Source organism: Canis lupus, chromosome 7 (assembly GCF_011100685.1).
Source record: "Canis lupus familiaris isolate Mischka breed German Shepherd chromosome 7, alternate assembly UU_Cfam_GSD_1.0, whole genome shotgun sequence".
NCBI classification, from domain to species: Eukaryota; Metazoa; Chordata; class Mammalia; order Carnivora; family Canidae; genus Canis; species Canis lupus.
Genome location: NC_049228.1, coordinates 10,850,023 through 10,922,111, shown reverse-complemented (window position 1 = coordinate 10,922,111; position 72,089 = coordinate 10,850,023). Strand labels below are relative to the sequence as shown.

Genomic DNA, 72,089 nt, shown 5'->3' with positions numbered 1-72,089 from the left:
ACATGGGGACCATCCCAGTCAAACTGACGCCTGTGGTCACCCTACTGAGGCTGAGACAGAGAAGCAGCCATTCAGGCTATTGCTTGATTTGTAGAACCAGAAAAAATAGCTGGTGAGCAGAAGGCTGACTGTGGTCACCATAGGGAAAGATCATAGATCCTCACCTCATTTCCAAATCTAAGTCACATCTGGCCCAAAGCTATTGCCATTGTTGAGTGAGCCCAAATGGCCGATCAGAGAGACTGATGCCAAGCACTCAGTCTCACAACATTGCTCAGATGGCCACCTGGGAGCAGATAAATTTATATGGACTTTCTACCTTGGAGGGGACAGTGAGTGGACTTTACCACAATCAATATAAACATCCACTGCCTTCCCTGCCCACAGGGCTTCAGGCAGTACCACCATCTGAAAGCTTCCAGAATACCTTATCTATTGACATGTTACCTTATACAACAACATTTCTTTCTTTCTTTCTTTCTTTCTTTCTTTCTTTCTTTCTTTCTTTCTTTCTTTCTTTCTTTCTTTCTTTCTTTTCTTTTTTTTTTTTTTACAACAACATTTCCTCAGAGCAAGAGACCCATTTTATGGTGAAAAATGGGGCAATGATGAGCTCATGACCATAATCTACTGGTCTTACCACAAATCCCACACCCAGAAACAGCTGACCCCATAATATAGCGAAAAAGCCTATTGAAAATCAGTTCAGGCAAAGCTAGCGTATAACACTTTGCAGAGTTGTGGTACGTCCTCCAGGTTGTGATGTGCTTTCAGCTAACGACCATCGACCATCGAATGGCACTTAATCCTCAATAGCTAGAAAGAATGCATCCCAGAACCAAGGGATGGAAGTACAAGTGGCACGTTTCACCATTACAGCCCATGACCCACTTGAGGAATTTGGGCTCTTTGTCCCTGAAACTTCGGAGTCTGTTAGGTAAGAGGTTCTGGTTTCCAGGGAGATAGCTCTGCCAGGGTACACAGTAAGATTCCACTGCCCTGGAAGCAGTGACTGCTACCTGGCTGCTTTGGCCACTTCAGGCCACAGGGCAAAGAAAGGAGTTACAGTATTGTGATTCTGATCACCTCAAGGGGCCTGGATTGCTTCTCCTGGATTACAGGGAACTCTAGGGACTCACTAGAGTACCTCCAGGGAAAGCAATAATTTTGCAGGAATAGCAATTAAACTCATTAAAGGCAGTCCCATTAAAAGCATTAGACCTGGGACACCTGGGTGGCTCAGCGGTTGAGCATCTGCCTTCGGCTCAGGTCGTGATCCCAGAGTTCCATATCAAGTCCATATCAAGCTCCCTGCAGGGAGCCTGCTTCTTCCTCCACTTATGTCTCTGCCTCTCTCTGAGTGTCTCTCATGAATAAATAAATAAAATAATTCTTAAAAAAGAAAAAAAGAGTGTTAGACCTTCTCCCACGTATGAAGATGACTCAATCAGGTAACCAATCCAGATAAAGCAGCTGAAGCATTAGACAAAAGTGAAGGAAGTCTAGAGTGGGTGGGTCATGGGGAAGGGAGATGATAAATATTAATCCCAGCCTTAGAATGAGCTATAGTAGCTTGAATCCAACTAACTGTAGCTCTACTCATGACTCTCTTCCCTTAGATGATCTTGGAGATGGTAATTTGCCACAACCTTGAAGGAAACTTCATGACTGAAGAGATTTGTATCTTTCTTGGAAAAAGGGTAAATCCCCAAATCTGGACTATTCACCCACCCTCACCAGCAAAACAGATATTTAGTGCAGAGCTTCTGTCTTCCTCTGTCTTGTTGGAAATCAAGATTTCATGTTGGTTGAATGTAGTAAGTGTCACTGGTGGAACCCAAGTCACCACTTTATGCCCTACCTGCAAGGAAAATAGGAGAGGGGGCTTTCCAGATTTCACCTTGAGAAAGAAGATTCACATGGTAGAAAATCCCCCAGACATAACCAGCATGTTCAAAAGAGGCTGCAAAATTCTGAAACTATTTGAGATGTCTGATAGGATTAAGCAGACGAGTCTCTGCCCTGAAAGTGTTGGGAGACAGTGTCCTCATATGGAAGAGGGAACAGCATGGGATGGGGAGAAGCAAAGAAGGACCATGTGGGATGAACTAGAGTTAGAGGTATTGATGGGAACTCAGTCTTTCTAAATCCATAGCACAAATCTAATCAAGAACAAGCATCAGGGGATCCCTGGGAGGCTCAGTGGTTTAGCGCCTGCCTTCGGCCCAGGACATGATCCTGGGATCCCAGGATCAAGTCCCACATCAGGCTCCCTGCATGGAACCTGCTTCTACCTCTGTCTGTGTCTCTGCCTCTCTCTGTCTCTCTCATGAATAAATAAAACCTTTAGGGCAGCCCCGGTGGCGTAGCGGTTTAGCGCCGCCTGCAGCCCAGGGCGTGATCCTGGAGACCCTGGATCGAGTCCCACGTCAGGCTCTCTGTATGGAGCCTGCTTCTCCCTCTGCCTGTGTCTCTGCCTCTCTCTCTCTCTCTCTGTCTCTATGAATAAATAAATAAAATCTTTAAAAAAAATTAAAAAAAAATAAAACCTTTAAAAAAATAAAAAATAAAATAAATAAAAAAGAACAAGCATTAGGGCAGCCCGGGTGGCTCAGCAGTTTAGCGCCTGCCTTCAGACCAGGACGTGATCCTAGGGTCCTGGGATCGAGTCCCACATCAGGCTCCCTGCATGGAGCCTGCTCCTCCCTCTGCCTGTGTCTCTGCCTCTCTGTGTCTCTCATGAACAAATAAATAAAATCTTAAAAAAAAAAAAAAAAGAACAAGCATCAGACCGACCCAAAATAAGGAGCATTCTGTTTTTAAAACTGTCAGTGTAGTAAATGACAACATCTGTGGAAATGTTCCATATTTAAGAAGACCAAAGAGACATGGCAACTAAGTGTGACATCTGACCAAAAACTAGCTCTTGACCTGCAGGGAAATAAATGATGTGAATGAAATTATTGGACAAAGTGATAAAATAGTAATATAGATGTATGATTAGATAAAAGTATTGTGTCTATGTAGAGGGACACCTGGGTGAGCCATCTGCCTGTCTTCGGCTCAGATCATGATCTCAGGATCCTGGGATCGAGTCCCGAGTCTGGCTCCTTGCTCAGTGAGGAGTCTGCTTCTCCCTCTCCCTCTGCCCCTTCCTTTGCATGTGTTCTCTCTCTCTCAAATAAGTAAAATCTTTTTTTAAAAAAGTATGCATTTAACTTTACTGAAGTTGATAAACTCTACCCTAGTGATGTCCAGGGACTATCCCGATTCTCATTCTTGGGAAACACACATCGAGGCATAGAGAAGGAAAGGGCCACTGACTCTCAAGTGGTTCAGAAACAAAAGCACCGTTGTCTGTGTGTGCACATGTGTGCACACTTGTGTGTGTGCATATTGCCATGCATATGTACAGAGAAAAAGTGAGAGAGGAAATAAGGCAAAATGTTAACAGTAGATGAATCTGGGTAAAAGGTATATGGACATTCTTTGCACTGTTCCTATACTCACCATTTTCCCGTAAGTTCAAAGTTATTTCCAAGTAAAACATTTTAAAAAGCAGGGGAACTGAATAACCCCTGAGAACAGAGTAAATGTCTACTATAATAAGCCTGTGGGAAAAAAAAAAATAAGCCTGTGAGATAGGTGGTATTATTTCCATTTTACAAAGGAAGCAGCCGAGGCTTTAGAAGGTTAGGTAACTTGCACAAGATGATAAAATTAGTAAGTGTCAGAACTGGGAATTACACTTAGATCCTCCTGATCCAGTGCTTTTCTTTTTCCTTCTTTTCACTTTTTTTTTTTTTTTAACAGCAGGAAGAACATGGACTTAAGTGGTAATCACAGATAATTCCCAGATGTCCTTATGACCGAAAAGTTTACCTGTCCTGATGCTTCAAACTTTTACCTCATGGGGAGTCCCTTGAATTTCAAGCTTATTTATTTTTTCTAATATCCCCTGAAGAGAGGGTACCAGAGGGTGGGGAGCCTGAGGAGAATGAGAAACAGGATGAGCAAGACCAGGGGAGCCACCAGGGAAAGGATGGTGCTGGGGCCTGACTAGGCCACTGGCAGCACGGGGATCCTGGACAATGGTCCTTCCAACCAGGTTGAGGGTTGTGAGGTCCTTTGAGGACATTTGGCCCAAGGGAGCAGAAATTTAAGACTTCCTTGGATTACAGCTACTTTTCACCCAGAGAATAAGAGAATCATCTGCTGTAAAATTACTGCCTTCTGTCACAATGGCCGCTTTCAGAGGAGAAACCTGTTGTCCCATTCCAGACAGTGCAGCTGAAGGCTCTGTGCCTACCCCTTAACAAAAATACCATAGGTTGCATTGCTTTTCAACAACAAACATTCGTTTCTCATAGTTCCAGAGTCTGGGAAGTCCAACATCAAGGCGCTGGCAGATTCAAGGAGCTGCTGGTTGAGGACCTGCTTCCTGGCCCTCATAGGTACCATCTTCTCCCTGTGTCCTCATGTGGTGGAAGTGACAAAGGAACTCCTTGGGACCTCTTTTATAAGGGTGCTGATCCCTTCCACGAGGGCACCACTCTTATGACCTCCTCCCCTCCCTGAGGTCCCAGCTCCTGATACCATCACATTGGGGGTTAGGATTTCACGAATGAATTTCAGAGGGACACAAACATTCACTCTGCAGCAGCAGTCCTCTTACCAATACTTGGATTTGGCTCCTGTGGGGTTTTCCTGAGATTCACACAGAGAGGACCAGTTGCTCACATGCTATGGGATGGTTAGGCTATGTGAGAAAGCTCTTTTTTTTAAAAAGGCTATTTATTTATTTATTTATTTATTTATTTATTTATTTATTTGAGAGAGCACATGAGCAGGGGGGAGGAAGAGAGGGAGAGGGAGAAGCAGGCTTCCCGCTGAGCAGGGAACCCCATGCAGGGCTGGATCCCAGGACTTTGTGATCATGACCTGAGCCAAAGGCAGAAGCTTAACCCATTGAGCCACCCAGCCGCCCCAAGAAAGCTCTCCTTTTGATTCTTGGGTACTTTAGGAAGGTGAAAATGAAGTAAGCTGAACAATATAGCCTCTGTGTCCCAAAGGAAAATGGGAACGCACTGACCCAGGCTTGCCCCGCTGATGAATGAGACCTAAAGCAGTTACTACAGAGGCACAGGATTGATGTCATACAGGAGCTACCCTGGGGGGGGGGGGGTGGGTTCTGACGGTCCAGGAACCCTCTGGGATGTGAGAGGCACACCACCTGCTAATCTTAGTTCTGCTTGGAACATCCTGGGTGAGGCAGGAAGCCACTTCTTGGTGTGTAGGGAACGCCTCAAGATGAATATTATGAATATCCTGGGAAATTGGAGTCGGACAACCTTCCCTGAAGACAATTGCATGCAAACCCTATCACGCCTGGCCACTGAGAAGTTTCTCTGGATTCAGATCTCTGTTCTGTCCCCTGAAAAACTATGTGCAGATCTGGTTCCTCCTGTATCAGTCAGAGACGAGTGAGAAACAAGTGGAAGTCTCAAGAAGGCTTAAGTGAGGGGCACCTGGGTGGCTCAGCGGTTGAGCATCTGCCTTTGGCCCAGGTTGTGATCCCGGGCTCCTGGGATCGAGTCCCACATCAGCCTCCCCGCAGGGAGTCTGCTTCTCCCTTTGCCTGTGTCTCTGCCTCTCTCTCTGTGTGTCTAGTGAATAAATAAATCAAAAAATTTTTTGAAAGGTTTATGTGTAATAAAGCTTTTGAAAGGGCCTGTTGACAGAGTCACCGACAAGATGGGGGGAATCATTGAGGATCTGAGGAGCCCGGAGCTGGTCCCTGCCCTGGGCCTGAAGGAGTCCTGGGGGAGCAGGAGACAGGAGCGCGGTGCGCCCAGGGCAGCCTCCAGGGCAGAGGGCAGAGCGGAAAGCAGATTGGGGGTGAACGGAGGTGACCCCTGGCCTCGGTCTTCAGGACCCAGGCAGAGGCCCAGCGCCTCCCGGGGACCCTCACACCCGTGGAGACGCAGGACAAGGGCAGGTAAGATGGAACGAGGATTTAACTAAACACGCGTAGCCAGACCATGGATAAGCACGTTCCGAGGCCGAAGGCCTTCCTGGATGTGCTGAAGAAAGAACATGGGCTCAGCACTGTGAGGAGGTGGCTGGGCTTGCCCTGAGGAGAGCACCCTGGCATCTCGCGTTGAGCAGCCCCCTTGGTGCTCCCTGAGTATCCCATTCGAGGAAGGGGGTCTGCCTGAGAAACGTGCCAGCACGTCTTCCTTTCTTAATTCTAACACTCTCCTTGGCTTTTATGGAAGATAACTGGGAAGCAGAGAGGGTGCCCATGATGACGTAGCTTTTGGCAGAAGGAGCCCTGCAGAATGCCGGAGGAAGCCCTCACCCTCAATATTTTTATCATATATTATTGCTAATATTTACCCAAAACGTACTATGTGCCAGATGCTGTTTTGAGTGCTCTTCAAGCCTGGACTCATCCTACCCTCACACAACAACCCTAGGAAGTGGGCATCGTTGTCATGTAGTGAATGTTGGTGTTGCCCTAAAGTCGTATGTTGAAGGCCTAACCCCCCAGGGTGGCTTTCTTCAGACGTGGGGCCTCTAAGGGAGTAATTATGGTTAAGTGAGCGCCTAAAGGTGGGGTCCTGATCATAAGGATAGACACCAGAGAGCTTGCCTCCGCCCCTTCAAGTGCTCAGTCTGAGGAAAAGCCAGGTGAGGACACAGCAAGAAGGCCATGGTCTACAAGACCAGGAAGGGAACTCTCACCAGAATCCAAATTTGCTGGCACCTTGATGATTTCAGCCTCCAGAACCATGAGAAAATGAACACACACACACACACACACACACACCAGTCTGGGGTATTTTTGTTATGGTGGCCTGAGCTGACTGAGACAGAACTATCAATATTATTCCCATTTTATAGATGAGGAAATTGCAGCACAGGGAAGCTAAGTGGTCTTCTTAAGGTCACCCCATTTACCTATGACTCTAGTCTCTTCACCTCTCGAGGTCCTGCTTCTCCTGTAGGAAGGGGGCAGGTGGAAAACCGATCAGGAGCCATAAACTCATATGTCAACAGGGGTCAGATGAGAGAAACAAGGGCAGTTGGCTGAGGGGTCCTGTTGTGAACTGAAGAGGGCAGGCCCCTTTAGGGAGGGCAGCTGCCCGTCAACTTCAACAACTGGTTGGCCAAATGGCTGGTGTGCTCAGATCTATAATTTTCAAGATACACCTGGAAGTCTGAATCTTTTTTAGGAAATACAATTTCTGGGCAGCCCAGGTGGCTCAGCGGTTTAGTGCCATCTTCGGTCCAGGGCCTGATCCTGGGGACCTGGGATTGAGTCCCACATCGGGCTCACTGCATGGAGCCTGCTTCTCCCTCTGCCTGTCTCTGCCTCTCTCTGTGTGTCTCTCATGAATAAATAAATAAAATCTTTAAAATAAATAATAAAAAAAATTTTTAGAAGGAAATCCGATTTCTCCCACATTCCACCATGAACCAGTGTGCAGGCTTATTAAGACCTATCTATGAGCCATGCAGTAGTACCATGTCCAGGGCTGCCCCCCTCGGAACTAGATGATTTTTCTACACACTTTTCTCCTCCTGCCTCTTCACTTGGCCATGACTCTTTGCCTCTGGCAGTATTCCACCCCGTGGGCAGACTCTAAGCCCCTTGCCTTTAGGAAAATGAGTCCCACCATGATCCAGAAAACATTTGAAGGTACAGTCAGTGCACACAGCACTATGGAGACTTGGTTGAGCCATGTGACTCCCAGCCCATTTCCTCTTCTGAAAATTGATCCAATAATACCTACTTCACGGGGGTTCTGGAAGGATTACATAAGACGAGGTGTGAGGAAGCAGGTAGTGTGTTGGAGCTCCTTACGTATAGGAGACTTGGGCTCCGGTGGCTGTAACATGCTTGAAGTAGAAACGATTGGCCAAGTTCTAAAAGAGCAGAGGGTGTTCTGGAGAGGCCAGGGGCATGGCTGGGAGGTGGAGGAGGAATTGTCAAGGATGAGAGCCGCAGAGATTCCAGCCCTGGAAGACAGGAACAGAACAGCCTCCTCTGCTCTTGAGCGGGTTTGGAGGCATAATTAGTAAGAGTGTTTGTAATAATGCTCTGGAAGTTTGGCTCAGGCTTAATAGCTGCCTGTAAAAATTCCAGTAGGTCCATTTTTAGTTGGGGCTAATGAGGGTTAAAAACTCACCAGACAGCCCAAAATACTCTCAGCGAGGCCCCCCAGGAGGGGGTTTATTTACTGCACCACTGATTAAGGAACAGTTTATCTACTCTGGATCATCTTTCACCAAAGCCTTTATCAGTGTTTTTTTGACTACTGGTGTTTGGGGGGTTTTTTGTTTTGTTTTGTTTGTTTGTTTTTAAACAAATGAGAGCAGATTATGTGAGTTCCAAGGCTATGACTCAAGTTAGCTGTTTGCCAGCTGTGTGCAGGGTCTTCTGGGGCCAACCCTCCTTTTGCAGGGCTGGGAGGGAGGGGGTAGTCGCCAATGAAAAGGATGGGGAAAAAAGGAGAACTCCCTTTCTTCTTCTAGGTCTTGCCAGGGAGCAGCTCAGTGAGGGTGGGATGCTCTGGGGAGGAGTTTAACCAGCAAAAGAATGAGTGGGTTCAAGGCAGCTGAGGTGGAGGAAGAAAGAGCAGAGAGGAACTGGCCAGGGAAGGTGAGTGGAACAAGAGATGCTCCAGGGGAGGGGTGCTGGAGACTGCCCAAGAAGCTGAGGAGCTGGGACGCCTGGGGGGCTCAGCGGTTGAGCACCTGCCTTCAACCCAGGGCATGATCCCTGGGTCCCAGGATCGAATCCCACATCGGGCTCCCTGCATGGAGCCTGCTTCTCCCTCTGCCTGTGTCTCTGTCTCTGTCTCTCTGTGTCTTTCATGAATAAATAAATAAAATCTTAAAAAAAAAAAAAAAAGAAGCCAAGGAACTGACACACGTTGGTTGTAAAGGGAGGGCAGCACAGAGCAGGAAGGAGGATAGAGTAGAGGTGTATTTTGGGGCTGCATTGAAACTCTGGGTCAAATCTAAATCCACTCTGATGAAGAAAGGCTTAAAATGTGTGACCTTGGGGGGTGTCTGGGTGGCTCAGTTGGTTCAGCATCTGACTCTTGGTTTCGGCTCAGTCATGATCTCATGGGTCATGAGATCCAACCCCTGCCACACACATCCCCCCCGTAGGGGCTCGGGCTCAGGCTCCGGACTCAGTGTGGAGTCGGCTTGAGATCCTCTCCCTCTTCTGCTCCTTCTCCTCCCCACTCACACACACTCCCTGTTTTCTCTCTAAAATAAATAAATATATCTTGAAAAAAAGAAAAGAAAAATAAGTAACAGGCGTGACCTTGGGAAGGGCATCCTGCTACAAGAGCCAGGAGGTCCTAAATGAATTTTTAAGAGCACTCATTGGATTTGGGGCTCAAGCCTACCAGGAACTGGCTGAATAATCCTAGGCACTCCTTCTACCCCCCTCTTCTCAGACTTAGTAAAATGAGGGGGCTGGACTGGTTTCCTAGTTCTAAACCTTTGCTGCACATTAGAACCACCTGGGGGCTGCAGCCCAGACCAATGAAATTGGAATCTTTGGCAGCGGGTCCAGGCATCAGTATCCCCCACAATCGGGAATACTGTACACAGCCAAGTTTGAGACCCTCGGGGCCAGGTGGTCCCTAAAGGTCTCTTTCAGCCCTGCCATTCATTAAGACTTTAAGGAGGGAGAAGATGATTGGCAGGCAGTCCTCAGTAGAAGCAAGGTGTGGACCAAATGGCCTCTCAAGAGTTCCACTGCCCATAAGATTCCAGGATTTGAGACTCCAAGGGGAGGGATAGACTCTCGGTGCCAAGTGCCAGCCAGCTGTGTTTCTGGCTTCCTTAGTTCGTTCCAGAAGTATTTATTGAGCACCTGCGATGTGCCTGGCACTGTTCTAGGTACTGGGGATACAACAGTGGAACAGACTATTTCCTGTGTTCAACTCTTGGGACAGATCTGGAACCACAAGCTGGGGAGGGTGCAGGATGGTGCAAAGAGCCGGAAAGGAAGGGAAGTTTGGGAATGTGATGAGTCATGCAGAGTTCCCCACTCTTACACATCATTTCATCCAGCTGAGTAATGAAGTTACTGGGATCTTTCCTGTCGCCTTAATCCCACCTCCCTTTCCTCCTTCCCCTTCCACTGTGGAGTCAGTGGTCTCTGCATCTAGCAAGTCAGTTCTGGCACCCAATTCCAACATGTGGGGTGGGGGATGATGACCAACACCACCAGGCAGCTCTCTGACACCAGCAGGCTGTGCTATAATATAACTCGACTCTGACAGTATCTACCTGGAGATAGGGTCAATTCCTCTAGGTTAAGGGCTCAGTCCCAGAAGACTGTGCCTCCATCCCCACTTCAGATACAAGTTCCAAGTCCAAGTGGTTCCATGTACTTCTGACCAACTGGCTAGAAATCTCAGAGCTTCCCATGATCCCTGTTTGGGTTTGATTAGTTTGCCCCAGTGAGGGATGCTTGGGTGGCTCCGTCGGTTAAGTGTCTGCCTTTGGCTCAGGTCATGATCCCAGAGTCCCAGATCCAGCCCCTGTGTCTGGCTCCCTGCTCAGCAGGGAGTCTGCTTCTCCCTCTCCCTCTGCCTCCTCCCTGTCCATGCTCGTTCTCAATCACTTACTCTATTTTTCAAATAAATAAATCTTTTTTTAAAAAATTGCTACAGTGGCTCACAAAACCTAGAGAAACATTTCAGTTACTAGATTACCAGTTTATTATAAAAGGATATAACTCAGGAACAATCATATGGAAGAGACTGTGGGATAGGGTGTGAGGAAAGGGCTTGGAGCTTCCATGCCCCCTCCAAGTACAATACTCTCCCTGAATCTCTGTGTGCTCACCAACCCAAAGCTCTCAGAACCCAGTCCTATTGGGGTTTGATGGAGGCTGCATTACATAGGCATGATTGATTAAATCACTGGCCATTGGCATTTGATTCAACCTCCACCCCCTCTTCCCTTCCTAGAGGTAGGGGTGTGTGTGTGTGTGGTGGGGGGTGAGCCCAAAAGTTCTATCCTTCTAATCACATGGCTTGTACCTGTGGCAATCAGTTCCCATCTTTAGGTAATTTCCAAAAGTCTCTAATTACCATAACCAGAGACACTTTATCGCGCTTATCACAGGAAATTCCAAGGGCTTGGGGATTGGGTGCCAGAAACAGTGACTGAAGACCAAATATTTATTTCTTATTATAGATCACGATATCCCAGCAAGCAACCCAAAGGTCAGAAAAATTCTGACTCCCAAATTCATGTTCCCCGGTCTACATCATGTTTTCCCAATCCAGCTTAAGCTCCTCACAGCTGAGGACTGGGCCCTGAGTCCTTGGGGGAGCAGATGGTGCAGTTTAGAATGTGTGTGGGCTATAGACAGATATCCTGGATTTGGATCTTAGCTCTGCCTCTTGCCTGAAGCTATCAGGATGTGATCTGGGCACCATACCTAACAACACCCCAACCGCCCCCCTCAGATTTACACCTTCAAAATGGGGACTATAATAGCATCACCTGTCACACTGCTGTGAGAAGTAATGAATTCATGAAGGCAAAGCAGTGTCTGGCACCTGACAACACTCAGCAGGTGGTGACTGTTACTGTCCTAGAGCCATTCTGATCAGGCTCATGGAGAGACCAGCAAGGTTGTATGTTGTAGTGACATCTTCTCTCTTTCTCATTTCTCAGCAGGGCAGGCATCGGATACATTGGTCAAGAGGATGCTAGCTGTTGTAACAGGGAGATCCTGAAATCACAGCCGCTTAATTCAGTAAGACTTCACGCTTCTGTCACGTAGTCTAACAGCATGGGGACGGAGGTGGAGTGCTGTGCTCTACGCAATGACGTAGGATGCCAAAGGCTCTGTCACCCTCGAGGAAGGCCAGGACTTTGACATCCAACTGGCACACATGCTGGGAGAGTGGAGGATCACAGGGGAGTCTTTCATGGGCCAGGTCAGGAATGGCATCACTTAGCACCCATTCCACTGGCCAGAACTTAGCACCCATGACACGAGGGGGCCTCTAGTGCCTGGCCTCCAGGGGTCTTCTTAGCTGGCAAGGTCTGTCTCCTGGTCTCAGGCCCCCAGAACCTATGGTGGTTATCCCGTCTGGGATGGGCCCTGGGACTACTACGCATGTGTAGGGCTCCCCCCTCTTGTCTCCTTCCTCTCTGACCTTCTCCAGTTACTTTCCTCCAATTCCTGTTCTCTCTCCAGTGGCTCCTAGACTCTGTTGAATTCCTGCGGTTGGAGAAAGGTTAATTGTTTGGCCATTGAGGGCTTTGGTGGAGAGGTGCTCTAGGGATTCAGTGACAAAGGATGTTGGGGGCGGGGGGTGTCAGCAGAGGAGCCTTCCAGCGAGAGCTGTGGCCACCTCCACCTGCTTCTTGAAATCAGAGAGTTTTATCCCAGGCCACTGGGTTCCCAGGGACCTGAGAGAGCTCTGAGTCCCGGACTGTCCCCTGAAACAGCAGCAACCATATCACCTAGGAACCTGTTAGAAATGCTCCTCAGCCCCTACCTTAGACCTGCTAAACCAGAAAACAGCTCAGAAAGATTGGTAACCTACCCAAAGTCACACAGCTAGTAAGAAGCAGGACCAAAATGTTTGAACAAGCCTTCGGGTGATTCTGGTGCACACAAGTCTGAGAATCCCGGCTGCGGGATGCAGCAGCAGGACGCTGCAGGTAGGAGAGTGTCACACTGTCACCCAGTGGCTGCAGAGCAAACAGCAGCCCAGCCTCCATCTCTGGACCAACTCTGGCTGAGGACACAGCAGTGCTAATATGTCGATCAAGAAGCAAGTTCTGGAAAGCACAGGGGAATCCACAGGTGTAGCAAGGGCCTCACCGAAGTCTAGCCTCACGGATGGTTGTTAAGACTTAGCCTAGAGTCCAGGCCAGAGCCAAACCCAAATTCTGTTGCTAGAAGGCCAAACCCACCTGCATTTATATTTCATGGGGACCAGGCATAGCTGGCTGGAGAGGCCTCTATGGCCAAACTGATGACCCCATCAGGGGCAGGCTCCATCATCCTCACAGGGAACCAGAAGCAGCAGAGGATCCGTCATCTCGGAGAGGGCACAGGACTCCACCCGGGACCCTGCCAACTAGGCCCCTGAGGCCCCAGGGCTCCCCTGCTCTGGCACTCCACTCTGCCAGGGGATCTGGGGGTTGAGGGGGAGGCTGGAGGGAGAAGAGAAAAATGTGAGGATCCCTCGGCGTGCCACCCTCTCCATCCTGCCTGTGTGACGGGGAACTGCAGGGAGGGGGGCGACATCTGAGCTGAATGAGAAGGATATGTCCAGAGGCAAAGACCACGTGCTGTCTCCCTTGTCTCTTGGCCTCAGACACAGCGGGGGCAGGAGGCTCAGCACTCTGGGGACTGACTGATTTTGTATTTTTTATGGAAGGACCTGGTAGCTGTGGGGTTCCCGGGGGATGTGCCCAGCTCGCTGGGTAGGTGGATTCTGGGGGAGGAGGAAGGGCCCAGGAACCAGTGTCTGTGGGGCATCCTGCACTGTGTGGGGAACTCAGAGTCATGGTCGCATTTGATCTGCACACACAGTAAAACTCAGCTCAGAGAGTTTAGTTACTGGCCCAGAGTCACACAGCTAGTAAGAGGCAGGCGACCATTTCCTCCGCGATCTAACACAAGAGCCTGTGTACGCTCCGTCCACCGCTCTCTACTGCCCACCCCCACTGCAGAGGCCTCCAGGCCGGCTATCGTGCCAGGCATCCGGAGACCCACGGGAGCCAAGAGCCACCGAGCATCTCCCTGCTTAACTGCCCTGCCCTCCGCTCCCAGGCCCCTCGTTGGCTCAGTAGCATCTCTGACAAGGGAGGAAGCTCCAGCCACCCCAGGACCTGAGACATTGGCCCGGTCCCTCGGTGGGAGGGAGAGCCTCTCCATTCTGGAGCAAGCCTAAGGTCCAGAGGGTGCCCATCTCTGCCTTCTGGGCTCCCAACCAGGGATGCAGAGCAGAGCCTGAGACGGGAAGGGGAGAGGAGGGAGCAAAGTCACTGCTCCACTTATCCAGAGGAGGGACAGATGGGGTCCCTGGAGCAGCCTGGCCACCACAAGTCACAGGTGTAGGTGAGTCCTGAGCCGAGTCTGGATGGTGGTTCCCAGATGCCCTGCTCTTCCCCTGAGTTCACCAGGTGAGCCACAGCCACCTCACGGTACAGGTTATCCAAAACCAAGGGAGCTTTGGTTTTGGAGAATATTTAAGATAAATATTCTGCTGCAGACTTGAAAGCACGGAACTGTCACTAAAATAAGCACGAGAAAAGCATGATAGGATTTTTGCTTTATTTTTTTAAAGATTTATTTATTTATTCATGAGAGATATCCACAGAGAGAGAGGCAGAGACACAGGCAGAGGGAGAAGCAGGCTCCATGCAGGGAGCCCGATGCGGAACTCGATCCCAGGACCCTGGGATCACACCCAAAGCCGAAGACAGAGGCTCAAGCTCTGAGCCACCCAGACGTCCCAGGATTCATACTTTAAACTTTATTCGATACATAATTATTATCGAAGAGCCTAATATAGATGACCCTCAAACTTCCTTTGTTTGTCTGGCTCAGGAGTATGTGAGTGTGGTTCGTTGGCCTTTTTGCCTTGCCAGAAGATTCCAGTTACACCCCTAAATTCAGCGATCACGAGTGTGGCTCGCTCTCATCATCATCACCCGAGGCCCAGAGTGTCCATCTGTGTAAGCCAGGAACGTCTTCCCCAGCTTCTGTCACTGACCCACATCCTCACTGTGAGGCCCAGGCTGTGGAGTGGACTTAGAAGGGGAGCTTCCCTGAGGAACCAGGGCGCAGCTACCCCATGCAGGTTGGGTATGGGAGGCTTTCTGTCCTGAGGTTCTCTCTGGACCAATCCAGGCACCTGTATTATGGACGCTGGGCTGCAGAAGTTCCTTGCCTGGGGCCGGAGCTGCTGCCAGCCACCCCTGACTTGGGCCTTCTGACCTTCCATTTCTAAAGGAGGCAGCAGAGGCCCTCCCTGGGCAATCTGAAGAGGGAGACCCAAGTGAGTGAGGAGTGAGGCCCTGACTCCATTCTTTCCTAGCTATGCAACTTTTGGCAGGGCTGAGCCTGAGTTTACTCTTCTGCAAAATGGTTGTAATTAGTGAGGCTCCAGAATTTTTTATAGGAGGCCCTTTGGGGGCCCAAAGGAAGGAGGCAAGGGGTGCTGGGAAATTATCTACAAGCACATATACATTATTTTACACAGATTACAGGCTTGTTGCGGGGGGGCTTCCGTCACTGGGTCAGATGAGATCATGCAGATGAACCCCTTGGGGATTGTTCTCAACAGATGGAACATATTATTATCCCCTCCTAAAGCAGGACCCTAACCCTTTAGTTGGGGGCCTGGCCAGCATTGCTTGCCAATGGATCAGCGATGTTGCCCATGGACATCCCATGGACATGCTCATGCCCTCCTGCGGAGGAGCCACCAATGAGCACTCTCCTCAGCCCTGGACGGTGCTTCAGTTTGGTTATCTGGGGGTTCCTTCCTGACCCTGAGATGTGCTTAGATCTTCTGAGCTCCCAAAGCACTGCTTCAGGAGGAATCTCCCCACTCAGGATGCCTGGGTGGCCCAGTGGTTAGGTGTCTGCCTTTGGCTAGGGGCGTGATCCCGGGATCAAGTCCCATATGGGGCTCCCCATGGGGATCCTGCTTCTCCCTCTGCCTGTGTCTCTGCCTCTCTGTGTCTCTCATGAATAAATATGTAAATAATCTTAAAAAAAAAAGGAATCTCCCCACTCAGCCACAACCCAGGGCTCCCCACAAAGGCGGTAAGAGCCTTCACGGGCAAAGGGTGGCCACTGCCCAATTGCTTCAGGAACACGTCAGACGTTTGTGAAAACTTTCACGGCACCATTCTGGGTCTAAGGAATCAGTTTCTGGGAGGGGGCTCGAACAATCTGTGGGGTTTTTTTGTAATCAAAGGCATTCCTGGTTGTTGTGAAACGACGAGTGAGCCCCGGACAGGGATCATCACGGGATCTGGTCTCCTGCGAACCCCTCTATTTCAGGAGGATCTCTCCCATTTCTAAAGAGCTCGCCTGTCCGGGGAGGGCGCTGAAGTGACAGGAACGTGCAAAACATACTGGCCACATGTCCTTCTGGAAGGAAAGTCAGCCCAGACTGCGCAGGAAACTGGAGATCCCTCTGCCTGTGTCTCTGCCTCTCTCTGTCTCTCATGAATAAATAAATAAACAAATAAATAAATAATCTTAAAAAAAGAAAAGAAACTGTGGGAAAGGAGGTAGAGGCAGTCTGGCCAGGGGCACAGGTGCTGCCCGCCCGCCCAAGCACCAACTCTGCGGGCACCTGCCCTCAGCTGCTCCCTGCCCCCTCACCCCTGCCCCCAGAGGCCCCCTCGCTAATGTTCAGCTCCCCCCCACACACACATTTTCTCACTGTTCAGATTCCTCAGGTGTGTCCCCTCGCAGAAGAAGGAGGCCAGGTGTTTCCCTGTCAGAACTCTGAGCCTCCTCTCCAAACCAGGGGAGCAGGTGAGGGCCTCGCTGCCTTTCCTGGCCGAGGGAGTTGGGGCGGGGGCCGTGGGGTGGGGCGTCCGTGCTGTCATCACCGGGAGGGAACTGCTTTCCTAGGAGCCAGTTCTTTTTTTTTTTTTTTTTTTGAGAGACAGTGAAAGATGTTATTTTTTTCTTTTGCTTTCATCCAGTTCTGCCCCCTTTCCCTCTGCTCCCACCCGTAACCCACCCTGAAGCAGCCCGAAGGACGGGGAGGGGAGGAAGACGCAGGGCTGCGGGGAGGAGCGACACCTGCCGCTCTCCAGGGGTCAGCCTGGCCCTCCCTGGGCTCCGTGGGGGCAGAAGTTCGTCTTGGCTCAGAAGCAGATGCGGGGTGGCCGCGGTCCCCGCAGGCTGGAGACGGGCCAGCAGCGCCACCTGCCTTCCCTCGCGGCCACAGACACAGGTGCACCTGCTAGGCTCGCAACTGCCCCGGTGTCTGAGGAGCCAGGTCCCCACCTTGTTCCTCTTCACTGGAGACACACAAAAGCCTCCCATCTGCACAGTGAAAAGAACAGCCAGGTCCTGTTTCCAGTCAAGCCAGAGGAAGCATCTCTGGGGCAACCCAGGGGAGCATGGGCGAGGGCGCTGAACCCAGGCAGACCCACCTGCAGAGGCCAGGTGTGCGTTCAGCCTGCCTGGGGAAGCAAGGCCAGCTGGCAGCTGCTGTGAAGCTGTCCTCAAAGTGTGGTCCTCGGATCAGCAGTGCCACCTTGGCCGGGGACTCACCAGGAATATGTACTCTTGGGCCTCACACCTCAGACCTGCAGAATCCGAACCTCTGGGCTTGGGGCTCAGCACTGTGCTTTTAACAAGCCGTCCAGGTGATTCTGGGGACACTCGAGTTAGAGAACCTTTGGTTACAGTAGGCTATGATAGTGAGCCTGGAGCCCTGGGGTGGGAGGTAGGGCCAAGGGTACTGTGGGTGACGCCAGGGGGACCCCAGTCAGAGCAGCCTCATGCACCTGTCCCAGTGGCTTGTACAAATACTATTCCTTTCTAGGTGTGCCAGCAGGTGACAAAGGTTTGGGAGCCTGCCGAGAAGCATGTGACAGGGAGCAGTGCCGAGGAGTGATGCCGCTGCAGGTGCTTTCGCTCTTCCAGGCACGGGTAAGTGTTTGTTCCAACGTGCAGAGAGAGCATGTGTCCCCAGGTCCCCAAGTAACCTGACTGGGAGGCTAACACTGTGCAGATCCGGGGATCCCTGGGTGGCTCAGCGGTTTAGCACCTGCCTTCGGCCCAGGGCATGACTCTGGAGACCCAGAATCGAGTCCCGCATCAGGCTCCCTACATGGAGCCTGCTTCTCCCTCTACCTGTTTCTCTGCTTCTCTCTCTCTCTCTGTGTGTGTCTCTCATGAATAAATAAATACAATCTTTGAAAAAACAAAAACACCATGCAGATCCTTTCGCCCAACATGAACTTGTCTTGTCTCAGCGCAGGCCCTCTGCTGCTTGATTTGGGGTCAGCAGGGACCAGCAAGCATGAGGCTGAGCTGCGGGACCCCTGTGGAAGGAAAGAAGCACCCCCCCCCCCCCCGTTGTGCCACTGGGACAGGCCCCAGGCAGCACGGCAGGGAGGGCCTATCCAGGCCCCAGGACTGGTTCCTGGATTCCACTGCGGAGCAGTCTCCAGCCAAAACACCATGACTTTTCCCATCCTGCAGAAGTTGTGCAAGACAGTTAAGCTGAGTCGGCTCATCTACCAACTGTGCTTGGAGGTACCTCGGAGGTGCCACAGGTTCTGTCCCAGGCCACCATAAGAACTCGAGTGTCACAATAAAGCGAGTCCAGTGAGTGTCTTGGTTTTCCAGTGCCTATGAAAGTTATGTTTAGTGCGCCTGGGCGGCTCTGTTGGTGAAATGTCTGCTTCGGCTCAGGTCATGATCTCAGGTCCTAGGATCGAGCCCAGAATCAGGCTCCCTACTCAGCGGAGAGTCCGCTTCTCCCTCTCCCTCTGCCCCTCCTCCACCTCGTGCTCTCTCACTCTCTCTCAATAAATAAATAAAATCTTAAAAAAAGAATGTTTACACTATACTGTAGTCTAGTAAGTGTGCAGCAGCATTATGCCTTAAAAAAAAAAGTCATACCTTATTTAAAAAATACTTTATTGGGCAGCCTGGGTGGCTCAGCAGTTTAGCACCGCCTGAAGCCCAGGGCTGATCCTGGAGACCCAGGATCGAGTCCCAAGTCGGGCTCCCTGCATGGAGCCTGCTTCTGTCTCTGCCTCTGCCTCTCTCTCTCTCTCTCTCTTTCTCTGTGTCTCTCATGAATAAATAAATAAAATCTTAAAAAAATACTTTTTAGTATTTTTTATTAGCATTAGCCAAAAAATGCTAGCCATGATTTGAGCTTTCAGGTGTCCTAATCTTTTTGCTGAGGGAGGGTCTGGCCTTGATGTTGATAGCTGCTGACAGAGCAGGGTGATGGAGGTTGGGGTGAAGGCTGGGGTGTCTGTGGCAATTTCTTAAAATAAGACATCAGCAAAGTTTGCCACATTGGTTGACTCTTCCTTTTGTGAACGATTTCTCTGTTAGCATTGAGAACATTTTACCAACAGTCGAACTTCTTTCAAAATTGGAGTCAATCCTCTCAAACCTTTCCACTGATTTATCAATGCTCATGTAATGCTCTAAACGCTTTGCGGTCACTTCAGCAATCTTCGCAGCACCTTCATCCGTGGATTCCATCTCGAGACACCACTGTGTCTTCATCCTTTTTTTTAAATAATTTTTTTTAAATTTATTTATGATAGGCACACAGTGAGAGAGAGAGGCAGAGACACAGGCAGAGGGAGAAGCAGGCTCCATGCACCGGGAGCCCGACGTGGGATTCGATCCCGGGTCTCCAGGATCACGCCCTGGGCCAAAGGCAGGCGCCAAACCGCTGCGCCACCCAGAGATCCCTGTGTCTTCATCCTTAAGAAGCAACTCCTCATCCCCTCAAGTCTGATCATGAGATTGCAGCAAGTCCCATGTAATACTAATGAGAACGTTTGAAATGTTGTGAGGATAACCAAAATGTTGTGAGGACACAGACACATGACATGAAGTGAGCAAATGCTATTGGGAAAATGCTACCAATAGACCTGTTTGATGCCTTCAATCTGTAAAAACTGCAACACCTGTGAGGTGCAATGAACTACAATATGCCTGCATTTACCTGGACAGCATCACAAACATGTGAGAAGTTGTCAATGGCTAGTGTTCACCACTGCCTGGTGTCAGGACGCTCACTTGTTTAACATGTGGGGTGTGTGTTGTGTGTGTTGGGGGCCAGTGACTCGTCCTGGTTTGGAGATATGGCTAAAAGGAACTGGCGCTCCCCCTCCTCCAAACATGCACACATCCGGTCCCCTCATCCCAAGCTAGGAAATTTCAGCCATGAGTCTCCAGAGCAGTTCATGAAATGACCATCAGAGGGGGTGCTCTTCCCATTTTGGGAGTGGAAATGGGTCTCCCTGCCCAGGGCCAGCCAAAGGTCCAGCAGCTAGGTGTTCAGGGCTAATCAGGAAAAGCCAGATTTACTGGTAGGTTACAGAGGCACAAGCCTAAAGCAGCCTGATTTCAGGCACACAAGAAAGTGCAAAGCTTACATGATCCTACTGGACGATTGAAGCTGTCTGAACGGTATCCATTTAGCCTAGACTGATTTAAAATACAAATACAGGGCACCTCAATGAAAAATATACAAAAAAGTCACAGAAATCTTAAAGCTAAAAAAAAAAAAAAATATGGGGCACCTGGGTGGCTCAGTAGTTGAGCACCTGCCTTTGGCCCAGGGCACGATCCTGGAGACCGGGGATTGAGTCCCACGTCGGGCTCCCTGCATGGAGCCTGCTTCTCCCTCTGCCTGTGTCTCTGCCTCTCTCTCTTTCTCTCTTTCTCTCTCTCTCTCTCTCTCTCTCTGTCTCTGTGTCTCTCATGAATAAGTAAATAAAATCTTTTTTTTTTTTTTATTTATTTATGATAGTCACACAGAGAGAGAGAGAGAGAGGCAGAGACATAGGCAGAAGGAGAAGCAGGCTCCATGCACCGGGAGCCCGACGTGGGATTCGATCCCGGGTCTCCAGGATCGCGCCCTGGGCCAAAGGCAGGCGCCAAACCGCTGCGCCACCCAGGGATCCCTAAAATCTTTAAAATATATATATTTTTTAAAAAATAAATAAAATACAAATATAGGGTGTCTGGGTGGTTCAAGCATCTGCCTTTGGCTCAGGTCATGATCTCAGGGTCCTGGGATCGAGCCCCCCCCCCTGGGATCGGGCTCCCTGCTGCCTGAGGATTCTTTCTGTCTCTCCCTCAGCCCCTCTGCCTGCTTGTGCTCTCTCTCTCAAATAATAAGTAACATCTTTTAAAAATAAAATACAAATACATTCCAGGAGTACACCTCAGGCCTTTGTATCTCAGTGAGATGAAGGGAGCTGAGAGAAGGTTTTTTAATTTTTTTTAATCTTTTTAAAGATTTTATTTATTTATTCATGAGAGAGAGAGGCAGAGACAGAGGCAGAGGGAGAAGCAGGCTCCGTGCAGGGAGCCTGATGTGGGACTCGATCCCTGGTCTCCAGGATCATGCCCTGGACTGAAGGCAGCGCTAAACTGCTGAGCCACCCGGGCTGCCCCTGAGAGAAGGTTTTGACAAACCAAAAGGGGAAGGTGGGCAGAGAGGGCTTAAGGGGCATAAAACAATGAAATTGGGGCTTCCCAAGTATCACCGTCCTCCTCTGCTCAAAACAGGAGAGAAGCCTCGCCTGATTCCATGGGGTGAGAGCCCACTTGTTGATGCTCCCAAGAGGGGGTGCTGCTTCTCCCAAGCTCCCATTTCATGGGCTCCTGTTTAGTCTGTGAGCAAGTGCTATGGACTCAGATGGTTTGTTTTCTTGTCTTAGAGCATTTTGAGAGGGACACTGTTTTGTATTTGCAGCTCCTACTACAAACCCCGACCCAAGCGTTTAAGTGCTTGATACATGTCAAATAGGTAAGTGAATGAATGTCCACGAGTAGAAAACCATGAAGTAAATAACGGTCTATTGGCCTGACGGGGATATTATGCTGTTCTTTTAAATGATGATTATTTGAAAGGTACCTAAGAGAGTGGATCTTAGAAGTTTTCATCACAAGAAAAAAAAATGTGTAACTGTATGAGGTGTTGGAAGTTAACTAACCTTATTGTGGCAATCATTTTGCAATATACACATGTGTCAAAGCGTTGTTGCTGTACGCCTCAAACTACTACAATGTTCTATGTCAGTTACATTTCAGTAAAAGTGGAAAAAAGAAAAGTTAGAAATAAAATACTGGTTAGGAAGTCCATGTAGCAACGTGGAAAATGCCTGGGAAATTATGTTAAATATGCAAGTTGCTTTATACCTGTGAAAGATTATGCATAGGTGTGCACGAAAAAGGAACAAGGAGAAATAGTTGTGGACTCACGGGTAGCTTCCTCCTTGGCTTGTTGTTTAGCCTCCTTTGCTGTGGATTGTGCAATAAACACAGGAACCACCGTTTCCTGCCCACAAGAGCATCTCAGTTTTGTTCTTTGGTGCCCAAGTACCTCGACTCTCACCCCCGTCTGTCTAGATCTCACCCTCTCTTTAGAATTCAATGTTGTTTCATTTCCTTTGCACCCTGCCCAGGGCTGCACCCACATGCACGCACAAGCGGCTGAATACCTTGGATATCAGTGATTTCAAAGACAGCTGCTGTAAATAATGTTAAGTTCAAACCCTTAAACACCTGTTCTCCCAAATCAGTCTGCCTCTCAAGTTATCAGCAAGTTATCAGCCATCAGTTCCTATCTTTACTGTTTCTCAAAGTGGGAACAACAATGGATCTGTTTTGTTAGGGGTCTACTGTGTGCCTTCTGCTTCAATTTCCTCCTCACCACAAACCTGCAAGGTAGGAGAATATTATTCTAGTTAGTAAGAGAAGAAACAGAAACTCAGAGTTTAAATTACTCTCCCAAGATCATAGTCCTGGTTCACACCTAAGACTTTAGGTTCCCAAAAGACACGTTTTTTACGCTACACACAGTGGCGGATGCTTCCTGAGGGCCTACGATGCAATAAGATACGGCACATAAATAACAGAATCTATCCGTACAAGGAAACTCAACTGTCCTGTGAATAATAGTACCAGCGTCTGCATAGGTTTGCAGGTGATGAAGCTATGCCCCCGTGTCACCCTTCTAGGGACATCTTTTCTAATACTAATCTCCTGATTGTGCGTTGGGCACCTCTGTCCAGGCACAAATCCTGCTGGAGCCACAATGATCCAGAGCTTATCTATCTTCGTTTTGGGTCAGGATATGCTTTGCAGGATTCAGGCTTTTCACTGAAAAAGAAATCACTGCCACTGTCATTTCGCTTCACTTCTATGCATGATGAGGCTTTATGAAAATTAATCTTATCAGTTAATCTCGGGGCTTAGAGGGTCACTTCAGTCCTTGGAGGAATCAGATATTTCTCTAAGTGCCGTTCAGGCAGCCTTTATTAATCAAGACCTGGGGGCTCAGACCTGAAATCAACTTTCTACTGGCTTCTAACAGTTCGCTCTCATGACAATGACCATTTCACCATGTAACACATGAAAGGGGAAGAGGAAATGAATACATAAAACAAGGTTAGGCAGGGGCCTAATACATTGTTTCTCTAAGTGGAAAATGAAGCTCACATACCTTGTCTTAATGAATCTCCCCCTCCCTCCATATGATTCTCCTCCTTTGTCAAGGTTTTAGGGCCTCCGGACCACATCTCCTCCTCCCTTCCATTCAGACCTGCTCAGGGACATCTCTAGACCCTAGTAGAGATCGAAGATAAGGTGTTCCCTCTAGGTGGTCAGTGTGCTTTGAAACCCTACCTCTCTGTAGGGACTCAAAGACCCAAAGATATATTATCTCCTGTGAGGGGTCATAAAAGCATTTTCCAGGCACAGGATCCCATCAAGAACCCTGAAGTCACTTCAGGGCAGGTTGTCACCTGCACAGATGACAGAGAGGGAGGGACAGTGTGCCATAGGCAGTTTGTCTGGGCTCCTCGGTCCGAAGACTGAGACCCGACAGATGGGTTACAGGAAAGATCAACAGACTTCGGAAATGTGTCACTAACCTCAATAGCTTTGCCTGCTTTGGAAAATAAGAGTTGTTTTTTTTTTCCCCCCTGTATGGAAATCATTTTTTTCCATGGAAAATCTAAATGTCATTCTAGTGAAAGGTCTTAGATTTTAAAGCCCCTGTTTATTATAGGGTGATGGTAACAGATACAATGCTATGGACTTATTTATCTTTCAGTTTCATGACTTTGTCCTCTCATTTAGCTACTTTAAATAAACTGGAAAGTTCATCTTGAAATAGGACACTAATTATAATTAAAATTGTATGAAAAGAGGTACTGGTAACATTTTTATGGCTTCCAGTTTGTATATGGGGTAGAGTCTTTGCAGCTGCCAATTCTCTTCTCTCAGGCTTCATTCACACAACTACCCAGTTTTTGCCTTTCTTTCCCACAGGCTCTTTCTGTCTCCAATGACTCTTCTTCCATTCCATTCAGGCTCCTCTTGAGAGGCCTTTGAACTTTGATCCTATTCAACTGTCTACTCTCCCTAGTTTCTCATGCTGCCAGTCACTGATCTGTGTTGATGACAGCCAATCTCTTTTCTAGAAGAGTGGTTCTCCCCTTTCATGAAGATGGCCCCGAAGGCAAAGAAGGAAGCCCCTGCCCCTCCCAAAGCCGAAGCCAAAGCAAAGGCTTTGAAAGCTAAGAAAGCGGTGCTGAAAGGCATGCACAGTCACAAAAAAAGAAGATCCGTACATCACCTACATTTCGACGACCCAAGACCCTGTGTCTCCGAAGGCAGCCCAAATATCCTTGAAAGAGCGCCTCAGGAGAAACAAGCTTGATCACTATGCCATCATCAAGTTCCCCCTGAGTCAGCCATGAAGAAAATAGACAACAACACACTTGTGTTCATTGTGGATGTCAAGACCAATAAGCACCAGATCAAACAGGCTGTGAAGAAGCTCTAATAACATTGATGTGGCCAAGGTCAACAACTTGATCAGGCCTGAGGGAGAGAAGAAAGCATATGTTCGACTGGCTCCTGACTATGATGCTTTGGACGTTGCCAACAAAATTGGGATCATCTAAACTGAGTCCAGTCGGCTATAAATCTAAATATAAATTTTCTCACCATAATAAAAAAAAAAAAAGAAGAAGAGTGGTTCTCAAAGTGTGGTCAGCAGAACATTGAGAGTCCTCAAGACCTTTTGGGGGGAATTCATGTCAAATTCTTTAAAAGTAATATAAAGAAGGGATTTCCCGGGGCATTTGGGTGGCTGTCAGTGAAGCATGTGCCTTCTGCCCAGGTCATGCTCTTGGGGCCTGCTCAGTGGGGATCCTGTTTCTCCATCTGCCCCTCCCCCTGCTCGTGTTCTCTCTCTCTCTCTCATAAATAAATAAATAAATAAATAAATAAATAAATAAATAAATACCTTTTTTTTAAAAAGTGATTTGCCTTTTTCCTAGCATTGACATTTGCTCTGATGGTGCAAAAGCAGGGCTGGATGCAACTGCCGATACCTTCGCACTCAGGCAAGGTCGAGGCATGAACCTGCACTGGTGCCCATGGGATTCTTCACCATAATGCATTGACAGTTAAAAAAAAGAGAGTCAGCTCCACCAAAGAATATCCTTGCTGAAAAAAGTGAAAGCTATTGAATTCGGATCCTTGAGCACATGGCTTTTAATATTGTGTGACGAAATGGAAAGCACACCTGACACACTCCTGCACACACCCAAATATGAGGGGTGTTTCAAGGAGAAGCACTTACCTGTACATTTATTTGAGATGCAAGCTGAAGCAGAGGTTTATTTTCACAGAACATGATTTTTACTCAAAAGGATGGTTGACAGAAAAATTATGGTTATTCAGATGGGTGTTTGGCAGGTATTTTTTTCAAAAAGCAATGGAGCGAGTCCATCACTTTGAGAAACAACTGACAGGTTGTTTTTCTTTTCCTCCGATGGTAGGAATCAAGTTTTCAAATTAAAATTAGCATTCTGGAAAACCTGCATCTGCCAAAACAAGTTTTAGGAGACTTGTATGAGCTTGACTGCTTCCCAATACTTAAAAGACTGTCTGATGAGACCAGATGTATAAACGAATGTGATTTATCTGACATATAATGATATATACCAATATTTGGAAGAGCTGCATAACTCAAGTGAAATACGTTCCAAATGCCAATGCATGTTACAAAATCACACACAGTTAAAGATCTATTGAAAGTATAAGACAGACCATTAGATTTAATGTTAACAAAGTAGTAAGAGTTTATTGATATGGCTCCAGAGTCACATAGCAACTAATCTTTAAGATACTATCAGTTCCAACTTGCTATAGTATTAAAGAATATCCACAATCATCTGAACAGGCTATTAAAATACTTCTCCTTTTCCAATTGCACATGTGTGCAAGGCTTTTCTTCAAACATGTCAAAATAGCCTATCTCTGGGCTGCCTGGGTGGCTCAGTCAGTTGAGCATCTGCCTTCAGCATAGGCCATGATCCTGGGGTCCTGGTATGGAGACTCACATCGAGCTTTTTGTTCAGCAAGGAGTCTGCTTCTCCCTCTGCTCCTCACCCCTGCTCTTGTGCTCTCTCTGTCTCATCTTGCTCTTTCAAATGAATAAATAAAATCTTAAAAAAAAATAACCTATCCCTACAGATTGAATGTAGGATCTGGTATGAGAATCCAGTGGTCTTCTATGAAGCCAGACATGAAGTTTTTGCACATTTTTTTGCACATTTTTAAAAAATCTTTATTTTTTTAAAGATTTTATTTATTTATTCATGAGAGACCCAAAGAAAGAAGCAGAGACACAGGCAGAAGGAAGAAACAGGCTCCATGCAGGGAGCTCGGATGTAGTATCCAATCCCAGGACTCCAGGAACACACCCTGGCCCGGAGGCAGGCACTAAACCTCTGAGCTACCCAAGTGTCCCTGCACTTTTTTTTTTTTAAGGTGTTATTTATTTATTCAGGAGAGAAACAGAGAGGCACAGACACAGGCAGAGGGAGAAGCAGGGTCCCTGCAGGGACCCAGATGCGAGACTTGATCCTAGGACTCAAGGATCATGACCTGAGCCAAAGGCAGACACTCACAAACACTGAGCCACCCAGGCATCCCTATTTTTGCACTCTTCAAACATTGAAAAGTGTTACTCTTCTCACTGTTTTTTTTTGGAAAAGTTATTTTTCATAAATATGTAATTTATTAGGATGTAATGAAGTGAGTGCCTGGGTGGATCTGTCCGTTAAGTGTCTGCCTTCAGCTCTGGTCCTAATCCCGGGGTCCTGGGATGGAGCTCCATGTCAGGCTCTCTGCTCTGTGGGGGAGCCCACTTCTCTCTGCCTGCCATTCCCCTTGCTTGTGCGCTCTCTGTCAAATAGGTAAGTAAAATATATATATTTTTTAATGTAATGAAGTTATTTTTAAATGAATGAAATAGTTCTGGGGATGCCTGGGTGGCTCTTGGTGTCTCTCATGAATAAATATATAAAATATTTTAAAAAATGAAATAGTTCTGTTTTAGTTTCTAGTATGATATTGACAGCTGTAACTCAGAAAAGCAAGTTGATTCTTTTTTAAAAAAAATATTCAGTATCTTTTTCTTTTTAAAGATTTTATTTATTTATTCATGACAGACACAGAGAGAGAGAGAGGCACAGACACAGGCAGAGGGAGAAGCAGGCTCCATGCAGGGAGCCTGACGTGGGACTCAATCCCGGGTCTCCAGGATCACCCCGGGCCGAAGGCAGCGCTAAACCGCTGAACCACCTGGGCTGCCCAAATTCTTTGATTCTTAAGCTAAAAGAATCCTGAGACCAGAACCTTTGGGAGTCACTGTCCTAGACTAATCTCTCCTCCAGGCTCCAGTCTCAATGACAATTTCCTTAAAGTTGCCAACCAGTTTATTTGCATGCAGGACTAGCTTCAGGGGGAGGTCCAGTGGGCAACCCCCTGCCTGGCCCCATGTGAACAATGTGGCTACCACTCTCTTCCTCCCTAAATATCTTCTCTATTGCTCCTTCTCCAGGACCTCAAATTTTCCTCATTGGTATTCTTTTGATGTAAGTCACTTGGAACTTCTCTTCAAATCCAAATACTTTTAAGTGGTAATACGTTGCTAGTTTCCAATCATCAATGCATAAAAATAGTAGCCAGAACTTTTGAGTGTTGGCTACATCAAGCTTTCTGCTAAACATTTTTTATATATTGGGACGCCTGGATGGCTCAGCAGTTGAGCATCTGCCTTTGGCTCAGGGTGTGATCCCGGGGTCCTGGGATCGAGTCCCACATCAGGCTCCTGCAGGGAGCCTGCTTCTCCCTCTGCCTATGTCTCTGCGAATCTCTCTGTGTCTTTCATGAATAAATAAATAAAATCCTAAAAAAAAAAAAAAGCCCTTATTATGTTGCTGTGTTGGCCCTGACCCGGGTGGTCTTTGTCTCCTTGTGCTCCACAAAACACCTTCACTCTCTCCTTGGCTCATTTTGAAATCTTCTAGTCCCCATATGTACCTATGTACCTAAGCATCAGACCTTAAAAAAAAAAAAAAAAAGCCATACAAAATTAACATTAAAAAAATAAGTTTATTTCAGGTCTGAAACACTGAAGAATGAGCATACAGACAAATAGTACAAAAAGCAAAACTTAGAACATGAAAGATGACTTAATACAGACATACATTCTTCTGGCAATTCTCTTGAGTTTACACATAAACATATTTTAAAATTTTCTCCCAACCTTCACAAAAGGCAAAAGCTAGTGTTTTTGTTTTTGCAATATTTATAAATGAAACTGCTTTTGAAAGCATCCAATTTCTTTCTAAAATCATTTCATTAAAATTCACTCAAGTGCTGGTTACCCAACTCCATTTTCCAAGACAGAATTATGACATTCTTGTCTGACATGTTATAGACAACTTTAACTCAAAATATAGAAAAAATTATTAATCTATTTTGTGTTTTATGATATCATATTTCATCCTTTTTCTAATCAACAGAGATACACATGACAGATATGTATGCTTTTCAGAAACAATGTCTCCTAACTTTTATTTGTAATTTTTGTCAAAAGCTCAGAAACTCAAAAAGTACATGATTATTTTAAACAATTGATGGTTTAAAAATAAAAATAATTATTTAAGAGGGATCTTAGAATATATTTTTGGCCATAAAACCTGCGATGTAATTGTCTAAGGAAGTTAATGATTCAGCATATTATGCTTGAGCTATCATCAACTGAATAAAAAAGCAAAAAAAACAATTGTAAATTCCCCATACCCACAAAGTATCAATCACAGCTGTTCATTCAATTCTCCAGGGGATACTTCTCTAGCTAGATTTAAGTTCCTGTGGCTCAGTGATTTGGTCTACCGCATGGTGAACGGTATTTAAGACTCAAAAAAGATCTTTTTTTTTTTTTCAAAAAAGATCTTTGAGATCAAAGTGAATACATTCATTTTATGGATGAGAAAAATGCTGGCCGGAGAGTGACAGGGACACCTAGAAACAGATCCAGGTCACAGACCCAGAGCTCCTGATTCCCAGCTGGGTTCTCCCAGTGACGATTCTCCAGGGTAAAATTCTACATAATTTGCTGTCGCTTGATTAAAAAGAACATTATAATTTTAATGTAAGGTGATGCATATAAAATGCCCAAATCGGAATTGCTAATTTGCTTCCAAGAATATTCAAGGGTATCCCCTGACCAGCTTTTTTTAGGGTTGATGTGGACATAATGTACATATTATGGTTGTGTATATGTCATTATTGTAAAGATATTCCCTAGCAGCTTAGAAAGTCAGGACAGGAACAACATTTAAATTCTTATTGTAAACAAAACGCAGTGGTAGGCACTGTAGAAAGACATTTGGTCCTCTGTTCCTTACCCTGAGCATGTAAAACAGCAGACTTTTTTCCCAACAGTATGGAGACCGGGTACACTCTGGTGAAGAAAAGAATACATTCCCCCAACACACTGAGGGAGCATGCACCTGGACACAGTGTATTCCTTCGAAGGAGAACGGTCATACAAACGATAGTGCAGAACAAAGACACCCTTTCAAGAGGTCTCCACCAAATGAAAACACGAGGGCTATGTTACCATCAATTTCTTTATCTTCACAACCTTCAAGCCAAAGTATTACGCTATGAGGTGCGATACAAGAAATCACGAGAAAGCCAACAACACAGAGGATGGAATTTTCTTGCTTGAAAGTCATACACAGGCATACCTCATTTTATTATGCTTTGATGTATTGCCCTTCACAGATGCTGCATTTTTTGTTTTTTGTTTTTTTAAACAAGTTGGAGATTTGTGGCAACCCTGTATCAAGAAAGTTTTTGGTGCCATTTTTCCAAAAGCTCTTGCTCGCTTGTGTCTGTGTCACATTTTGGTAATTCTTGCAATATTCCAAACTTTTTCATTATTATTATATTGATTATAGTGATCTGTAATCAGCGGTTATGACTTGCTAAAAGCTCAGGTGATGGTTAGCATTTTTTAGCAATAAGTCTTTTTTCATATAAGGTATGTACATTGTTCTTCCAGGCTACCGCACACTTAATCGACTACAGAAGAGTGTAAATCTGACTTTTATATGTACTGGGAAACCAAGGAACTCATTTGAATCACTTTATTGTGATATTTGCTTTATTCTGAATGGTCTGGAGCTGACCCTGCGATATCCCCAAGGTATGCCTGCACTGAAAAAAAGATAGTGGACAAGGCAGTGGGTACAAAATCCCTCTATTTCAAGCTGGAGTGAAAAAATAGTATTAGCATATCCTACCGTGATAGGAAGGTAGTGCAGAGAGCTCAAGACAATGAGCCTATGTCTGCACTCCTTAGCTTAATTAGAACACAAGTCTAAGACCAAAGTCATGGGTTCAATGTGTACACAGAACAGTTTTGACAGCCACTAACAGTACATGTAACAAAGCCTTGTTTAACAAGAATATAAGAAAATGGAAAAATCTTAGAGGTTCCGTGGAAGTCTCATCCCAGTGCTATCCTTTAGGGGGTCAGAAGTGCCGTGTTGGTATCTCCCACTGAGGCAGATTGGACAGTTGGTCAGAATAATGGAAAGGGAGCTAATTAGGAATATAATGCACATTTGGTTCTAAATTCTATGTACTCCTATGTGACTTAAAGGGATTAGACCTCCACATTATCATTTTAGAAAGCCTTTTGACCTTCCACTTTCTATAAAAAAGAAAAAATTTTTGGAAAGTACACATTAAGAAGCTTACATTCTGATCGACAATAGATTAACAATGGGATGCTTGGTAGATAAATGGTAGTGTTATTACGATGTGAGCCAACATATTTTAAGCTTAAAATATTTTAAGCAAAATCTTGCTCACGTTAATATGAAGGTGAAAACAGTAACTGTATTCAGAGGTCACATAATAATTTTCAAGTTAAGTATCTATCTCTCGTACATATAAACCAAGCCTTACTACTCATCTACCACATGAGGTTAACTTCTTTTTTCACTTCAAATTGCCGATTCTGACTGCTTGGACATCATCATGGTTTTTGATTCTTGGTCTGTGGGACTATCTTCAACTGGTACCTAGAAAGAATCAGGAGATAAAAGAAACTTACAGCATCTGGTATATGCCATTATGACAGATCAACAGTTGGCTCGGAAACCCAAAATAGCTGTCTAGACAGATTGATTTCACACATTTCTCAATAGCATAATCATAAAAAATTATTACTTACAGCTTTAATATCACCGTTTGCAATTCCTATATTTATATTGTGTCTTTTGAGATCAGACTTGATTAATGCTGAAACAGAGAAACATCAATGGAGTTACCAAAGAGTCTTTGGAAGAGTCTTTGTACTGTAAACAGAACAAAGTCTTTTTTGATACTGTCACATTTAGCACACTGTAGTACCATAATATTCAATAGCATCCTTGTAGCATGAAAAAATGCCAGTGCTTCTCTAAGCCACTAACTGAATTAGCAAGTCATTCATTAGTGAACAAATACACGATGCTAGGAACCAAAGATACAAAGATGAAAAACACAATTCTTTCCCTAGAGCACCCTCCAATCTAAGGGAATATTGACATGCAAACAATTATACACTGGAGGATAAAATGCAACAACACAGGTATGTAGAAGGTATAGTGGGAGCATGCGAGAAAAAAAAAAATGCCTATGTCAGTCCAGAGAAAATCCAGGAGGGCTTGCCAGAGGAGGGAGACACATGCAAATTGACACTTGAAAAATGAGGGACGCCTGAGTAGCTCAGTGGTTGAACATCTGCCTTTGGCGTAGGGCATGATCCTGCAGTCCCAGGATCAAGTCCCGCATGGGGTTCCCCGCAGGGAGCCTGCTTCTCCCTCTGCCTCCGTCTCTGCCTCTTTCTTTTTCTCATGAATAAATAAACAAAATCTTAAAAAAAAAAAGAAAGAAAAGAAAGAAAGAAACTTGAAAGATGAGAAGGAACTTGTCAAGCAGATAAGAGAGAGGAAGGCATTCTAGGCCGGCAGGAAACAGTATATGCAAAGAATGCAAGACAGGAATAGAATAGCCAGGAAGCTGGACCCAGAGGTAGTTTGGAATCACTGGAGCAGCAAGTACAAAGGGGAGGCAGGATATGTGGCTTGGCTGGTAAGTACCGTGTAGCCTGCACAAGAGAGTTTACACTGCCGTCTGAATAGGGAAGAGGAATCCAGAAAGAAATTAGCAAAGTGAGATGACAGGAGAAGCCTACGTGAGTGTCTAAATCCATTTTTACGCTAATGTGCCTGGACAAACCACGGATAAAAGTCCTTTTATGTGCTCTTCCTCCAGCAGTTGGGCAGTATCTTGTTCCTGCCCATGTCTATTCTGATAATACCTAAGAAATAAGAATTGGCTGAACATTCCCCGTGCCATTTCCACCACCACACATTATAATAATTGCTAACATGATTAGGCACATTCTAGGTGCCAGACACTATGCTAGGAGTTTCATGAACCACCTTTTTAATACCCTATTATATGAATGAGAAAAGGAGGATCTGAGAGGTTAAGTAACTTGTGTAAAGTCACACAGCTAGTGCGAAGCAAGTCTGCCCACTCCAGATCTTTATTGACTCTTGATACAATGGTTTTGTTTTTTATGCATGGTGACAGTACTAAAGTTAAAATATGAAAAATGAATTAATAGATTCATATCCTTGGAAAAAAACAAGTAATATCCTATTTTTTAATCTTTTTTCCCCCTTGAGTTCTGCTAAGCCACTGAGAATCAATATACATGAAAATTAAATATAAAGACAATATGACATAAGTACTTTTGCCAGGAAAATGCCCTAATTTACCTGTTAAAATGATGCCTAGAAACATCCAAATACAGAGGAAAATGTTCCCTGCCCTAGGACCATAGTCTGACGTGAGCTTCCCTTGAGCCAATGTGAACAAAATTCCAAATATCTAAAATAAAGTAGGAGAAATTATTGTTAAATTTGCTTCTTTGAAATAAGTGCAAATGTTTTCCCCAGAACTTTTCCTATTTTATTCATATGATCTAGCTTCTAGAAGCATTCATCGAAAGGTGAAATTTTTCATCCACTATATTACTTAGCAAATAAATCACCTCAGATTTAAGAGAACTCAGAGATTTACCTGTGCAGAAGCATTAAGAAGACCAGATGAGGTACCTTCAGATTCAGGGTAAGTGATTTCAACAGCAAACTCAAAACCCAATGGGAGGTAACCAGTCATGAAGAAACTGGGAAAATAAATCCAAAATTATAGAGAAAATTCACTGAGGGACAGTATCACATGTTGAGGCAATCATTCTCCTTCTCAGGCCTATTCTAGTGATCAAATAACGGAATATTCTGAACTTAATGTGTCTAAGTAAAGCCCTATTATTATTCGCCAATCAGCCCAAAGACAAAAGAACTGAGAAATAAAGCAGTTCCTGAATTTTTCTTTTTTTAAGAAAAATATACCTCTGATTTGCTAAGTCAATTGTTTTTCTAACTAAATAGAGTTACCCAGACTAAGTAAGGCTAATCCATTTTTCACTTATCATATATACGAAAAAAACATAAACAACTTTTTTTACTCCTAAAAATTACTCATATATATGCATAGGATAGATTCTTAAAACTTAAAATATTTATATGCATGGATAGATTTATACGCACAGGATAGATTCTTTAAAGTTTAAAATATTAAAGGGCATTTGAATGAACTAAAAATTTAAAACCACAGTAGTAATACTTCAGAATTGTAACAGCATGCTATCACCCTCCTAAACACATATGATGCTTACCCGAGTACCCCTCCAGTAATAAACACAATGATAATGTATCCAAGGTCCAACGTGAAAGTAAATACAACCATTCCCAGAAAAGACAAAATGTAAACTACCAGAGTAGTCTGTCTAAAACAAAAACAAAATTGTTAGTATTTTGTCCGATTTTCCTAGATATATAAAAATCATGTCGCTAACCATTGCTCTGTTCATACAGTAACAAATTCCTTTGTTTTCAAGATTGGGTTTCCCTAGGGATGCCTGGGTGGCTCAGCGGTTGAGTGTTTGCCTTGACTCAGGGCATGATCCCGGAGTTCTGGGATCGAGTCCCATATCAGGCTTCCTGCATGGAGCCTGTTTCTCCCTCTGCCTGTGTCTCTGCCTCTCTCTATGTGTGTTTCTCATGAATAAATAAATAAAATCTTACAAAAAAAATTGGGTTTCCTTTGTATGGAAAATGTTTCCACCAAAGCATGGACTTTAAAGCTTACATTTAAGATTCAACAGCAGCAACCAACAAAACATATCCAATGTTCAGATAGGAAGGAATATTCATATGGATAAAATCATTTTTGTGTCACTGAGTGGGATAGTTCCCTATCTATATCTCACCATCACGGTCAAATTCCATCTCTTCCAAGATGCCTTTCCTAATCACTGCAACTTAGAAAATTGTCTCTTCTTCTAAACTCCCTTGCCATCTTAGTATCTACATAATTGTCCAATGACAGACATCTATTGGGCATATGACATCTATTTTAGGCTGTTATGTTATTATTTTTCATATATGAATGCTTTATTTTCCCCATTTACACCACAAATGTCTCAAGGACAGAGACCCTATACTGTTTGTCACAATCCCTAGCTGAACTATGCCCACAAAATAAGTTTGGTGAATGAATGGCAGTTACTCTGAGAACAAAATCTGGGCAAGAGAAAACACATTGCTATGCCTATCAAATTTTCTAATTGTAAAGTGGACCAAAGACTAGTAATAACTTTAAACCTTTATATATGTTCCCTTCATCTACAGATTGAATGGGTTTAGGCTACCATTTCATAATAATAAAGCCACAGCAAGTGCTGTCTTAAATTATGGGAGAGCTATCTTGGAGAATTCCAACATGAGAGGGCTTTGGAAGAGCTTCCATGATGATATCAACTATATCTTGGGCCTTGAAAGCATATAGGATACATAGGTGACAGCTCCTTATTTCATTCGTTCATTCATTTTATTTCATTCCATTCATTTATTCACAGTTCCATTGATTCATTTTGCTCAAGCAGATGAGAACATTCTGCCTGCTAAAAAAATGTAGCTATTCTTGGCTAAAAAGCCCAAGATGGCAGCCTAGGAAGACCCTGAATTCATGTCCTCCCACAGACACACAGACTGCAGAGAAAGCAATTCCTCCTGAAGAAGAACTGAGGACTGATTGAACAGCTTCTGCAGAATAAAGGGTAGAGGGACCACATACAGAACACCAGGAAAGATAGAGCCGGGTGACAATGGCAACCCCACTGCAGACCCTATGACCTACAGGAGGGAGAGATATCACTGAGCTGTCCTTGCAGATTCACCTGCCCTGGTGCACAGCAAAAACCAAAACCAAAACAGCAGTTTAGAGGGCAACAAGACTATGAGTGAAGGAAATCCATTTAGTAATCCTAGAGTATCCACCAAACAGTAGGAGAACTTGTAGAATTCACTCTGGGGTTGGAGATGCTGGTGACAGCCACTGTTTACATTTCTCCTCCCCCTTGAGAGCATAGAAGGGAACAGAGTAGAGGCACCTAGCCATCTGTCCTACAAGGGGAGACTTCCCAGACTGCATCTTTTCCAGGTCTAATTGTCACACCTGGGCAGCCCCAGTACAGAGAACCCCAGCCAGCACTCACTCTAGCTCCAGCCACCCTGCCAGGGCAGCTAGGACACAGAGTACCCTACAAATGCCCCAGGACCCCTGGCTCATGCCTACTCCAGGTCCAGCTATCCTGCCGACATGGACTTGGCATGAAGGCCCTGGCACCACCCAGCCAAAATGTGCTTCAGCTCCAGCCATCTCACCAGGATGGCCTCCAGCATGGAGTACCCCAGGACCTCTGGCCTAGACCAAATCCAGCTCCTGCTGACCATCCAAAGCAGCCAGCACACACAGTCTGCACAGGGGACGTTCCTACGTGAGGCCACTCCTTCAAGGCCGGAAGAGATAGCTGTTCCACCTCATACAGAGAAACAAACACAGGAGGACAGATGGGAGAGAAGAATATATTCCAAAAAAAAGAACAAGACAAAAATCTCAGAAAAAGAGCTAAATAAACCAAGTAATCTACCTGATAAAAAGTTCAAAGTAATGCTCATAAAGTTACTCATTAGACTTGAGAGAAAAAGTGGACGAACTCACTAAGAACTTCAACAGAGATAGAAAAAATATATATATAAAAAATCAGAGGTGAAGAATGTAATAACTGAAATGAAAAACAAACCAGACGAAATCAACAGCAGATTAGAGGATGCAGAAGAATGAATCAGCAATCTGGAAGACAGGGTAGTGGGAAGCACCCAAGCTGAAAGACAAAAAACAATTTTTAAAAATAAGGAGGTTAAGGGACCTTTGGGACAACATCAAGCATACTAACGTTTGCACTATAAGGGTTGAGAAGGAGAAGAGAGAAAGGAGACAAAAACGTACTTGAAGAAATAAGCGCTGAAAACTTCCCCAACCTGGAGAAAAAAAAAAAAAAAACAGACATCCACTTCCAGGAAGCAAAGAGAACCCCAAAGAATATGAACCCAAGGAGGACAACACCAAGACACATAATAATTAATGTCAAATAATTCATGTCAAATGTGAAAACTAAAAGATAAAGAATCTTAAAAGTAGCAACAGAAAAGTATATACTGAGGTACATGGGGAACTCCATAAAGCTATCAGCTGATTTTTCAGCAAACATTTTGCAGGGCGGAAGGAAGTAGCCTGATATATTCAAAGTGCTGAAAGGAAAACACCCACAATGAAGAATATTCTAGCTGGCGAGGCTGTCATTCAGAAATAAAGGAGAGATAAAGAGTTTCCAAGACAAACACAAGTTAAAGGGGTTCATCACCACTAAATGAGCCTAACAAGAAGTTTCTCTAAACAGAATAGAAAACGCCATAACTAGAAGAAAACTATGAAAGGAAAAAATTTCATTAGTAAAAGCAAACATATAGTAAAGGTAGTAGATCAATCACTTATAAAGCTACTATAAAGGCTAAAAGACAAAAGTAGCAAAATCAATTATATCTACAAAAATTAGTTAAGGGATACAAGAATAAAAAGATATAAAACATGACTTCATATAAACAAAACATGGAGGGTAGAGTAAAAATGTAGTGCTTTTAAAATGTATTTCAACTAAGCTACCACCAACTTAAAATAGCAACCACCAACTGGATATATATATATATATATATATACACACACACACACATATATGTACATATATATATGTGTGTGTGTGTGTATATATGACGTTATACACAAATCTCATGGTAACCACAAACCCAAAACCTATAGTAGATACACAAAAAATTAAAGGAAAGAAATCCAAGCATAACACTAAAAGAAAGTCATCAAATTACAAGGGAAGAGAGCAAAAAGAAGAAAGGAACAGAGAACTACAAAAATAATCATAAAACAATTAACAAAATGGAAGTAAGTACATAAAGTACAATCACTTTAAATGTAAACGGACTGGGCAGGGGACACCTAGGTGGCTCAGTGGTTGAGCGTCTACCTTTGGCTCGGGTCATGATCTTGGAGACCCAGGATCAAGTCCCACATCGGGACTCCCTGCAGGGGGCCTGCTTCTCCCTCTGCCTGTGTCTCTGCCTCTCTCTCTGTGTCTCTCATGAACAAATAAATTAAAAATCTTAAAAAAAAAATAAATGTAAATGGACTAACTGCTCCAACCAAAAGACAAAAGTTGAATGGATAAAAAAACAAGACCTACTTATCTGCTGTGACCAAGAGATTCATTCCAGACCTATGAAACATACAGATTGAGGGTGAAGGTATGGAAAAAGATATTCCAAGCAAATGGAAGCAAAATAAAATGTTGGAATAGCAATACTTAGGTCAGAAAAAATACTTTAAAGCAAATGTGATAACAGGAGACAAACAAGGGTACTACATAATGATAGAGGGATCAATCCAACAAAAGGATATAATAATTGCAAGTAACTATGCACCCAAGATAGGAGCACCTAATTATATAAAGCAAATATTAACAGAAAAAAGGGAGAAATTGACAGTAATACACTAATAGTAGGGCACTTTTTAATGCTCCTTCTAACATTAAACATTAAACAGAAACTTAACAAGGAAACAGTGGCTTTGAGCAACATATTTAAACCAGATGAACTTCATATATAGAGAGAGCATGACATTCAAAACCAGAAAAATAGACATTATTTTCAAGTATACATGGAAAAACCTCAAGATGTATCACATGTTAGGCCACAAAACAAGTCTCAAAAAACTCAGGAAGACTGAAATCATAGCAAGCATATCTCTTCTGACTGCCATGGTATGAAACTAGAAATCAGTTACAAGAAAAAACTGGAAAAAACACAAAGACGTGGAAGCAAGGCAATATGCTACTAAACAACAAATAGGACAATGAGGAAACCAAAAATAAATTTTTTAAATATCTAGAACAAATGAAACACAATGGTTCAAAATTTTGGGGACATAGAAAAAGCAGTTCTAAAAGGGAAGCTTATAGTGATAAAGGCCTACCTCAAGAAGCAAGAAAAATTCCAAACAATCTAACCTTACACCTAAAGGAACTAGAAAAAGAAAGAAATCCACAGTGAGTAGAAGGTAAAGAATAATAAAGAACAGAAAAAAATAATAATAATAAAGAACAGAACATAAATAAAAGACATAAAGACTATGAAAAGATCAATGAAACTAAGAGCTGGTTCTTTGAAAAGATATACAAAATTGACATACCTTTAGCCATACTCATCAAGAAAAGAGAACACTCCAGTAAATAAAGTCAGAAATGAAAGAAGTTACAACTGACCCCAGAGGAATATGAAGGATTTTGAGAATACTATGAATAAGTGAAAAATTATATGCCAACAAACTGGAAAACCTAGAAAAATGGAGAAATTCCTAGAAACACAGAATCTTCCAAGATAGAATCAGGAGGAAATAGAAAAATCTAAAGACTAACTACTAGTGACAAAATTGAAACAGTAATAAAAAAACTCCCAGCAGGCAATGGACTAGAACCAGAGGGCTTCACAGGTGAATTCTACCAAACATTTAAAGAAGAGTTAATATCTATACTCCTCAAACTATTCCAAAAAATATAAGAGGAAGGAATGGTTTCCAAATTCATCTTTTAAGGCCAGCACTACAATGCTACCAAAACCAGACAAAGGCTTTCCAAAAAAGAAATTTACAGGCTAAGATCCCTGATGAACATAGTTGCAAATCTTCAACCAAAATATTAGCAAATGGAATTCAACAGTATGTGGTCAATATGTGATCAAGTAGGATTTACTCCATCGATGCAAGTATGATTCAGTATCTTCAAATCAATGTGAGGTACCACATTAACAAAATGAACAATAAAAATGTATGATCATAGTTGCAGTAAAAGCATTTGATGAAATTCAACATTCGTTCATGATAAAAACTCTCAATAAAGTGGGTTTAAAGGGAATATACTTCAACATAATAAAGGCCAAATATGACCAAAACACAGCTAACATCATACGCGGTGATAAAAAGCTAAAAAGTTTTTCTAAGATGAGAAACAAGAGAAAAATATCCATTCTCACCACTTTCATTCAACACAGTATTGGAAGTCTTAGCCACAACAGACGAGAAAAAGAAATAAAAGGAATCCAGGAGGCCTGGATGGCTCATGAGGTGGTCGAGCGTCTGCCTTTGGCTCAGGGCGTGATCCTGGAGTCCGAGATCAAGTTCCTCATCAGGCTCCTTGCAAGGGAGCCTGATTCTCCCTCTACCTATGTCTCTGCCTCTCTCTCTCTCTGTGTCTCTCATGAATAAATAAATAAAATCTTAAAAAAAAAAGAACTAATACAACTCAACATCAAAAAAACCCAAATAATTCTATTAAAAATGGGCAGAGTACCTGAATAGACATTTTTCCAAAGCAGACATACAGATGGCCAACAGACACATGAAAAGATACTCAACATCACTCACCATCAGGGAAATGCAAATCAAAACCATAATGAGAAATCACCTCACACCAGTCAGAATGACTAGTATCAAAAATGCAAGAAAGGGATGGCTGGATGGCTCAGCGGTTGAGCATCTGCCTTCGGCTCAGGTCCTGATCCTGGCATCCAGAATCAAGTCCTGCATCAGGCTCCTTGCAGGGAGTCTGCTTCTCCTTTTGCCTAGGTCTCTGCCTCTCTCTGTGTGTCTCTCATAAATAAATAAATAAAATCTTAAAGGGGATCCCTGGGTGGCTCAGCGGTTTGGCGCCTGTCTTTAGCCCAGGGCGCAATCCTGGAGTCCAAGATTGAGTCCCGGGTCAGGCTCCCGGCATGGAGCCTGCTTTTCCCTTTGCCTGTGTCTCTGCATCTCTCTCTCTCTGTGTGTCTAAAATAAATAAATAAATAAATAAATAAATAAATAAATAAATAAATAAATAAATAAATCTATCTTAAAAAGAAAAAAGCATAAGCTTATTTAATAAAAAATAAAATCTTTAAAAAAATGCAAGAGGGCAGCCTCGGTGGTGCAGCGGTTTGGGGCCACCTGCAGCCCAGGGCGTGATCCTGAGACCCTGAATTGAGTCCCACGTCAGGCTCTCTGCTTGGAGCCTGCTTCTCCCTCTGCCTGCGTCTCTGCCTCTGTGTCTCTATGAATAAATAAATAAAATCTTTAAAAAAAAAATGTTGTAAAAAAATGCAAGAAATATCAAGTGTTGGTAAGAATATGGAGAAAAGGGAACCCTCATACACTGCTGTTAAATGTAACTTGGTGCAGCCACTATAGAAAACACTGTGGAGGTCCCTAAAAAAATTAAAAATAGAAAAAAATTAAAAATAGAATTACTAATGATCCAGTAATTCCACTTCTGGGTTTTACCCACAGAAAAGAAAAATACTCCTGTTTACTGTAGCATTATTTACAACAGCCAAGACATGGTAGCAACCTAATTGTCCATTGATAGATGAATGAATAAAGAATATATATACATTTTATGTATATAAATGAATAAAGAATACACACACATGATAGAACATTAGCTGTAAAAAAAGAATGAAATCTTGTCACTTAAAATAACATCAATAGGCCTTGAAAGCATTATGCTAAGTGAAATGAGACAGACAGAAATATAGAAATAACATATGATTTAACTTCTATGTGGCATCTAAAAAGCAAAACAATTGAACAAACAGAAACAGACTCATAAATACAGAGAACAAACTAGTGGTTGGTTGTGGGAGTCAGGGGCTATAGGCAAAACAGGTGAAGGAATTAAGAAATACAAACCTTCAGTTATAAAATAAATAATTCATGGGAATGAACTATAGCATAGGAAATATAGTCAATAATATTATAATCATTTGTATGGTGACCGATGGTAGCTACATTTATCATGGGGAGCATTTAGTAAAGAAAATAATTATTCTCCTATGTTTACTGTAGCATTATTTACAATAGGCAAATTATGGAAGCAGGCCAAGTGTCCATCAATAGATGAATGGATAGGGGATCTCTGGGTGGCTCAGCGATTTGGCGCCTGCCTTTGGCCCAGGGCGTGATCCTGGAGTCCCAGGATCGAGTCCCACATTGGGCTCCCTGCATGGAGCCTGCTTCTCCCTCTGCCTGTGTCTCTGCTTCTCTCTCTCTCTATGTCTCTCATGAATAAATAAACAAAATCTTTAAAATAAATAAATAAAATTTAAAAAAACAAAAAACAAAACCAAAGAAAAAACCATTACCAACACTCAGAAGATCCCTCCAGTCTTACAGCTTCCCTGCCTCCAAGAGTAGTCACTCTCTTGACTTCTAACAATATAAATATGCTTTATATAAATGGAATAATACATCATAAATAAACATATATGGCTATTCTTTTAAGGCCCAATGCAAAACATGCTGCCCCTGAAGCCCCTTTCTCAGTCTCCTCATTTGTATTACTAAGTTCTTCTTTTGTATTAGCATTTTGATCATATAAATGTATAATTAATACAGCATTTTCATATTATGTATTATATTATAGTTAAGTGGTACTATAGTGTGGGGCACTTTAGGTGAATACTTTTTTTTAAAGATTTTATTTAAAAAAAATAAAATAAAGATTTTATTTATTTGAGAGAGAAAGAGAGAGAGAGAGAGAGAGACAGCACACAAGCAGGGGGAACAGCAGAGGGAGACAGAGAAGCAGACCTCCAACCCCAGCAGAGAGCCAGATGTGGGGCTCGATCCCAGGACTCTGCGATCATGATCTGAGCCCAAGGCAGATGCGTAACCAACTGAGCCACCCAGGTGCCTTGAGGCAAAGACATTTAAAGACTTTTTTTTCCTCAGATTGACTTTATGTATGTATACGTGTATGTATGTATGTATGTAAACTCTACACCCGACATGGGGCTCGAACTCATAACTCTGAGATCAAAAGTCACATGCTCCACACGGAGCCAGCCAGGCACTCCTAGGCAAAAACTTCTTACCAAAAATGTCTTATGCTCAATAACAATTTTTTGGTAGGAAACACAACTTTCTGTTTGCTTTTAAGCTTATAACATGAGAAAAGAACAAGATAAAGTCTCTATCAGAAGTCAAATGTTTCTTAGAAAGGGCTTCTGTAGAACAGCAATGATCCCTTCTGAAGACATATGTGTTATTATTAGAGGGGAAGAATCTTCATAAGGTATCTAAATTCTCAAAATCGAAGTATGACTGATAAAATATATAGACTTTATTCAGAAGTGAAGAGAATCTAAGAATGTCTAGGATCCAGGTCTTATAGTAATAACACTATTTAAATGTGTGAAAATAAAAAGCAAAGTTTCCGTTAAACCCAAAATACCCTAGGTTGTACATCATACATTTACCTACTATCACTTACTTGTATGTTTTGGTATGATCTAGCCATAAGCCACAAAGAATAGAACCCACCATTCCAGCTACTACCAGTGTTAGCCCAATCCTTCCAGCATTGACTTCTTCTCCCTTAAAAATTTTTTTCATAAGAAGTTAGTCAGATACTTCTTTCAAATAGATCTTTCACAGTCCCATACATTTCATAGTCAAAAGAAATAATCAGATAAAATTAAGCATACGATATAATAGAAAATTTAGAACATTTGTTAGGGTAAGGGGGTGGAGGGCAAGTAAAGCACATATAAAGGACATTCTATTTTCAAACCAGAAAAAAAAGAAAACCTAAAATATAGGAGAAATAAAAGAAATTTTTCTTGATCCTCCATGGCTGTTAGAAAGTACAATGATTTTTGTTAGAATTCTCCTGTAATTCACAGAAGTCTAAGGAGATTAATCTGATAGTCTTTATATATTACAATTGCTCTCTCCTTTCAAAAGCGAAGAGATGTCACAGCTTGATATTTACCTCTTATATTTGGGTTGGTTTCTTTTAAAATTGTTTCTTTAGCTTTTCCCATATAACCAGACATATTTCTTTTAAAAAGTATTTTTAAAAGACTTAGGTATTGGGGCAGCCCTGGTGGCTCAGTGGTTTAGCGCCACCTTCAGCCCAGGGCCTGATACTGGAGTCCCACGTCAGGCTCCCAGCATGGAGCCTGCTTCTCCCTCTGCCTGTGTCTCTGCCTCTCTCTCGCTCTCTCTGTCTCTCAAGAATAAATAAATAAAATCTTCAACAACAACAACAACAAAAAAGACTTAGGTATTGTCACAGCAATAATAACTTCTCTCCATTCTGTGTGTTTTATAAATTGGATGAAATGTATTCTCAATTAGGGGCGCCTGGATGGCTTAGCCAGTTAGGCATCTGCCTTTGGCTCAGGTCATGATCTCATGATACCAGGGGTCCTAGGATGAGTCTTGAGTCTCATTGTCAGGCTCCCTGCTCAGTGAGGAGCCTGCCTCTCCATCTCCCTTTGCCTACTTTTCCCTCTCCGTCTGCCTGCCACTCCCCCTTGCTCATGCTCTCTCTCTGTCAAATAAATAAATAAAATCTTTTAAAAAATGTATTCAGTTAAAACAAATACAAATATTTTAAAGCAACAAAGTCATTAACCTTTTTAAAAAAGATTTTAAGTAATCTCACAACTGATGTGGGGGGCTTGAACCAACCCTGAGATCAAGAGTCCTTATGCTCCACCAACTGAGCAAGCCAGGTGCCCAATAAATCTTTAATTGTATGAACATGCTAACAGGAAGTACACTGCTTAAGAAACATTCTTAACCATTCTGTATAAACAGAAACTTACCTCATAATGTATCAGTATCATTTGATTTAATAATGTTGAGACTGAATAAAATGCTCCAGTCATGATACCTATAATAATAAACAGAAAATTATAAAAGTACCATTTACTAGTTTGGTTTTTTAAAGACTTATTTATTTATTCATGAGAGACACACAGAGAGAGAAGCAGAGACATAAGCAGAGGGAGAAGCAGGCTCCTTGCAGGGAGCCAGATGTGGGACTCGATCTGGATTCCAGGATCACACCCTGAGCCAAAGGCAGACACTCAACTGCTGAGCCACTCAGGCGTCCCTCAGAGATAGCCTCTTATCCTGTTAGTGCTTATCATTTTCTTTTATTTATTTTATTTTAAGGTTTATTTATCTTAGAGACAGAGCGTGCATGAGTGGAAGGAGGGTCAGAGGGAGAGAGAGGGAAAGCAGACTCCCCACTGAGCTGGGAGCCTGAAACTGGGCCTGATCTTAAGACCCTGAGATCATGCATGACCTGAGCCAAAACCAAGAGTAAGACGCCCAACTGAACCAGCCAGGTGCCCCAGTGCTTATCATTTTAGATATTACAATATGTGTATCCATAAATAACAATTAGAATTATTCTGCATGTAATTGAACTTTATATAAATAATGTATTTTTGTATCTATCTGTAGCTTGCTCTTATCACTCAATAATACAATTTTGAGATTTATGTGAGTCAGTACTTTAAATTCTAGTTTATTAATTTTCTCTACTATAGGATAGCTCATTATGTGAATATACTTCAGTTTAATTACCTCTTGCCCAGTCAGTAGACACTTGTCTTTTTCCAGTTTTGTACTCTTTAAAACAATACTGCAATGAATATTATGTTTTCGTTATCACATATAAGGATTTCTCTAAATATATATCTAGAAGGAGAATGTCTATTTTCTGGATATAGTCAAACTGCTCTTCAAAGTAGTTATATTGGTTTATAGTACCAGCAGAGTTCCTTTACTTCACATTCTTGCCATGTATGTTTTCACTAGTTAAAAAAATTTTGGTGGGGGGCCGCCTGCTGTGAGTGTCTCTGCCAGGTGCCAGCTATGTGCTGCCCCCCACGCCCATGTAGGCATGCCTCACAAAATCAAGGAAATCAAGGACTTCTTGCTGACGGCTAGGCGAAAGGACGCCAAATCCGTCAAGATCAAGAAGAATAAGGATAATGTGAAGTTTAAAGTTCGATGCAGCCGGTATCTTTATACTTTGATCATCACAGACAAAGAAAGAGAAGGCAGAGAAACTCAAGCAGTCTCTGCCCCCAGGTTTGGCAGTGAAGGAGCTAAAATGAACCTGACCCACTGATTTGAACTGTATTAAAATTTTTTAAATTCAAAAAAAAAAATTGGGGGGCGGGGAATGCCTGAGTGGCTCAGTGGTTGAGCATCTGCCTTTGGCTCAGGGCATAATCCTGGGATCTGGGATCGAGTTCCCGCATTGGACTCCCTGCGAGGAGCCTGCTTCTCCCTCTGCCTATGTCTCTGCCTCTCTCTCTCTGTCTCTCGTGAATACAGAAAATCTTATAAAAAAAAAATTTGCCAATTTGAATGCATGTGATATTGTATCTTACTCTGGTTTTCATTTGCATTTCCTTCATTTAGGAATCTTGAGTAAGGTTCAGCATCAAAAATGAGCAATACACAAACACAAAAGTGCTTTCTGGTTTCCTCAATTTCTTTGCTATTTTCTTAGTATGTGGTAGGAGTTATTTTTACATTGTAGGTACTAAGCCTTTGTTGGTTATATGCATCGCAGACATTTTCTCATAGTCTATGTCTTGCTTTCTCTGTTTATAATGTTGTTTTAGAAAAGACCATTATCGGGGTTTTTTTTTGTTTTTTGGGTCTTTTTTTTTTTGAGAGAGAGAGAGAGAGCAGAGCACGAGCAAGCAGGGTGGGGAGAGAGAGGGAGACAGAGAATCTTTTTTTTTTTTAAGATTTATTTTATTTATTTATTCATGAGAAACCCAGAGAGAGAGGCAGAGACACAGGCAAAGGGAGAAGCAGGCTCCTTGAAGGAAGCTCAATGCGGGACTCAATCCCAGATCCAGACGCTGAGCTGAAGGAAGATGCTCAACCGCTGAGCCACCCAGGTGTCCCAAGACAGAGAATTTTAAGTGGGCTCTATGGCCAGTGTGAGCCCCACACAGGGCTCAATCTCATGACCTTAAGATCATGACCTGAGTCAAAATCAAGAATCAGACGCTTACATGGCTAAGCCACCCAGGCACCCCTACATTGTCTTAATGTAATCATGTTTATCAATCTTTTTCTTCAAGGATTGTGTTTATTTGCTTATTTATTTATTAATACTTTATTTTGGGGACACCTGGGTGGCTCAGTGGTTTAGCACCTGGCTTTGGCCCAGGGCGTGATGCTGGAGTCCCGGGATTGAGTCCCACATCGGGCTCCCTGCATGGAGCCTGCTTCTCCCTCTGCCTGTGTCTCTGCCTCTCTCTCTGTGTGTCTCTCATGAATAAACATATAGAATCTTTTTTAAAAAATTGTATTTTGGGAGACACCTGGATGGCTCAGCGGCTGAGCATCTGTCTTTGGCTCAGGACATGATCCCGTGGTCCCGGGGTCGAGTCCCATATTGGGCTCCCTGCATGGAATCTGCTTTTTCCTCTGCCTGTGTCTCTGCCTCTGTGTGTGTGTGTGTCTCTCATGAATAAATAAATAAAATCTTAAAAAAAAAAAAGATTTTATTTTTAAGTAATCTCTACATCTAACTTGGGACTCGAATTCACAAGCCCGAGATTAAGTCACAGGCTCTACTGACTGAGCCTGTCAGGCATCCCTTCTGTTCTTTACACTAAGAAATTCTTTTCTTTTTTTTTTAGATTTTATTTATTTATTTGAGACAGAGAGTGATAGAGACAGCACAACCAGAGGGGCAGAGGGAGAGGGAGAAGTGATTCTCCTGCTGAGCAGGGAGTCCAACTTGAGGTTCTATCCCAGGACTGGAGAATCATGACCTAAGCTTAAGGCAGATGCATAACTGATTGAGCCACCTAGGTGCCCCAAGAAATTATTTTAAGAAAACTAAAGCCAAAAAGAAATTAAAAAAAAAAAAAAGAGAATACTAAAGCCAGTCTCCTACATATACTTCTAAAACTTTAAAGTTCTCATTTTCACCCTTCAGTCTTTAATCTACTATAATTCATTTTTTTCACAGGTATGATATAGAGAGCTAATTTTACTTTATTCTTCCCATAAGGATAATCGATTATCCCAGGACAATTTACTATACAGTTTCTCTTATAAGACATCTAGTTTTTATATACACACGTTCTAATCATTAGATCTATTTGCAAACACAGTAGTCCCCTCTCATCTGCATGGGGTATGTTATAAGTCCCCCAGGGGATGCCTGAAACTGCAGATAGTACCAAACCCTACATATACTATGGGTTTTTTTTTTCCTGTACATACATACGTACCTATCGTAAATTTTAGTTTATAAATTAGGCACAGTAAGATACTAACAAAAATAACTAATAATAGAATAATTATAATAATAGAATACAAAACTACAGTAATAAAGGTTACGTAAATGTAGTCTTCCTCAAGATCTTATTGTACTGTATTTTTTCTTATTATTATTGTGATGATGTGAGATGAAGTGCCCACAGGATGAAGCGAGGTGAATGACATAAACCGTGTGACATAGTGTGAGGCTACTGCTGACCATCTGTGATAGGTCAGAAGGAGGAGCATCTGCTTCCTAAGTGTGGTTGACTATGGGTAACTGAAACCAGAGAAAGTGAAACTAGAAATAAGAGAAGATCACTGTATTCTAGTACTTCTCTTTCCAGACACTTAACGGCACGGACATATGACTTTAAATGTAAATAAAAGTGACACTTCCCATTTGCTGCCCTGGTAATCATCATAGCATGTGCCAAGACCTCATTCTGGATCCTGAGCTAACTCTGATGAACAGAACCTTGCTGGCAGTTCACACTGAACATGTAGCACTGGTAATAAATGAGTTTGTGACATGTTAGGCCACTGAGAATTTTTTAAAGCAGAATTTCATTGCTATAATACAACCTAGCTTGCAAACGGATATGGAGAAGGAGGTCACTAGGATCTCTACTCTGTTCAGTAATCTAATAGTCTACCCCTTGATAATACACGGCATCTTAATGATTATTGTTTTATAAATTCTGATATCTGCGAATGTGTGCCTCACCTTGTTCTTCAGCGATGCTATCTTTGTCCTTGGCCCTTACTTCTTTCACAGGAATTTTAGAATTAGTCAACTTCCATTACAAACCCGGTTTAGGAAAAAAAAAACAAAAAAAAAAAACAAAAAAAACAAACCCGGTTTAGGGACACCTGGGTGGCTTGGCGGTTGGGTGTCTGTCTTCAGCTCATGGCGTGATCCTGGTCTGGGGATGGAGTCCCACATCAAACTCCCTGCAGGGAGTTTTGCTTCTCCCTCTGCTATGTCTCTGCTCTCTCTCTCTCTGTGTCTCTCATGAATAAATAAATAAAATCTTAAAAAAAAAAAAAACACGTTTAAAGGGAAGATTGCAGGATGAGACCTATGGCTATCTAAAGATCATATCAGAAAATCATGAGTAACTGGCCTTTAGTTACTGATAGTAATAATGGCATAGGGAAGGATCTCATTTTCTCTAAATAGCTCTACCTCCAAAAAATGTTAACTTAGCTTTGGACACTGTATATGATCCTGAAAACCCATACTAGGAGTACAGTCCCTATCTAGACTATCCCATGTGCAACTGCTCCATCTTTATATATAATACTAGTCATAGAGGGAGACAGGTGCATGGTCAAAAGGTGTGATGTGGCTCACTCATTCAAATCATGATCCCTAAGTAGGCACCCCTTTGGTGAAGAATATGAGGTCAAGAAAGTTTTCCAACTGTTCCGAGGAATATTATCAAACTGTCCACAGTGTTTCCCAATGCCTTCTTTCTGATTTTTTTTTAAGATTTATTTATTTATTTTAGAAAGAGAGAGAGAGTGTTGGTGGAGGGGGAAGGGAGAGAGAGAATCTTAAGTAGACTTCCTGCTGAGCACAGAGCCTGATTGCAGAGCTCAAGCCCAACACCCTGAGATCATGACCTGAGCCAAAATCAAGAATTGGGCATTTAACCCACTAAGCCACCCAGGTACACAGAAATTCCTTTTTAACTCCTTCAACAAGTAAACTCTTTTAAATTTCCTAATTACTGCCTATATCCGGCTCTTCTGTCAATCCAAATCTGCAACTGTCACTTATTAATGCAATGTTCTGTAACGTTAACTGGTTTATCACTATAATCTCAAACCTTGCATAAGTGTGGTATAGCTCTCCACTTAATTTAGGTCTTCTCTTGCCTTTCAATGTTTTATAATTTTATAATTTATAAAGTTATTTTCTTTTAGATTTATACCTATTTATACCTATTTTATACACATACTAAGGTATTTATACATATCTTACAGTATTGATTGGTATTAAAAAATCTTTTATAGGCATACAATTCCTATAAATACACAGGAATGTAGTTGGTATTTTCACATTGTCAGATTAGTAATCTTGCTGAACTCATTAGTTTGAATAGTTATCTGTAGGTTCTTCTGCATTATTTTTGCAGATCAGGGGTCAGAAAAATTTCCTGTAAGGGCCAAAGAGTATATGTTTTTAGCTTTGCAGGCCATGTGGTCTCTGATGCAACTACTCAGTGCTGCCCTTGCAGCTCAAAAACAGCCATAGACAATACGTAAGCAAACAAAACTTTACTTATAACAACAGGCAACACACAGAGTTGACTCATAGGCCACAGTTTGACTACCTTTGGTGCACGTAACCATATTACCTGTGAATAATAGCATCTTTTACCTTTCCAACTCACATACTTTTTAAAGTAGATTCCACATCCAGCGTGGAGCTGAATGTGGGGCTTGAACTCACAACCTTGAGATCAAGACCTGAGTGGAGATCAAAGAGTCAGAGGCCTAACCAACTGGGCCACTCAGGCGCCCCCAACTTATAGACTTTTAATTTTCCTTGTTACTGAGCCAGCCAGGACTTCCAGTTGTGTACTAAATAGAAGTGATAACGACAGACATCCTATTGTAAAGGATACTTCTTACCGTTTCTTTAGAAAAACATTTCTAAGATTCTGACTTTAGAATGATGTTTGCTACAGAGTTTTCAGAGATAAACTTTATCAGGTTCATAAAGTTCATTTTACTTCACAGTGTGCAAAGTCTATAATCAATGGGTATTGAATTCTACCAAATACATTTCCCTCAGATATTGATTGGGTAAAATTTCCTCTTTGATCTATTATTGTGATAAGTTATAATCATAAATTTTTAGTGCTCAGGTTAGCACAAAAATCATTCCTTAAACTAATCTTGGCCAGGATGTATTATCAGTTTTCTAATTTGCTGTATTAGGTTTACTAATAATTTCTTTTGCATTTTACATCTAGTTCATAAGTAAAATTGACCTGAAATTTTTCTCTTGCACTGTTCTTGTCTGATTTTGACATCAAGGCTATATCAGCCTCACAAGTAAGCAGGTGATACCAGTGATTACCTCCATGTTGGGGAACTGGGTGACCTGGGGACAGAGATAGAGGAAGACTGGTTTTACATCATATATCCTTTGTACCTTCTGAATTTTATACTATATGCACTCTGCATCCTTTGTACCTTCTGAATGTTTTTTTAAGATTTTATCTATTTATTCATGAGAGACACAGAGAGAGAGGCAGAGACACAGGCAGAGGGAGAAGCAGGCTCCTCACAGGTAGCCTGATGCGGGACTCAATCCCAAGGATCATGACCTGAGACAAAAGCAGATGCTCAACCACTGAGCCACCGAGGTGTCTCTGTACCTTTGAAATTAAAAAAATAAATAAATAAAATTTAGAATTCAGAAAAGAGAACTCTAATTCTTCACTTATAAAATAGGTATAATAATATTTCTATCCCAGGATGCCTGGGTGGCTCAGCGGTTAAGCGTCTGCCTTTGGCTCAGGGCGTGATCCTGGAATCCTGGGATCGAGTCCCAATTCGGGCTCCTTCCATGGAGCCTGCTCTCCCTCTGCCTGTGTCTCTGCCTCTCTCTCTCTGTGTCTCTCATGAATAAATAAGTAAAATCTTTAAAAAATACTACTACTAATATCTCTATCTCAAAAATTTATATAAAAAAAATTTATATGAATAATACATATGGAAGTTCTTTATAATTTAAAAAAACTCAAACACTTTCACCTTATTTAAATATAATCAAGGAAGTAGTATATGATGTGATATAAAAGAAGTAAACATTCCACAGAGAGGGGAGTATCAGAGAGAGCACCATCTACACACCTTTCTCATGCTATTCTCTATCCAAATCTAACCCAACTTTCAAGGCCAGGCTTAACCACATCTTTGCCATGATGATCTCCCTTGCCAGCCCTTCCCTTCATTTATCCTGTGCCAGTTATTTATTCTGAAGCCTTCAGCACACACTTGCCATACAACTCAACAACAAGGTGTTGTTACCTTTTTGATAACTCCTAAGCTGTCATTCACTTTTTTGGTGTTTATATTATGTCCCCAGTTGGATTCTAATTACTTCATGGAGAAAATCACCTATCATGCTTATTTTTATCCCACATGGTATATATGGCACTACTGTATATTTAATTGATTTTAATAATTATTGATGGAATAAATGAAGAAACAAATAACAAAATGAACAGTAAGTTAGGAAAACATTAAGCCAGCTCTCGTAGGATTGCTTAAGGGGAAAAAAAGGAACACGTTTCAGGTAAAAGGGTAACAGCACAAAACTAGGGGCAGCCCCAGTGGCTCAGTGGTTTAGCGCCACCTTCAGTCCAGGGCCTGATCCTGGAGACCCGGGATCAAGTCCCACATCAGGGGTCCCTACATGGAGTCCTGCTTCTCCCTCTGCCTGTGTCTCTGTCTCTCTGTGTGTGTGTCTCTCATGAATAAGTTTTAAAAATCTTAAAAAAAAAAAAACCCACAAAACTACAGAGACTAAAATTCACAGTGTAAATGCATGTGCAGGCATGTTTGTGAGTGTGATAAGGGGTTGGTTATAAGTTGGCTCAAAGAAACTTTTATTTTGGGAGACAGAGATAAAGAAGGTAGGAATCTTTCTTCCTTAAATGACAGGTTACAGAGATGAATTTGCTCTTATAGATAATAATCACTCACTATATTTTCTCTACTTCCTAGTTATGTATTTTAGGTTTAAGCTAACCAATGGAGGTAACCTGCAAAATTAAGAAAAGGAACTATGGGGAGCACCTGGGTGGCTCAGTGGTTAAGCATCTGACTTCGGGTCAGATCTTGATCTCAGAGTCCTGGGATTGAGTCCCGCATCAGGCTCCCCATTGGAGAGCCTCTGTATGTGTGTCTCTCATGAATAAGTAAATAAAATCTTAAAAAAAAAAAAAAAAAAAACTAGTGAAAGTCATCCATTAATGTCTAGTTTTGACTGAGTAGTCAAAAATAGATGCCAGTTTGCACAGGGTCAGAGAAAGGAATTGTAGATAACATTCCCCATATGCTTATGGCCGCTAATAAAGGACTGAAAACACTGTGAAAACTCAAAAAAGAAAGTGCTTGTCCATTTGAGATCTATTATATTATATTTTACAGATAGGTAAAAAATTCATCTTTAAGTTTTGCTTTTAGTTCAAAATTTAAGTTTATGACTATGTCATCATTATTTTTATAGTTAACAAACCTATCTCATTAAAGCTCAAACCAAAAAAAATAAAATAAAATAAAAGATAAAGTTCAAACCACTAGACTAAATGAAAAGAATCTACAATGCTCAAAGTTTTATACAGAAATCAAAGAAAGTAAAAGAAAACCACTTACCATATGTGATCAACAGAAGGACAAAAGGAATGTTTTTAAATAAGTTCCTTATTGATTTCTTATAGGAGTACTCAGCAGGAGGGCTGTTTTGAAGAACTGCTTGAGCCTGACTTGGTGGATATGGAGGTTTTTCTTTGAATGCTGAAAATACACATGGAAAGGTAATTAAATACATGTATCTTGCTTAGTGAGCAGACTAAATCAGTTTAAGCTTAAAGATGTAGTGAAAGTCTTATAGGGAGGCTGTTCATTAATTTCTGGAGAATCTCCTCTCAGTTCTCTGAAACTGACTATAACTCAGAGGCCAATTCACATAACTTAACTGCAAAACCATCAATATATCACACCCTTGCCCACTGATTATTCCCTTTTTAGTTAAGCAAGATGAATTTTTGTTCTAGTAAGTATTCAGCAAATTCATTTCTAAACTTAGTTCCATTTATAATTATAGTTAACATCAGCTATAAGCAAACCAATATGTTACTGAACTTTTAGAGGATTGTCCTGAGTTGGCAACTATTTTCTTCGAAGATCTGATAAAAAATTTTATCATCTGATCTATCTACACCTCTAGAATGGAAAAGGTCCAGGAGGATTCACGGGAGCAGAGCTCACCAAAAACACTGGTTAATTATGATATACTGAAAACTTAGCAAACTAAAACAGACTTCTATTTTTACAGGTGTCACAACTAATTCAAGAGGAGACAAACTCATGAATATTTACTTTTTAATATCCTTATAGCGGAGGACTGGTAGACATAAAATGTTTAAGTTGTTGCAACTCCTCCTCTTCAGTTCACCCTATCTGCTCCTTGCACTGTTGAGGATGTCTGTTGTCCTTTCCTGAAAGTCTCTTTGTGTCCTAGTTGAGATAGGAGATATCTCTTTTGTTAATATTGGTAAGGTACAACTCACGCAATTGTAAAACAAAGTTTCAGAATGTAAAAACCATGCTTACAAGGTAGTCATGGGGATTGAGAAGGAGTCTTACGTCTCTTATTTAGGTTTTTATTTCCTCTGGTAAAGTAAGTATAAATGGCACAGAGTTGAACTCAAATGCAAAATGAAAACAATTCTTACTAATCTTCAACTCCACTAAACCTATTTTTTTTTAAGATTTTGTGTATTTATGCATGAGAGACACACGGAGAGAAGCAGAGACACAGGCAGAGGGAGAAGCAGGCTCTGCAGGGAGCCCGATGCAGGACTCCATCCCAGGACCCCAGGATCATGACCTGAGCCGAAGGCAGACGTTGAACCACTGAGCCATCCAGGTGTCCCTAAACCTATTTTCTGAAGAAAACCTATTTTCTGATTATCTTTTAGTTTCAGGTAGTCATCTGCCCTATCGGACAAAATCAGGCCCGTATCTGTCAGCTATACAACACACTAAACCTGGTTTCAGTCTGTACAAAGAAAAGGAAACAGGAACAGAAAACCACTGGTCTCTGACCCTGTTTATTCTGCATTACTTCCTTCAAAGTATGAAATATGGCTTCTTCTTTCTCCTCTGAAATTGAGAAGCAACAGCCTTCTTTCTTCTCCCCACAAAAAATGTGTGTTGATAAAATAATTAACTCTTGGGGCCCTGGCTGGCTAAGTTGGTAGACTATGTGTCTCTTGATTTGGAGTCATGAGTTCAAGCTCCATACTAGGGTACTTTTTTTTTTTTTTTTCTTACAGGTAGGGAGAAAGATAAATATTTTAATTTGTTTACAAAACAGCATTTTCATAAAATTTCTGTAAGTTATAGATATATCTAGAGACCAGTTTCCTTCAATCTGGAGGAGCAAACATGAGGGGATCAACAATGTTTTGAACAAGAGTCATTAAAAACAGTCATCATTGTCCTTAACTCATTCAGTTCCATGTTGTTTCTTTTTGTTCTGTTTAAATGCAGCTTTTAGTTCTGACAATTCATACTTTAGTTTTATGATCTCAGGGTGACCAGAGACTGGTATTTGTCAAAAGCCCTTTTTGTGAATCTTCTTGAAGCTGGACCATATTTTTGCAAGAGCATCAGAACAACACCTTGATAGAAGTGTGAACTCTTCTCACTGTAGCATTCCAGCTGTTCTCTCTTTATATCTCAAGCCGAATTTGTAGGTTTTCAGGATGATTTGAAGGTTATCTAGGTAATTTGGTGGGGAGAGGTGACTTGGGGATCCTACCCTTCCGCCATCTTGCCCCGCCTCCATACTACGGTACTTAAACACATGAGTGCATACATTAATAATAATAATAATGTATGAAATGTATGAAAGCACATGTTAGTAGTAGTGATAATAATAATAATAAACAACTATCAAAGCAGTTATTCTCCAAAGTAGCCACATTCAAACTTTATCTTCCACGATAAATAAGAAGGAAATTTATTGTGTTTAGGACTATTTCTACTTTTTGAAATTAGATAACAATAGAGGGGATCCCCGGGTGGCTCAGCGGTTTAGTGCCTGCCTTCCGCCCAGGGCGTAATCCTGGAGTCCTGAGATCAAGTCCCACATCAGGCTCCCTGCATGGAGCCTGCTTCTCCCTCTGCCTGTGTCTCTGCTTCTTTCTCTCCCTCTCTCTCTCTCTCTGTCTCTCATGAATAAATAAATAAAATCTTCCTGGGGTTCCAGGATTGAGTCCCGCATCAGGCTCCCACATGGAGCCTGCTTCTCCCTCTGCCTGTGTCTCTGCCTCTCTCTCTCTGTGTCTCTCATGAATAAATAAGTATAATCTTTTAAAAATAAATAAATAAATAAATAAATAAATAAATAAATAAATAAATAACATTATCTTTTGATTTCATTATTTGTCCCTGTATGATTCAAGCAGATATTCCACATATTAACTTATTACAAGACATGTATAAGTTTGAATACTGGCTCTGCCTCATATCTTTGTATAACTCTGAAGAAGTCAAGTTCCATCTCTCAACTGTAGCTTTCTCATACATAAAATGGAAAAACAAGTTGTTATGAGGATTATATGATATAATATATGCAAAATAATTTTGTAATTATTGAATGCTACAGAATTCAGCGTCATTTTCTGGAATACTTTTTTTTTTAAAGATTTAATTTATTTATTCATGAGAGACACAGAGAGAGAGGCAGAGACATAGGCAGAGAGAGAAGCAGGCTCCTCGCAGGGAGCCCAATGTGGGACTCAATCTCAGGACTCCAGTATCACACCCTGGGCTGAAGGCAGGCGCTCAACCACTGAGCCACCCAGGCATCCCAGGAATACTTATTTTTTTTTAAAAGATCTTACTCATTTATTTTGAGAGAAAGAAAGCACAAGCAGAGGAGAGACTCAGACTCCCCACTGAGCATAGAGCCTGATACGAGGCTCGAGATCATGACCTGAGCTCAAGTCAGACACTTAATGGATTGAGCCACCCAAGTGCCCTCAGGAATACCTACTTTATCTCAGGGGCTTGAAATTCTTATAGACTAAGTAAAACATACTTCTATTAAAAGTTTACAATAGTAGCCAATATATAAATATCCTGAATATAAGAATCAAAAGTAGAATTATACATACATGTTATACACTCATGTGTTTAAGTATTGTAACATTAAATATTTTGATTGCCATTGCTTCTGGTTTCTCTTATGTACCCATGTTAGTGAATCAGGAAGGTAAAGATTTTAATTTGCACACTTGAGTTAAGTGATAGAGTTTGCTGCCATCCTGCACAAGAAGAGCTTTCAAATACAACAGCATTACCACTTATACCAAAGAAATTTGAACTGGAACAAAAACAAGACTAATTAAAAAATAAAATGGCATATTTTTATACATAACATTTTAAATATGGAGTTGGGGTACCTAGGCTCAAATTTCATCCTTCAGTTATTTACTGTGACCATGGCTAGATTAAAACACTTCAATTCTGTGTCCTCCTTTTGTCATCTATCAAATGGGAATACTAATAGTACTGCCTTCACATGGCTATGAGGATTAGATGATATAGCATATATTGTGCCTTTAAACATGTTTGGTACTTACCAAACAACCAAATGGTAGAGGCCATAATTGTGTGGGGTATGAAGAATGAGGGATTAGTGTAAAATTCAGTGGAAGGCTTGGGTTAATTCCTATAAGTGCTAGATGGATTACATTCATCAGTAAGCTCCATGAGATCGGGTAAGAGGGTTACATGGCATGAAGTTTCAAAACAGTATTTTGGAAAGACTGCTGAATACCAATTTAGTATGCATCACGTTGCTGAAAAACAACAGCAGAACCAATTTACTTTATAAAATTTGGTTGGGCTTCCAAATTATTTGTGGGTAGAATTTAGAGGGAAGTAGGATTATCTCTTAGTAATTAAGGACATTTAAAAAGTAGGAATTTTTAAAATAATCCATATCTTCCTCAATAGCAAATATTTGTGTATAAGGAAAATAGATAATTTTTGTTTAAATGTCACAATTTTCAACCTAAGACATTCATGTCACAAATGAATATTACCATGCTTATATGTTTGTTATCATAAGGTTAAGATTAGAGGCCACCAAGCAAAACTTAATAGTGAGACCTTTCTTCCCTGCTCCATCTCCACAGTCTAATCAGAAGCTAATGAGTACATAAATAAGTAATAATGGACATGAATAGGTCAATAACACAGGGTGCTGGGTCAACAGTCACATCTATTATTACTGCCTTTTTGTCCCCTTCCTTTAAAAAATAAAAATCTTATATTTGTAGGCTATCATACAGATCTGCTTAACCTCATATGTGTCATATATATAATTTCACATATATAGGTATCTTACATAGAACCTGTTCTTTCATTTCTTCCAAAGAGACAAGTAATGAAAGACAATTAAAAAAAAAAAAAAAAACAAAGGAATTGATGTGAAAATAAATAAGCAATCCTAGGAAAGAGGATTTTACATTTTAATAATCCCTATTGCTACTAGAGGATCAATTTTTGCAAAATATATATGAACTATATTTCACTTAGCAAATCAAATATGGCTACCAGGGAAGTAGTCTTAAGTTTATTTTTAAAAAATATACAGTTGACCCTTGAACAACATGGGGGTTAGGGACATCAATCCCACACACAGCAGAAAATTCATGTATACTTTTGACTCCCCCAAAACTTAACAACTACTGTTGACCAGAAGCCTTACTAACAACATAGTCAACTGACGCCTACTTTGTATGTTATCTGTGTTACACACCATATTCTTAAAATAAAGTAAGCTAGACGAAAGAAAATGAAATCATAAGGAAGAGAAAATACATTTACAGTACTGTAAAAAAATCCATGTAGAAGTGGACACATGCAGTTCAAACCCATGTTATTCAAGGGCCAACTGTAGATTTCTTTTAAAACTTTGTTAAGCTGCTGAAATAGTACAGGAATAATTTGTCCTTTTTCCGTAGTCTGTACACAGCAAAAATGTCACTCCCTAATTGGAACAAAAAAAATAGCCAAGAGTGGATTTGGCATGTAAGAATATTCTGTATGCTACCAAAAGAATATTTTTTCATTATCTGAAAGGAAATTAAACGTATGGGCAGTTCATCTATGAAGGCAGTCTCTATCAAAATAGTCTATAAACTACATGTCTTTGAAAACTAAGGATTTCATATCTGGAGATCACAAAATTTGAATTTTTTATTACTATTATAGCCATGGTAAAAATCAATCTATAAATTTTAAAACTCCAGCTATAAAAAAACAAAACTCCAGCTATAATGCAATGTAATGTAAATATCAAGAATTAAGAGACGGCCTTTCAACTTTAAAGTTGCTTTCTTCCACGAATCAATTTAAGAGTGCCTAAAGAGCAATATTACAGTTATGTCAGCAACCATATTACTTAAAAAAAGCCCTATATCCTTCTCCCTGAAATCAAAATTGTTTCCCATTAAGAATAAACTTGAAAAAGCAGACCTTCCCAAACCTTCTTCCAAACTGATGATGGCTGCTTGCAGTGGATTTTGACTGACTGCTTCAAGACACAGGCCCAGGCGAGAGAACTCAGTGACGGGTGGTGACAGCAGTGCTTTGCTGGAGTGGCCTAACAAGCAGACAGTTGCCAGTCTGAAATTCTGCTGAACAGCTTGCCACTGCCCTGAATCATTCACTGGTCAACATTTTCAGATCCAGTTAATTGTTAAAATGGGCATCCTTGGAAGGATTTACCATTTAAAAAAAAAAAAAAAAAAAGGTTGTAGCCTCTTTGCATCATTTCAAAAGCATGATAATCTGTTTCTGGCTATAGGAGCATAAGATGCAGAACATGTAGTGGAATATGCAAACAGGAGACAGGTTATAAGTTTGAAAGAACAGTTATCAGGGAAGAAAAGTTAGTAGTGATATAAATTAGATGAATTAGTCTTCAGACCCTTTATGATATTAAAATAGTAGCAGATCAAAACATACCTCTAGGGGCATAGCATTTGTTATCTGAACAAAAGTGCAATAGCAAGAATGAAACAAGCAAATGGTACTGGAGATATTATCATAAAAATGTTCAGGATTAGTTATTTTTATTTGCATATGTTTGCCATGCATTGATCTATTTAAGCAATAGGGAAAATAATTTGCTTACCAATGACTGTTAAAAGACATAAAAATGTGGCGATGGATGATGTTCCATAAAACATAGTACTGATATTACACTCCAGAAGATCCGTGTTATTCTGTGTGTTGGGCACTAAAACTGGTGGTAGCAAAAAGCCAACTGCAGTTCCAAGCTGTAAAACAAATGATCCTGTTCATAGCTATTATTAATAAGAGAAAAAAAGCACATACTGGCAATTAATACAACATAGAGAAAACAGTTTCTTTATTAAGGTATAAGGTGTAAAATCTTAAAAAAACAAAAAAAAGGTGTAAGGTGTACATCCTAAAGCTCCATGTTCTGGGGTGCCTGGGTGGCTCAGCAGTTGAGTGTCTGCCTTCGGCCCAGGGCATGATCCTGGAGTGCCAGGACTGAGGCCCACATCGGGCTCCCTGCATGGAGCCTGCTTCTCCCTCTGCCTATCTCTATGCCTCTCTCTCTCTGTCTCTCATGAATAAATAAATAAAATCTTAAAAAAAAAAAAAGGTGTAAGGTGTACAACCTAAAGCTCCATGTTCTGGGGTACCTCGCTGGCTCAGCTGGATGAGCATGCAACTCTTGATCTAGGAGTTTTGAGTTTGAGCCCCACACTGCATGTAGAGATTACTCAAATAAATGAATATTAAAAAAAATCCACTAGGTTCTAATTTTTTTTTTTACTGTACCATTAAAGGGTAGTTGCTGACAACCACCTTTCCTGTTCTACTAATTCCTTGTAGCTGAATAATTCTGCTGTAAGGATGTGTAAGATACAATCCTTACCCTTCAGATGCTTACAATCAAAAACAGGAATAAGAATATGCAGATGAGGGATCCCTGGGTGGCGCAGCGGTTTGGCGCCTGCCTTTGGCCCAGGGCGCGATCCTGGACACCCCGGATCGAATCCCACATCGGGCTCCCTGCATGGAGCCTGCTTCTCCCTCTGCCTATGTCTCGGCCTCTCTCTCTCTCTGTGACTATCATAAATAAATAAAATCTTTAAAAAAAAAAAAAAAGAATATGCAGATGAAGGCTGAGAAAAGAGGACATATAGAATGGGAGAAAATATTTGCAAATTATATATCTAAGAAGGGTCTACTATCTAGAATATATAGAGAACTCTCACAACTCAACAGCAAAAAGGCAAATATCCAATTCAAGAATGGGCAAAGGACTTGAATACACATTTTTCCAAAAAAGATGCCCAATAAGCATGTGAAAAAAAATAACATCATTAATCAGTAGGAAAATGCAAATCAAAACCATAATGAGATACCACTTCATACCCACAAGGATGGCTGTAATTACAAAACAAACAATTGGAAAATAACAAACACTGGCAAGGTGTGAAAACACTGCAACCTTTGTACACTGTTAGTAGGATTATAAAATAGTGTGGCCCCTGTGGAAAACAATTTGGTAGTTCCTTAAAATATTAAACACAGAATTACCATATGACCTAGCAATTCCACTCTTAAATAAATATTCAAGGGACAGCCTGGGTGGCTCAGCGGTTTAGCGCCGCCTTCAGCCAAGGGCCTGATTCCTGGAGACCCAGGATCGAGTCCCTGCATGGAGCCTGCTTCTCCCTCTGCCTATGTCTCTGCCTCTCTCTCTGTGTCTCTCATGAATAAATAATAAAATTAAATCTTTTAAAAAATAAATGATAAATACTCAAAAAACTAAAAATAAGTACAAATATCAAATATTATACATGAATATTCATAACAGCCCTATCTGCAATAGCCAAAAGGTAGAAACAAACCCAAATGTCCATTAGTGGATGAATGGATAAACAAAATGTGGTATATCTATACAATGAAATATTATTCAGCCCTAAAAAGAATGAAATACATATATGGATGAACTTTGAAAACACGTGAAGTGAAAGACATCAGACATAAAAGGTCATATTGTATGATCCCATTTTTTAAAGAAATATTTAATTTATTTATTCATGAGAGACACAGAAAGAGAAGACACACAGGGAGAGGGAGACTCCATGCAGGAAGTCCGATGTGGGACTCGATCCTGGTACTCCAGGATCACGCCCTGAGCCAAAGGCAGACGCCGCCCAACCACTGAGCAATCCAGGCGTCCCCATATGATCCCATTTACATGATATATCTAGAACAGGTAAATCCACAGAGAGAAAAAGCAAATTAGTGGTTGTCTGGGGACGAAAGAAGGGTTGAATAAGGAGTGACTGCTTAGTGGGTATTGGGTCTTCTTTGAGGGTAGATGAAAATGTTTTGGATCTAGATAGAGGTGATGGTTGTACGTTGTGAATATACTAAATGCCACTGAGCTATAGTTTAAAATGGTTAATTTTATGTGAATTTCACCTCAGTAAGAAAAAACATAGGTTGAATATGATAATCACAATGAAAGAAATAAAACTAAAGATAGAGAACATTAAACAGGTAATAATGAGAGTGTGGTAAGTACAGTGATGAAGAGGTAGAGGGTGCTTAAGATCCGGATGATCATGTGATCTATCATCCAAATAAGAACACTATTCAGAGTGAAAGGGACTAAATGAGTAATTAACCTTTTTTTTTTTTTTAAGATTTTATTTATTTATTCATGGGAGACACAGAGAGAGAGGCAGAGACACAGGCAGAGGGAGAAGCAGGCTCCCCTAGGGAGCCCAATGTGGAACTCATCCCCAGACCGGGGATCGGGATAATGAGTAATTATCCTAATGAACAGCTTTACACCTGGATTATCCCAGGCAAACTGGAACATACAGTCACCTTAGCTAAGAAACTGCTTTGAAGGAGCACCTTGCATAGACGTGGGGTTCAAGAAGTTTCTGGAGGAGGAAAGATCTGAAGAGATCGGAGTTAGCCAAGTGAAATCAGGGTGTTCTCAGCTAAGGGGACATCATGTACAAAGGAAGAAGAGACCATGACCTTGTGAGAAGCTGTAAGTAGTGGACAATTCCCCTCAGAGCAGAGGAAGAATGCAGATGTGAGGAATGAGGGGTGTGGATAGGAAAGGAGTAATAACAATATATAAAGATAAATATATCAGAGAATATATAAAGAACTCTCACAACCCTCTCTCTCTCTCTCTCTCTCTCTCTCTATATATATATATATATATATATATATTTATTTATTCATGAGAGACACAGAGAGAGAGGCAGAGACACAGGCAGAGAGAGAAGCAGGCTCCATGCAGGGAGCCTGATGCAGGACTCGATCCCAGGACTCCAGGATCACGCCCTGGGTGGAAGGCAGGCGCCCAACCACTGCACCACTCAGGCATCCCAAGGGAAGAGTTTAGATTTTATTTTAGCACTATGGGAAATCATTGGCGAGTCCAAAGCAGAGCAATGACAGGATCTGATCCATGTTTTAAAAGGGTTTCTCAGGTTAGAGACCGGGCAGTAGAGGTGGATGGTGAAAAGCAGGAATTAGACAGACTTGGGTATGAATGTTGCCACCATTTAGCTGAGTGATTTCTGAAAAATAATTTAATCTCTTCAAATCTCAGTTTCAGTGTCTGTAAAATGGAGAGACTAATGGTTCTTACCTTATATTGTTAAATTCAAGGGCACAATGCATGCAAAATACTTGGCATGGTGCCAGGTTCTTAGTGAGCACTTAATAACGTTGACTATTACTATAAATGATCACTCCATAATCTAGGCTGAAAATGGAGGCCATGAACAAGTGCACAGCTACTGCAGCCAAGGAAGGATGAGAACACCAAGGGAGAATGTAGGAAGAAGGCAGAGGTGTGCTGAACATCAGAGGGATCCGCCTATGAGAAAGCATCTCCATTTATTATCCACAAATAGATAATCCATAGATACGGAGTTAATAATATTTCAGTCATGCTCAATGAAGTATGAAAGGGAATATCATTTTATAAATGAAAAACACTTTAAGAAAACAGTTCCTATCTAAACATATGGAAGCAACCAACAAAAATATCATAAATTATTTTGAATACATAACAATTAGATTCAAGCTACCCTTTCTTCTGTACTTTTAGAGAAAGATAAATGTAAAGTAATAAACACGTAGAGCTAGTCTTTTTATGGATCTTAGCTAAATCTTATTGTGATCTTGAAACAAGTATTAGATTGGAAGTAAGAGAGTAACATTCTTTTGTTACATAGCATGTAGGAATATAGGTATAGAGAGAAGTGAAGTTCTTGGTATATAGATTTTTAACTACATTCTCCTCAAGTTGAATGAACACTCAATACAATATACATGAAGCATCACAGAACTCCAGAAGCAAATTTTAAATGACAAAAAAAGGATCAATCTGGGGACGCCTGGGTGGCTCAGTGGTTTAGTGCCTGCCTTTGGCCCAGGGCATGATCCTGGGGTCCCAGGATGGAGTCCTGCATTGGGCTCCCTGCGTGGAGCCTGCTCCTCCTCCCTCTGCCTATGTCTCTGTCTCTGCCTCTCTCTCTCTCTCTCTCTGTGTCTCTCATGAATAAATAAATAAAATCTTTAAAAAAAAAGGATCAATCTGCAATTACAATACACACACACACAATATTCTACTTAGTACTGTTACTGAATGCTACTGGAATTTGAACCTATGGTGTTAGAAGGATGAGGAAGCACTTTAAGGGAGAAATGGCAAAATAAGCCACCCTTTTATCATGGGTTCCATGATCTGTGATCTGTCTTGCACTTTCTTACTGTTAAAAATTGGTAAGTGAATATATAATGTTGTGAAGCCTCTACCACCAGAACATTTATTTAGGCTGTCATTTATAAGTGTCATGTGCTAGGCCCTCTGCTAACTGCTAATATGTAAAATTAAACAGGAGAGGGGCCTGACTGGCTCAGTTGGAAGAGTGTACAACTCTTGATCTCAGGGTCCTGAGTTCTATCTAGCCCCACCTTGGGTGTAGAGATTACTACAAAAAATAAACTTTAGAAAAATAAATAAACAAAAACAAAATAAAACAGGAGCAGTTCACACCGATCACTCAAAACGAGCACTTCCCAGAATCCAACAACCTTCCTTTTACAATGAATACTCTGGGGGCAACAAAAACACCTACCCGAGTCTCATTGGTTATTACACTAATAAGTTTTCTATCATGTTAGGGATATAGGGGCCAGCTCGATTAATATTTTATAGGTAATTCTCAAAGCAAGATGATAAGTTGGTCATTTCAAACTGGTTTGGAAGTTCTGTGCTTACAAATAAATCAAATACCATCTTTAACCCAAAACTGTTTCCTATCTTGACTACACATCTCCCTTCCTTCACTTATACACAACTGCCTCCTTCCTCTTCCCTCAGGAGGCAGAGGTCCTTTACCTGGTCCTTTAAGGAGCCGATTTTCATCTATCACTCTAGTTCTTACCTGATTGCCTAGCACGGCAGGTGGCACAAGCTGTGGACACCTCCTTGGGCCCAAACCACACCGAGGCGATGCGGGAGGGCAAGCCGAGGATGAACACCTGGGCCACGGAGCACAGGCACTGGCCCAGCATGGTGACCCAGAAGAGATGCTGCTGGACACTGCCGCACTTGACCCAGGCGCCCAGGCAGTTGAGGCCGGAGCCCAGCAGGGCCGTGAGCCTCAGGCCTCTGGTGTCCAGCAGCCACGTGGCCGGGAAGATGAGGGGCACGTAGGCCAGCATGTACACCATGGACAGCCAGTCGATGTGCAGGAAGGAGACGCGGTAGAAGTCCCTGAAGACATTGCTGATGATGCTGTACTGGATCCACTGGAAGGCATTCACCAGCGAGTACAGGCTGAAGATGAGGAGCACCACAAAGCGCCGCGCGGAGAGCGCCGTCTGCGGCACTCGGGCGCCCTCGGCCCCGGGGGTCTCCTCCCCGGGGCCCCCCGGCAGCAGCCGGGTCTGGGTCTCCTCCTCCGGGGCCAGCGGGGTCCGAGGCCTGTCCAGGGCTTGCACGGCGGCCGCGAGGCTGTCCCGAGACACTCCATTCAGGGTCAGGCAGCCGGCCTTGGGCCCGTTCTGCGGCTCGGCGCTCAGCTTTCCGGGGGGCTCGCCCCCCGGGACCAACAGGTACCCATTGGCGGGCGGGTGCCCGGGTGCCCCCGCTGCCCCCTCCTCAACGTCCAGCTTCGCCATGTCCCCGCGCGCCCCCGCGCCTCCCCGCTCCCCGGCCCCCCCTCCTCCCCCTCCCTGCACCCCCGGCCCCGGCCCCGAGGCCCTCCCTGCACCCCCGACCCCAACCGCTCGGCCCACCGCTCAGGCAACCCTCTCCCTGGCCGAGGGAGCGCGGGTGCGAGCCGCGGAAGCCAGCCCGCGCTGCAGGGAGCCCGCGGGCGAAGGAGGCTCTCCCGCTCCGAGCCTACCTCCGGGCGGTCACCCCGCGCCGGGCCCCGCCCCGAGAGCGTGTCACCGCGGGTGACGGCCCGGCGGCCAATCAGCGGGCGTCCTCGCCCGGCGCGCGGGCCAATCGGGGAGCTCCTCTCAGGGTGGAGGCGGGAGCAATGTTTTCGGAGAGGAGGGAGGACGGCGGGCCTGCAGGTCGGGGCGGACGGTCCTCCCCCCACCCCCGGAGGCTGCGGGGCGGCGGGGCTGCGGGCTGCGGGCTGCGGTCGCGAGCAACCGGCCCGGGGGGAGGGCGGGTGGGGTGCGCAGAGGGTGGGCGCCGTGAGCGAGCGAGCAGGCGGGCGGGGGCCGCTCGGGGCTGGGAGCCATCGCCCTCTCCCCGCAGAGGGGCTCCCCTGGGGCCCGGTGGGCGCTCCGGCGGGGGGCACACCTGGCCTCGCCCCGACTCGGCTGCCCGGCCGGAGGGAGCGGACCCGGACCGCCTTCCCGAAGCTCGTGCCCCCTCCGCAGAGGAAAAACACCAGGAGGCGTTTCAGCCCGGATACAGAGGTTTCTATTTTATTTTATTTTATTTTATTTTATTTTATATTTTATTTTATTTTATTTTATTTTATTTTATTTTATTTTATTTTATTTTATTATTTTATTTTATTTATTTTATTATTATTTTATATTTTATTTTATTTTATTTTTATTTTATTTATTTTATTTATTTATTTTATTTTATTTTATTTAATTTTATTTTAATTTTTTGGATACAGAGGTTTCATCAGAAACCTCTCCTTGTGGGACTCCTGGGGGGCTCAGCGGCGGAGCATCCCCCTTCGGCTCAGGTCCTGATCCCCGGTCCCGGGATAGAGCCCCGCATCGCCCCCCTCCCCCGCCCCCGCAGGGAGCCTGCTTCTCCCTCTGCCTGTGTCTCTGCCTCTCTCTCTCTCTCTCTCTCTCTCTCCCTGTGTGTGTGTCTCATGAATAAATGAATAAAATCTTTAGGAAAAAAAAGAAAAGACCTCTTTCTTCCCTTGTGAAGTTGGAATCCTGCAACCCTGAGCGGACCCGAGGCTCCCCGCTCTCCCTCGGACCAGCCCCTGCAGTCAGCCTCGCTGGACGTGCGCAGCCGGTGGCTTCGGTGGGTTCCGGGTCCCAGTCTTGTTTGCTGTGTCCAGACACTGTCGTGCCCTCCGGCATTAAAAAATGAAACCTGGATCCCTGGGTGGCGCAACGGTTTGGCGCCCGCCTTTGGCCCTGGGCGCGATCCTGGAGACCCGGGATTGAATCCCACGTCGGGCTCCTGGTGCATGGAGCCTGCTTCTCTCTCTGCCTCTCTCTCTCTCTCTCTCTCTCTCTCTCTCTCTCTCTCTCTCCCTCCCTGTGTGTGACTATCATAAATAAATAAAAATTAAAAAAAATTTAAAAAAAAAAAAAAAAAAAAAAAAAAAAAATGAAACCTGCTCTCAAGGGCACGTACACGTAGCCTTGAGAATCTTCTAGAGAAATGTTGCCCCTGCTCTTGCTACTGCTTAGGCAACGAATTTTGAAACAAGGCAAACCCGATGAGACTCCAAATAGTTAAATCGAAACCCAAGATGTCTAACTATGGGTGTTTTTTTTTTTTTTTAAGATTTTATTTACTTATTCATGAGAGAAAGAGAGAGAGGAGAGAGAGGCAGAGACACAGGCAGAGGGAGAAGCAGGCTCCATGCAGGGAGCCTGATGTGGGACTCGATCCCAGGACTCCAGGATCACACCCTGGGCCAAAGGCAGGCGCTAAACCGCTGAGCCACCCAGACGCCCCTAACTAGGGGTTTAATCTAAAAAAGTGATGCAATCTAGAAGCCTTAAAACCCTGTATATCTTATTTTTAATGACTCTTAATACTATTATTTTGGTGATATATATCTGATGTATGCCTCAGATATAGATATAGATATGGATCATATATATCAGACATCTCTCATACAGGTGAAATATTACAAAATCCTAAACTTTAAGGAATATGTACATTTCAATGTCTTCCTTGGCCACCCTATATAAACTGTCACATGCCACCACCAACCACCACCACCCAGTCCCCTCCCCTGCTTAATTTTTCTTCTTAGTGCTTACCACTATCTAAATTATCCTATATTTTACTTATTTTTTTTCTGGTTATTTTCTCCCTTCCCTCCCCACTGGAAGGTAAGCTCCATGAGAGTTAGTCTGAAAATTTATTGCTATTTCTTGAATGACTGCAGCTAACAAGCATTGAATTACCATAATATTTTAAATAATTACTTGCTACGTAAATGAATCCATTTCTTTTTAAAAAACATGCAAGTTTCCTCTGCAACTATGATTTTCTAAACATTTATTTAGATAATATTTCGGATTATTAAGCTGTGTTCTCTGAATGAACACATAACCAAATGTGGAATCCAAAGGACTTCAGTCTCAGTTAAGGAAGTTTATCATTGGGCACCTGGGTGGTTCAGTGGTTGAGCATCTGCCTTTGGCTCAGGTCATGTTCCCAGGGTCCTGGGATGAGTCCTGCATCAGGCTCCCCATAGGGAGCCTGATTCTCCCTCTACCTATGTCTCTGCCTCTCTCTCTCTGTGTCTCTCATGAATAAATAAATAAAATCTTTAAAAAAAAAAAAGTTTATCGCATGAGTTTCTGAAAAAGATACTAATCACATTGCTTATTATTCAGCACAACTTATTATTCAATATTCAGAGGCATTTTTTAAATACCTTTATGTACCGTGAAACTTTCTCTTTTTTTTTTTTTTTTTAAGATTTTATTTATTTATTCATGAGAGACACAAAGAGCCAGAGAGGCAGAGACACAGGCAGAGGGAGAAGCAGGCGCCATGCAAGGAGCCTGATGTGGGACTCAATCCCAGGACTCCAGGATCACGCCCTGGGCCAAAGGCAGGCGCTAAACCGCTGAGCCACCCAGGGATCCCCCTGTGAAACTTTCTACATAACTCACAGAAAACCGTCTAGAAAGAGCATCCAATGGGTACAATTTTAAATGGATTCTGCTTGCCCCTGTCATACCTCCATTCCAGATCCAGGTATTTATAGTAAGCATTTAGATATCTGCAAACTTCCCACCCCCTTTTCTGAAACCAGAAACTGGCAGATTATATTAGGCCTCACTTCCCCATTAGAGATTGTCTTCTGCCAAATCTGAAGGATAATTTCCCTCTTTGCACAAAGGCAGCTTCCTGAATGTATTTCTGCAAGGAGGCCATTCTTACCAATTGTGTAGGCTTCAGTTTAGAAATAATTTGCCTTCTCTATGTCCTTAGCAAGAAGGATTAGGTTAAGAGTCCTCTGGGTATCCTGGATCTAAGCATCTAATTTCCCTCCACATTTTTGCCAGCTGGCACCTATACTACTCTCATCCACTTTGTTATTTGCCTTCCATGCCCATGGCAAAACTCTGTATCTGATACTATCACCATCTGTGTGGAGCAGAGCGTCAAGGGAGTTTAGAGTACTGGAGCAAAGCATATCTAGAGGCAGGCTACCTGGATTTGAATCCCAACTTTAGTACTCACTAGCTGCCCAAGTTGGGCAAGTTACTTAGGTGTTTTATAATAGTACATGCTTCATGTGATTGCTATTATGAGGAATAAATGAGTGAATGATGCCTGGCACATGACATTCTTAGTTATAGTTATTAGGTAATTTATATAGTGGTTAGAGGCCAGGCTCCAGATCCAATTGGCCTGGATTCAAATCCTAGCTCTTTTACTTACCAGCTGCATGACTTTGGACCAATTACTCTGTGCCTCAGTTTCTCCAACTAGAAAATGAAGACAGTCTTCTTCATGAAATTGTGAGAAATAAATAGCTAATAAGTACAAAGTGCTTAAATAGTACCTAATCTCTGATCTATAGTAATCAGTAATATACTCAATAAATGTTACCCAAAGCCATTGTTATCAACACAAGTCTGCCCTCAATGTTATCTTATTCTTATGTTGTCTTAGATTTGACCCCATTTTGCCTATTGAAGCTTGCTTGCATTGTCCTGGGGTTACTCCAAGCTCTCTCAGACTGAATTTATGATTGTAGAGCCCTTCTCCAGAGGGTGCTTTGAGAATGTCCTGAAAGGACAGCACATGGTGGTGTATATTAACTACCGCTGGCCTAACAAGAGGTAAATTTCTTTCTTTATTTTTTAAGATTTTATTTATTTATTCATGAGAGACACACAGAGAGGCAGAGACATAGGCAGAGGGCAGGCTTCTTGATGTGGGACTCATTCCCAGGACCCCAGGATCATGCCCTGAGCCAAAGGCAGACGTTCAACCGCTGAGCCACCCAAGCATCCCAAAAGGTAAATTTCTTTTTTTTTTTTTCCAAAAGGTAAATTTCTTATCAGAGGTGTTCAACAGTTGAGTAGACCACAATATCCAGACAACTGATGCTATCTATATTGGATCAGGTGTGTTGAGGACAGGATGCCAGAATTTCATAGGAAATTGAACTATATGGGCCTCCTGGCATGGTGCATTTGTTTGAGCATCTGACTCTTGATTTTGGCTCAGGTCATGATCTTGGGGTCATGGGATGGAGACCTGCTTTGGGCTCCAAACTCAGTGCAGGGGGTGTGGGGGGGTTCTGCTTAAGGATTCTCTCTCCCACTTCCTATGCCCCTCCCCCCTCAAATGAATAAATCTTAAAAAAGAAAAAAAGAAAGAAAGTTGAACTATGTGAGATTCAAGATTTCTTTTGACTTGAGGGCACTTGATGGGATGAGCACTGGGTATTATACTACATGTTGGCAAATCGAATTTAAATAAAACAATTTTTTAAAGATTTCTTTTGACTCTAACTTTCTATGATTTATGAAAAGTAAAATATAATATTTCCAAAGAAAAGATTAGACAAAATTCATATGCTTTGTTTGAAAAACTTCCATAAGTAAAAAACGGAGGACAGAAAGAGGAAAACTCAGCAGTATCACCTTGTAGTATCATTCTAGTCTCTTAACCTTGCCTCCTCTGTCTTGAAGCTCCAATAATAGATACTTATTAACCAGTTTAGGTATAAATCATACTTTATATCATATGTTTGGATGTATAAAACATAAACCTTATTCTCTTCCAGAGAGGATAGCTCTGGGAACATCACTTGGCTGGGAGTCAAGAGGAGATTGAGCTACATTATGGGTGTGGAATGCCAAATCTGAGAGAAATTTGAATAAGTAACAGTTCAGCAATATGAGATCTGAATGGCATCCAGGAACCAAGGTCCAGGATGCTATCAAGACTGATGTGGCTTCTCCTGAGCATAAAGTTTCCTGCTGTCTAAGTGGATATGATGCAAACCATGCTACTAGATATAAATGATACTAGATGTAAAAATCCACCATTTTCCCCTTCTTGGGGAAGGGGGGTATATTTTAGCAGGCTTGACTTCAGCTTACACCACTATTACCATGCTCTGTCCACCAGCGTGGTCAAATCTCTATTGTTGTGCTCTGTGGAAAGATTAAGTTGGAATGGAGGAATAGAGGAGGCTGGAAATCAGAATCCTCTCATATGTACTTTATTTTCCTCAAGACATTGTGTTTGTGTGTGTGTGTGTGTGTGTGTGTGTGTGTCTGTAACATTTGTAGAAAAGAATCTCAAGGTTTTCCCTTCTGTGTATTTTCGTCTTGCTTCCTTTTGGTCCATCATGCCAGTTGATTTCCTAAAAGAAACCAGGGACGCTACTCAGCGGTTGAGCATCTGCCTTCATTCAATTCAGGGCATGATCCTCGAGTCCTGGGATTGAGTCCCACATTGGGCTCCCAGCATGGAGCCTGCTTCTCCCTCTGCCTGTGTCTCTGCCTCTGTGTGTGTGTGTGTGTGTGTGTCTCATGAATCAATAAATAAAATCTTAAATATAAATAAATAAATAAATAAATAAATAAATAAATAAATAAATAAATAAAATATTAAAACAAATTTAAAAAGAGACCGAATGGAAGGGGAGGAGTGGGGCAC

General features: G+C 42.5%; 2 protein-coding genes, 1 long non-coding RNA gene and 1 pseudogene across 5 annotated transcripts; 3 read left to right on the top strand and 1 right to left on the bottom strand.

Moving 5' to 3' along the window:
• The first annotated feature begins 1,617 nt into the window (after nt 1-1,617).
• LOC102156627 lies at nt 1,618-18,378 on the top strand. 3 transcript variants are annotated; one of them, XR_005361942.1, is made up of 6 exons: nt 1,618-1,700; nt 11,725-11,803; nt 16,480-16,567; nt 16,741-17,412; nt 17,592-17,698; nt 18,030-18,378. It is a non-coding gene; the product is annotated as an uncharacterized LOC102156627 (long non-coding RNA). The 3 variants fall into 3 exon arrangements; XR_005361940.1 differs by having other exon boundaries at nt 18,025-18,378; XR_005361941.1 differs by having other exon boundaries at nt 11,722-11,803; nt 18,025-18,378.
• A 9,836-nt stretch (nt 18,379-28,214) lies between these two features.
• FLVCR1 (FLVCR heme transporter 1) lies at nt 28,215-65,924 on the bottom strand. The gene is given in 11 exon segments (XM_038542100.1): nt 28,215-31,224; nt 31,377-31,444; nt 32,974-33,085; nt 33,278-33,383; nt 33,936-34,046; nt 43,032-43,135; nt 44,374-44,441; nt 53,258-53,398; nt 59,823-59,967; nt 65,161-65,178; nt 65,180-65,924. Coding segments are annotated over 11 exon segments (1,671 nt in total). The 5' UTR covers nt 65,900-65,924; the 3' UTR covers nt 28,215-31,146.
• LOC100856016 lies at nt 45,462-45,678 on the top strand (annotated as a pseudogene).
• LOC106558988 (translation initiation factor IF-2-like) lies at nt 65,898-71,633 on the top strand. Its single transcript, XM_038541743.1, has 5 exons — nt 65,898-65,917; nt 66,045-66,301; nt 66,416-66,655; nt 70,171-70,255; nt 71,209-71,633. Exons 1-5 carry the CDS (start codon nt 65,898-65,900, stop codon nt 71,288-71,290), a joined length of 684 nt encoding a protein of 227 aa, XP_038397671.1. The 3' UTR covers nt 71,291-71,633.
• Nucleotides 71,634-72,089: the final 456 nt, after the last annotated feature.

Excerpts from the sequence above, each read along its gene's own strand:
- LOC106558988 (XM_038541743.1), top strand. The coding sequence starts at position 65,898 with ATGTCCCCGCGCGCCCCCGC. Across the intron at positions 65,918-66,044 it reads ATGTCCCCGCGCGCCCCCGC|GGAGCGCGGGTGCGAGCCGC; the intron begins GCCTCCCCGCTC and ends TCCCTGGCCGAG. Across the intron at positions 70,256-71,208 it reads TACCGCTGGCCTAACAAGAG|AGAGGATAGCTCTGGGAACA; the intron begins GTAAATTTCTTT and ends ATTCTCTTCCAG.